At 42.2% G+C, this 72,089-nt stretch overlaps 3 protein-coding genes and 1 long non-coding RNA gene across 4 annotated transcripts in view; 3 read left to right on the forward strand and 1 right to left on the reverse strand.

Annotated features, from left to right (window-relative positions):
- The first annotated feature begins 13,155 nt into the window (after positions 1-13,155).
- Positions 13,156-24,720, forward strand: LOC138961329 (G-protein coupled receptor GRL101-like). The gene is made up of 4 exons (XM_070332929.1): positions 13,156-13,167; positions 13,491-13,628; positions 16,578-16,831; positions 22,887-24,720. The coding sequence occupies exons 1-4, from the start codon at positions 13,156-13,158 to the stop codon at positions 24,718-24,720; spliced, it is 2,238 nt and encodes a 745-aa protein (XP_070189030.1).
- An 8,051-nt stretch (positions 24,721-32,771) lies between these two features.
- LOC138961330 (uncharacterized) lies at positions 32,772-37,296 on the forward strand. Its single transcript, XM_070332930.1, has 2 exons — positions 32,772-34,891; positions 35,605-37,296. Exons 1-2 carry the CDS (start codon positions 33,026-33,028, stop codon positions 37,294-37,296), a joined length of 3,558 nt encoding a protein of 1,185 aa, XP_070189031.1. The 5' UTR covers positions 32,772-33,025.
- Positions 37,297-40,923: 3,627 nt separating this feature from the next.
- LOC138963276 (uncharacterized) lies at positions 40,924-52,290 on the reverse strand. The gene is made up of 3 exons (XR_011454766.1): positions 51,815-52,290; positions 50,729-50,805; positions 40,924-42,048 (listed from the first exon to the last, which is right to left on the reverse strand). It is a non-coding gene; the product is annotated as an uncharacterized lncRNA (long non-coding RNA).
- Positions 52,291-67,614: 15,324 nt separating this feature from the next.
- LOC138961058 (uncharacterized) overlaps positions 67,615-72,089 on the forward strand; it is a 6,161-nt gene continuing 1,686 nt past the window's right edge. Inside the window, exons 1-3 of the mRNA XM_070332651.1 lie at positions 67,615-67,671; positions 70,860-71,011; positions 71,154-71,427. Of these exons, the coding sequence (XP_070188752.1) occupies positions 70,869-71,011; positions 71,154-71,427 (417 nt within the window). The 5' untranslated portion in view covers positions 67,615-67,671; positions 70,860-70,868. The remainder of the gene's footprint in view (positions 67,672-70,859; positions 71,012-71,153; positions 71,428-72,089) is intronic.

Consider the following 72,089-nt stretch of genomic DNA (forward strand, 5'->3'; position numbering starts at 1 on the left):
TGAAGATCCGCCTCACAATCCTGACAGAGCTAGCGCCACAGAATGTCAAAGCCGCCGTCAGCAGCGTGAAGATCCGCCTCACAATCCTGACAGAGCTAGCGCCACAGAATGTCAAAGCCGCCGTCAGCAGCGTGAAGATCCGCCTCACAATCCTGACAGAGCTAGCGCCACAGAATGTCAAAGCCGCCGTCAGCAGCGTGAAGATCCGCCTCACAATCCTGACAGAGCTAGCGCCACAGAATGTCAAAGCCGCCGTCAGCAGCGTGAAGATCCGCCTCACAATCCTGACAGGGTTATTCCCGAACATCGTCTTTTATACTGAACACAATTACAAATTCGAAACAAATAATCCGCAACGTTTTACAAAGCCGCTTTAACATTCTGGGGCCCCAACTCTGTCACACCGCTTGGACATCGTGACAGAGTAATATGCGAACATCGTCTGTTGCAGCGGGAATCAGCACCAGAGAGACTCCCCAGTGGTCTGTGGAACTGTTCGGTGCCCTACGCGTCCGACTTCCTCCCCCACTTTGAGTGCAACCAGACGGTGGAGTGTGCTGGAGGGGAGGATGAGATGTGGTGTCCCGACACAACGTGTCAACAAGGTCAACATGATGATGATGATGATGATGGTGATGGTGATGGACGATGATGATGATGATGACGACGATGATGATGATGATCATGATGATGATAATGATGATGCTGACGACGACGACGATGAGGAGGAAGACGACGACGGCGATGTTGATGAGGATGATAGTGATGATGATGATGATAATGATGACAACGACGACTGTGGTGCACACGTGTGTGTGTGTGTGTGTGTGTATATGTGTGTGTGTGTGTGTGTGTGTGCGTGTGTGTGGGTGTGTGTCTCTCTCTCATCTTCCTCTCTCTCTCTCTCTCTCTCTCTCTCTCTCTCTCTCTCTCTCTCTCTCTCTGTCGAGCTAGGTCCTTGTCGATATAAACCCAGCAATTATGTCCAGGAGTAAGAAAGATAAGATCACGTCTATTATCACACAACCAGGGGGCCTACAAATTGATGACAAGTGCTACATGTTGCACACAATGCCAACCGGTAATACGTGGAGTCAGGCGCAGACATTGTGCCAACAAAAAGGAACACTGCTTGCTTCCTTCCCCACAGTCAACCATTGGTATCACCTCTCCTTGCTTCAGCAGATGCCTTGGCTGTGGACATTGGTGCCCTTCATCGGGCTGCAATCCACGGAAACCAGATTTCCTCACATGTAAGTAGCCGAGCGCAAAATAATGTAACACAGTACACGAGACGTTACGATACGACACGAGACGACACGACATGTTACGATACGACACGAAACGACACGATACGACACGACACGTTACGATACGACACGACACGACACGATACGAAACGAAACGATACAATACGATACAATACAAAACAATGTGACGAATTTTGACGACAAACTAGAACGATTTGGGATTCGTGGAAAAAAGCGCCGAGGTCGTTGTAGTTCGTTTTATTTCGTTCTTGTGCATCGCAGAGATCAGCAGAGATCGTGGAGTCGCAACGACTGTTTCGAAATGTTCAAAAACCAATCCCGTGGTACAACCAGAGACTATAGAGTATACAGAGACGCTTCATCCTTCTTTGCGCTGCGGTGCGAAAGTGAGACCGGCCAGCCAGCGCGCGGGAAAAGAGCCACTCCCTGCCGCACAAGGAAGTTCGCGTATAGCGGCTGCTGTCGGCTGTGTTTATATCACGTTTATATTAACATACTGTCTGTTCTGTCCGGCTGACAGTGCTGCAAAAAGTAACTGAACGAAAAAAATATGTTTGTTTGTGAACATCCTTTTTAAATGACCATAAAAACACCGCAGAAAATGGTGTAGATTAAAATTAAATCAAATTTACTTAGGCGGCAATACCCGCTGCATCGCTGTAGTTATGCAAACATGATTCAAGTCAGTGTCTTTTCACGAACTAACCGTCGTTATTTTTGTGTGTTTTAGTCAAATACAAATACATACTGTATACATGGTCACTTAAGCCTGAGAAAATATGTCAGGAATAAATCGTTAACGAAATAGTTCCCGGTCAAATCGGTAACTAAGGCATTTAGTCAACTTGGCGTCGTCCCAGCACCTCTAAAGTGAAATGGGTAGTCAATTGCACGGTGCTAAGAAATTATCATGTAAGGAAAACTGTAAAATACAGCAACTTAAACAACATTATTGTGACCTAGCTGACTTTGATTAAAGAATCTTGATCGATCGATGATTGTCTTATTTCTTATCGGTTGCTTCTTTCTTGTTCAGAAAGCTCTCTCTCTCTCTCTCTCTCTCTTTTTTTTTCCTAGTCATAGTTATAGTAAAATAGTTTAGTCCCTCTTTAGGGCGAGGGCTAGATGCAAAAAAGCATATCTATGCTTATTCTTGTCACCCTCGAAAAATAAAGATTTGTCATTGTCATTGTCATTGTCATTCTCTCTCTCTCTCTCTCTCTCTCTCTCTCTCTCTCTCTCTCTCACTCTCACTCTCCCTCTCCCTCTCTCTCTCTCTCAGTCTCTCTCTCTCTCTCTCTCTCTCTGAGTCAGTTACACACACACACACACACACACGCACGCACGCACACACACACACGCACACACACACACACACGCACGCACACACACGCACGCACACACCCACACACACACACACACACACACACACACATGAATTGAGATGAATTAACGAGGTACGGACCGACTGGATGACACTTTGAACAGCATCGTCACAAGTACTGATTCTAGTTTGAGAAGTTTTCGACTTTTGCGCTTGGACGAAGAATAGAATCAATTGTTCAGTTGTCCTTCAAAACAAAATTAAGCCTGATGTTAATTAAACAACGGCGCAATCACATTGTTGAGCTTGTGTACAGTGTGTGTTTTCTCTGTTCTGGTAGAATACACGCAGTTCGACGCTACACTTTTTACTGATTTTCCGACATTTAACGAGAGAAAAAAAACAAAAAAACAATCCTCACTTGCTCTCTTCCTCAGGAAATTTGAACATCCTGAAGCCTTTGGCATGTGAGTTTGAGCAATTGATGGCCAAAGACCATGCCCCGCTGTGTTTTCTTTTTGGTGCGGCCATGGTTGTGCTGCACGATATCGCTACTGCTGTGGAAAGGGAAAGTAGGTTTTTACATGTTTCCGCGTGGTGGCGCCACAGGGCTTCCTGTTTCAATTTTCAGCGCCGAATGAAGCGTCTCTGTGTACTCTACAGTCTCTGGTACAACCAACAACGCTTTACCCAATAAATTACGAAACTAACAACCACATGTATAATGTTGAAGATGCTCCTGAGATGCTGTTGGTTTTAGCCTAAAAAGAACAAGAGGCGAAGCCTTCAAGGCTCCCGTAAGAAATAGACAAACAGTAACACAAACTCAATCACTCCGTCACACGCACACACACACACACACACACACACACACACACACACAGTTAAAACTAACGCATCATATCTACTCCATGTATAATTTTCAGAAGAAGGCAAACAGATAAAATGACTGTGTATTTGTTGTTGGTGTAGTTGTCCCTGAAGGAGATCTTGTGCAATCCTCACACACACACACACACACACACACACACACACACACACACACACACACACACACACACACACACACACACACACACACACACACACACACACACACACATACACACTTTTAAACTGCATCAGTATAATTATCATGGCAAAGCTTAACTGCAATCATTAACCTACCCTAGAGCTTGTGTATCAAGATAATATATTCTTGGAATTGTCATACGACTAAGAGTTAAAGATATGGAAACAAATGAAGAGTTGGATTACAATGCTGCAGTTTTCTCTGCCCTGGATTGTAGCTTGCCCGTTGTAAATCAGCAGTAGATCTGCGGGTACTGTGTTCATTTGGAAATCTACCATCAGCTTGCACTGCAGACACAAAGCAATAAGTACCTGCCATGTGGCCACTTTTTCCACTGCGGTCCTCAGTCTTATACTTTTCATCAAGACTTGTCACCATGCCGAGTGGATCTAAATTCGGAAGTCGTCATGTGGCTGAGGCATGTCTGACATAGCGTCGATCTTGTTGTAGCTTATCCTCCTTTCTGAAACAAAAGGCAAAATGCGATTAGTTGTGATGACTACAACCTACACAAATATAAACAGTGTTTTGATACTGAATAGTCGGGTTATACATACTGCAGTTGGTCGACTGTGTTTCTGGCTTATGAAACTCCAGAAACACAGTCAACCAACTGCACTTGTCCGAGAGAACCACAGTAATCCGACGTTATCGGGTTTCACGAACAAAATTTCAGTCGGCCGACTGCGGGTCGTCTCACCGGAAGTCGGCCGGACACGGTGATGCTCTCCCCCCCAACACTGTGTTCGGCTTACTGCGGTAAACCGAAAGAAAATGTAATTATTCGCACAGTCAATGGCAGAATGTTCACACTTTTTTGGATTGGGAGCCAAACCTTGTGATTGTTCTTCGAAATGTATCTATCATGACGCAGTAATCCAGGAGACAAGCCAGGGGCCAGTTTCATAAGATAGCAGGGAACCGACTGACAGTCGATCGACTGCCCAGTCGATAGACTGTGGTTGATCGCCGGGTCACCGAAAAGCGCGTTTCATGAGCGAATCACCGTCACCCGCGGACAACTGCAGTCGACCGACTGTACAGTAATCCGAATGGCCAAGTCGAGGGCTAAATTTAGCAACATTACCACTTCCGTTGGCTCATTCGCACGTGGAAATGGCCGATTTCAAAGAAAAAACTAGTCTCGGCCCGCTCAAAATAACAATGACCGAGACTTTTAGTAATTCCTTCGCGTGACGTCGAACCCTCTTACGCCATAATGTGACGTTTTCAAGACATAACCCTGACTTGTCTCCTGGATTACTGCGTCATGATAGATACATTTCGAAGAACAATCACAAGGTTTGGCTCCCAATCCAAAAAAGTGTGAACATTCTGCCATTGACTGTGCGGATAATTACATTTATTTTCGGTTTACCGCAGTAACCCGAACACAGTGTTGGGGGGAGAGCATCCCAGCCAGCAAGACATTAGCGGCCGATAATCGGCCGAACACCCTTCAAAAAGTCGGGCCGGTGACGTCAAAACATACGACGCGGGTGTTGGCCCGACTAACTTTTGCAAAGAGGCAACGAGGCGGCCGACAGGCGGCCGAACACCTGTACTATGGCGGCACGCATCCGGTCCGATGTTAATCGGCCCGATGACTTGTTGGACCTGCGGCCCGACACCTTATGCCGACATCGGGAAGATATCGATTTCAGCGGGAAGACATCGGGACGATGTCGGCCCGCAGGTCCAACAAGCCATCGGGCCGATTAACATCGGACCGGATGCGTGCCGCCATAGTACAGGTGTTCGGCCGCCTGTCGGCCGCCTCTTTGCCTCTTTGCAAAAGTTAGTCGGGCCAACACCCGCGTCGTATCTTTTGACATCACCGGCCCGACTTTTTGAAGGGTGTTCGGCCGATTATCGGCCGCTAATGTCTTGCTGGCTGGGTGCAGCTACAGCAGTATGTACCCCCCCCCCCCCCCCGCCCCCCAAGTGTAAGAGTGCAAAAAACACCTACAGCTACAGCAGTATGTACCCCCCCCCCCCCCCCAACTGTAACAGCACAAATCGCACCTACTGCTACAGATACAGCAGTGTGTACAACCCCCCCCCCCCAGTGTAACAGTGCAAAACACACCTACAGCTACAGCATTAATATGTACAACCCCCAACCCCCCCCCCCCCCCCCACCCCCACTGTAACAGTACAAAACTCATTTACAGCTACAGATTCAGAATTATGTACACCCCCCTCCCCCCGCTGCCACCACTGTAACAGTACAAAACATACAACACTCCACCCCCTTCCCTCGGCGGCGGTTTTGGCCAAAACTGGCGTTTTTGGCCAAAACTATACTTTTTGGCCAAAACTTTGCTTTTTTGGCCAAAAATGTATGTTTTTGGCCAAAAAAGTGTGTTTTTGGCAAAAAAAGTGAAGATTGTCCACCAGCGCCAAGCAGCTTGGCGCTGGTGGACAATATTCACTAATTTGGCCAAAAACACACTTTTTTGGCCAAAACTGGTGGTTTTGGCCAAAACTGGCGGTTTTGGCCAAAACTGGCGTTTTTGGCCAAAACTATACTTTTTGGCCAAAACTTTGCTTTTTTGGCCCAAACCGCCAGTTTTGGCCAAAAAAGTGTGTTTTGGGCCAAAAAAAGTGAATATTGTCCACCAGCGCCAAGCAGCTTGGTGCTGGTGGACAATTTTCACTTTTTGGGCCAAAACTATAATTTTTTGGCCAAAACTGGCGGTTTTGGCCAAAACTAGCGTTTTTGGCCAAAACTGGCGTTTTTGGCCAAAACTATACTTCTTTGGCCAAAACTGGCGGTTTTGGCCAAAACTAGCGTTTTTGGCCAAAACTGGCGTTTTTGGCCAAAACTATACTTTTTTGGCCAAAACTTTGCTTTTTTGGCCAAAACTGGCGTTTTTGGCCAAAAAATTAATATTGTCCATCAGCGCCAAGGGGTACTCAAAGATTTGGCCAAAAAATGAAGTTTTGGCCAAAACTATTTTTTTGGCCAAAACTTTCAATGCAAAAGTTTTGGCCAAAAAAATATTTGGCCAAATCTAAAACATTTGGCCAAAAAAGTGAAGATTTGGCCAAATGTTTTAGATTTGGCCAAATATTTTTTTGGCCAAAACTTTGCACTTAAAAGTTTTGGCCAAAACATGTTTTTGGCCAAAAACACACTTTTTGGCCAATAATGTACGTTTTTGGCCACAAAAGTGTGTTTTTGGCCAAAAAAGTGAATATTGTCCACCAGCGCCAAGCATATACATCAGTATGCACACCCCCCCCCCCCCCAAGTGTAACAGTACAAAACACACCTACAGCTTCAGATTCAGCAGTATGTACAACCCTCTCCCCCCCCCCCCCCCCAGTGTCACTGTGCAGAACACACATACAGCTACAGATTCAGCAGTTAGTATGTACAACCCCCCCCCCCCCCCAAGTGTGTAACAGTGCAAAACACACCACCAGCTACAGATAGATCAGTATGTACACCCCCCCCCCCAAGTGTTACAATACACACCTACATCTACAGCAGTATGTACACCCCCCCCCCCCCCACTGTAACAAGACAAAACACACCTACATCTATATTTACAGCAGTATGTACAACACCCCGCTCCCCCACTGTAACAGGACAAAACACACCTACATCTACATATACAGAATAAGATACAGCAGTATGTACTCCCCCCCCCCCCCCCCCCCCCCCCCCTCACTGTAACAGCAAAACTAACATTGAGAGCCAAAAAAACCGAAATCACTTACTCGCTCCATCCGTCGGTTGTCCTCGAGTTGACGTCTGAATCTGATTGTCATTGCCAAGAGCCTGACTCACTGGCTACACAACTATTCTCACCGCCACCACGTGGCACTGGGACCAGCACTCAGATTGAGATCCCGAGGCGACATTCGTCTCAGATAACATATCATCAATGTGCTGTCCAACATTCCCAAGAATGTCTCTTCTTTCGATATTAACTTGAACTAAGAAAACAAATAAAATTCGCTCACGCGGGAAAGCAGCAGCCATTTTCACACTCAATCTTGTTTACCGTAAGGAAAGCTATTTGAATATTTCAAGTAAATGATGGCGTATTTTTAAAATGTAAAACTCATGATTTGAGCTCATGCTGTATTTGATTGCAAATATGCAAATAAAACTTACAATTACAATTAATTATCCTACTCCTATGTGAAAAAGTCAACAAATATGAATAATTTAGTTTCGCATTTGCATGGTCAGTCTCATAATGTCACGCCGTTGCTGGACCGACGCTTGAACAGGGGACGTAACAAATGTTAAAATAATGATCATCAATTTGTTATCTCCCGTAACTGCATATTTTTATCGACAGCAACATTGCGTGGGGCCGATGTCGGGGTTTATTACGTACATTTGCCGAGTTTTACACACAGTCAAAACGGTATCGGCGCGACAACGGACGACGACACACGACATATGACGACGTCACCCGACTGAAATCGTCAGTCGGCCGACGAAAGCTTGCTAGCTGGGATCACCGTGTTTGGCCGACTTCCGGTGAGACGACCCGCAGTCGACCGACTGAAATTTTGTTCGTGAAACCCGATAACGTCGGATTACTGTGGTTCTCTCGGACAACTGCAGTTGGTCGACTGTGTTTCTGGCTTATGAAACTGGCCCCTGGTGTCTTCTGTTTCTGCGATAGGTTTCTCCATTGGGTGATTGGACAACGTATGATCTTGGTTCGTTGCTGAGTTGTATGACTGTTGCTGGTGTCCATTTTCCTCCTTCTTCTTTCTGCATCATGACAGGTTGACCTTTTGACAGTGGTTGGAGACTGCGTGTTGCTGTTCTGTCATGGTACATCTTTTGCTGCTGTTGACGCTTTTCTAGCTGCTTTCTGACTTCTTTCTTCTTGGACAGGGTGTTGGGAATAACAGAGGGAAGGTTTGTTTTGAGTTTGCGGGAGTAGGCCTATAGGAGTTCAGCTGGGGATGGGAAGTTTGTGGTCGATGGGAGTAGACCTGAAAGCAAGAAGTGCTATGTTGATGTCAGAGTGAGAATCTTTTGCTTTGGTCATAATGTTCTTGACTGTCTGCACGGTTCTCTCTGCTAGTCCGTTTGATCTTGGGTATCTTGGTGAGCTTGTAGTATGCTGGAATCCCCATTCTTTTCTGAATCTTTGAAATTCAGTGCTGATGTATGGTTTCCCGTTGTCACTGACAAGTTTTTCTGGAACTCCCTGCTCCCCGAAGAGTTGACTGAGGGCGGAGATGATGCCTGTGCTTGTTGTTTGGTCTGCTGTCGCTGTGCGGCGTACGAACGGGATTTTTGAATAGTAGACGCAAACGACAATGTAGTCGCTACCATCCATCGTCATGTCAGTGCCGACTGTGTGCCAAGGTCGTTCTGGAATCTCATGCTGCAACAGTTCTTCATGCGGTTGACTTTTCTGATGTTTCAGGCATGCTTTGCAGGTTTTTACGAAGGTTTCAATGTCGTGACTTAGACCATGCCAGTATACGCACGTTTTGGCTCTCATCCGACATTTTTCTATTCCCTGGTGACCAGAATGAATTGTCTGTAGAATGTACTGCTTCATGGAGTCTGGAATCATGACTCTGTCACCTTGGAGAACAATGTCGTCCTCAACGGTGAGTTCTTCCTTGAGCGACCAGTACTGTCTGAGATTCTTGGGTAGGTCTTTTGGTTTCTCAGGCCATCCTTTGATGATGGTGTTTTTGAGTGCCGTCATGTGCGGATCTCTGCACGTCTCATCTTTCAGCTGCTGTAGTCTATCTGCTGAAAACTGAACGGCGAAGACTGACTTCTCAATGTCGATCTCAGGTCCTGTGGTAGGATGGAGTCTGGATACCATGTCTGCTAGGACCACTTATTTGGTTGGGCGGTAGACAATGTTCATGTCGTACTTCTGCAGGCGAAGCATCATTCTTTGGAGTCTGGGAGGTGTGCTCGCTAGGCTCTTCTGCTGAATCTGCTCCAAGGGTTTGTGGTCTGATTGCACAGCGAAGTGCTTTCCGAACACGTAGGTGTTGAAACGTTCACATCCGAACACGACTGCGAGTAGCTCACGCTCGATGTTCGCATACCGTTTCTCAGTCTCTGTGAGCGCTTTGCTGGCGAATGCAATCGGCTTGTCGTCCTGGATCAGGGTTGCTCCTAATCCTTGCTGTGATGCATCGACTTGGATGACAGCTGGTTTGGTGATGTCAAAATACGTCAGCGCTGTGTCTTCACAGATCATGTCCTTGACCTTCTGAAAAGCTTTCTGGTGAGAGCTGTTCCAGTCCCACTGCACGTCTTTCTTGGTGAGTGCTCTCAAAGCTGCCGTGTGATCTGCCAGCCTTGGGATGAAGGAAGACATGTATTGCACCATGCCGAGGAACTGCTGTAGCTCGGTGATCCTCGAGGTTCTTTGGTGATGGTAGGTTCTTGATCTCTGTTGTCGTCTCAGGATCCGGGTGTACACCGTCAGCGTCGTAGATCATGCCAAAGAACTTTACCTATTTGCGCTTGATGTAGCACTTGTCCTCGTTGAAGGCTAGACCCATCTTTTTTGCCACTTCCATCAGGTGACGGAGGTTGCGATCGTGCTCGTCCTCGTCTTTACCATAGACAACGACGTCATCTGTGATGCCAAGGGTTCCCGGACACTGGCTGAGGATCTGGTCATTGTGGTTTTGGAATATGTCCTGGCTTACACTCAAGCCAAAAGGTAGTCGAACGAAACGAAATCTTCAGCAAGGGCTGTTGAACGTAGTGAGACGACTGGATTCTTCGTCGAGCTTGACTGACCAGTAGCCATGTCGGGCATCCAACTTGCTGAAAAGTTTGGCTCCGCTGAATCGATTTGTGATCTCTTCAAGTGTTGGCGTCTTGTGATGCGTTCTTTTGATGCTTTTGTTGAGGTCTTTGGGATCGAGGCATATTCTTATACTACCACTGGACTTTCTGCTAAATGCCAATGAGTTCACCCAGTCGGTAGGTTCCTCAACAGGTACGATCACTCCACTCTTCTGCATCTTTTTGAGCTCCGCTTTGATTTCTGGTAGTAGTTGGATGGGGTATTTGCGTGGAGGTTGAATGACTGGTTGTGCATTTTCTTTCAGCGTGATGTGAAAATCTCCGTGGAACTCTCCAATGCCTTCAAACCTGTCAGGGTAGAGACGCTTGAGTTGTTTCGCATCCTGTATTGGAGTTGGGTCAGCTTTCACTGGTGTCGTCTGAATCGGACAGTGAAGTGTGACTAGTTGAAGTCTTGTACTTCCTGGTAGGCCTAGGATGGCTGGTCCATCAGCATCTGTGATGTAGAACTCTTCAGTGTGCCACTTAGATTCTCCGTACTTGCAGGGTAGAGTAACAGATCCGAACTGATTGATGACGCTGCCGTTGTAAGCAATCAGCCTGGTTCTTCTTTGTTGTGTAGATCCTGGTTTCGGGTAACCATCTTCATCCAGCTGTTGTGGATATATGCGTCGAAATATTCTCAGTGGCATGATGTTGCCTTGCGCCCCTGTGTCGACTTTCACCTTGAGTTTTGCATGTTTGGTCTTGCTGAGCTTGATAGACAGATTGGCGTAAACTTCTGTGCGCTCGTCGCTGCTGCCGACTGTAGAGAAGTTGATTGGTTCGAAGGTGATGTTATCCTCGTCGTAGTCTGTGTCGTTTTCGTCTTCGGCGTTGACGAAGTCGTGACGGCGATGTTGATGAGGTGTGCCGGAGCGTCTTCTCTGCCAGAAGCCTCCTTGTTGGTTTCCTCTTCCTCGTTGAGGCGAGTTTTGGCTGCCGTGGCTGTTCGTCTTGCTATTGCGACAATATTTCTTCCAGTGGTTCATCTTGCCACATGCACCACATTTCGTGTTGAACGCTGGACATTTTCTTGGTGCGTGCTTAATGCCACAGTTACCACATGCTTTGGTGTTCATGATTCTTGAGTTGACTGCATCAACTGTGACTGGTTTGCTCAGGCTGCTCATTTTCTCCATCTGGGTGACACTTGCTTCATGTGAGCGACATAGATCATGTGCCTGTTTCAGCATCATTGTGTCATCTTTGCGCAGGAGTTTTCTCTGCACTTCCGGGTACTTGATGCCAGAGATAATCTGTTCGATCAGTCTTTCATTTCTTGCTGCATCAGAAGAAAACTTGCACTTGAGCACTTTGGTTTTGCACCGTGTGACAAAATCATCTACAGTTTCAGTAGTATTCTGGCGAAACTGTTGAAGTTCAAGGCGATGAATTCTGAAGTTGTCTTGAGGTTCACTTTCAGCAAATTTGTCCCAAATGTTCTTTGGATCCTTGATTTGTTCAGCTGATAGCCCCCAAGTGTTTGAAAGTCGCATACCTTCAGTTCCTGACCACAGAAAAATGTGACTGTACTGTCTCTCCACTTTCGTTTGCTCTGCAGTGAATCTGTACTCACACATCTGCTTGAATTCTGCTAACGCTGTAGCCCTGTCTGGATTTGACCAATCCATCGATGGGTTGGGTAGACCGCCTGGTATGGGACCGCGTTCTGCCATGATAAAGCTTGCGTGACACGTGAAATGTGCTAGACGTTTGACACGTGGTTCGTGCTGCTGCCTAAAACTACGCTCTGGCGATGTCAGGGGTTTGGGAGCACATATTCACTACCCGCGCTGCCACCATGTGATGTTATTGTTTACTGTTCATGTTGTTGTATGTGTGTCATTCACTCACGCTCACTGCAGACTCAGGAGAAGTACTTCAGTTTAAACATTGTATTGATGTGTCCATCTTGCAGGAAGTACAGCCAAAAGGAAAGGGGAGATACTCTCAGTCAGCATAATATAACAGTATCCGCTATAGCTCAGAGGTACTGGGTTCCTGGTGATTCACAGGTACCATGGATATCATTACAGTTAGCATCGCATAGGCTACACTTACGTGAGCCAATAAACAACAATACATTTGTTGAGAGTTCATCACAGATTTCATGAACACATACTTTGTAAAACGCACGCCTGCAAGTGCCCGGTTGTCTGCCTACCTGCTGTATGCCTGTTTGTTTGTCTGTCTGACTGACTGACTGCCTGCCTGTCTGTCTGTCTACCTGTCCGTCCGTCCGTCCGTTCGCCCATCTGTCTGTCTGTCTATCTGTCTGTCCGCCCGTCTGTCTGACTGACTCTTTGTCTGTCTGTTTGTCTGTCTGTCTGTCCGTCTCTGTCTGTTTGTCTGTCTGTCTGACTGACTGTTTGTCTGCCTGCCTGTCCGTCCGTCCGTCCGTCCGTCCGTCCGCCTGTCTGTCTGTCTGTCTGTCTATCTGTCTGTCTGTCTGTCTGACTGTTTGTCTGACTGACTGTTTATCTGTCTGTTCGTCTCTCTGTCTGTCTGTCCCACAGGTATGACAACTTGCTGCAATGGGAGGACGGGTCCATCGCCCATTACTCACGTCACCTGGTTACCACTCGCGTGCCTGTCTGCGGGCGTGCAGGTGACCTTCTATATGACTCATATTATGTCTTCTTGATGCCTTGCGCCGAACACAATAATCTGCCTAATGCCGCGCTATGTCAGTTGACGTCATCGAGTGACGTCAGAGTGACTAAGAGGGAGACGGACAAGAAAGAAAGCACACGAGGACCAGCAAGCTTGCTGCAGAAGGCCCATTCCAAGCTTAACGTCAGAAATGTCACCGCGGATCCCTTTCCATTTCCCAGTGTTGCGTGCCCAGATCAGCACCTGACGCACGAGTTCCTCGCCTGTGACGCTCAAAGTGCGTGTTGGCTCGACTATGACGTCAGTTCCAATGACGACATTTCGAAAGAACACGGCGCTGATGAGTCGTGTACTGACTCGAACAAAACAGGTTTTCAACCTCTCTTCTTGTGCCAGAATAGTGCGAAGTGGGTTCCCTACAGCTTCGTGTGCGACCATCTGCAGGACTGCGAGGACAGCAGTGACGAAGATGTGTGTGTCTTCCCGACATGCGTTTTGTCGGATCAGTACCAGTGCGCTAACAAACAGGCGAGTGTGAGCTAATAGTACCCTTTTTTTTTGCGACTCAAATCTCGAGTACCGCTTTATCAAGGAAACAAAATCCTCTTCAGAGAAATGTTCTTCGGTTTCCTCCTTCCCAAGACAATCATACTCATCAGCTCTGCGCTCAGTACACGGAATATTAAACTGCAGATTTTCAACTTAAGGGCACAGTCAGCCTTCACAGACACTGTCAGGCTTTTACACACAGTACAAACACGTACCCTTTCGTTTAAACACTCACCGCTTGAGAACATCCTAGGTGCCCTACGTAAAGAGCGAGCAATTTTCAAAGAATTTATTTTTGCGTGGCCAGCCAGACGCCGCGTTTTGGCGCTAGACCTACCTTTTAAAATCTAAATAATAAATTGACAGCTTGTTACACAAACATTCTTAAACCATAAAAGAATTTTTTTCTCATCAAAACAAGATCAGTACAACTCGAAGTTTTGAAAGTTTAAAAAAAGATAGCCCGGAAGTGTGTCCCGCAAAACGTGGTTCTCGTAGCTGACGAATGTTCTGCATGTCGCCAATTTCTTTGAACCGTCAACCGCCACCGCTCGCTTCGTGTGACTCGCAGCCGTTTGTTGCGTTTTAGATTCAGAGGTGCACAATAACGTGCTATTGCAGTCGCATTGAAATCCCAAACTGACTACTAAATTGTGAGAAGAAAAAAAAAGGAAAGTGGATCACACGGGTTCACGATGGCTCAGGGGTTAGATAAACCACGAAAACAGGCGTGTGGTTTACGCGAGCTAAATAGCCATCAAACGAACTGTGTCATTGTATGCTATTAAATGCAATTGCAAGTGTGTTCAATAAGGTTAGAACTGCTTTTTTCATGAGAAGAGTTAAATCGTTCTGTAAACCATTTGAGACGGACTGGGGCTTTAGCCTTTAATGCGAAAGAGGAAGAGAGAAGAGAAATTAAACAAGTCTCATAATGAACAAGAGGCGAAGCCTTCAAGGCTCACGTAAGAAATCGACAAACAGTACCACAAACTCAATCACTCCGTCACAAATACACACACACAGTAAGCATAGATACAGTGCAAGAGTGGGAGACGCTAGATCTAGATCTGTCTGTCTGTAGCCTACTTACGGGGACACGACTGCCACTGAGATCGACACTGCCCTTTCGACAGCGCTTCCTCGCGCAGACACTGAAAAGACGATGTGCAGATCAACCTGTAGGAAATCTCCTTTGGTATCTTCTTTATCTATTTTTTCTGGAGCCGCTACGAAACCGAACAATGTGAAATCGTCTTCTTCGAATCGGCGAATGCAGCTCGGTTAGAACTGAGAAGTGAATCTATACCACAATGCTTCACGCGTACTGACCTAACCTTGACCCCTGATCTGGTCTACATACCACACACTACACAAACCTGTCACCTGTTTTTACCCCCCCCCCCCCCCCCCAAAAAAAAACACCCCACCACCACCCGTTTTCTTTGGATACACACTTTATCTACATACGTACCGACGAAATGTTGATCATTGCTTCAATACTTTGAAGCTGTTGCTTGGATAATCACTCGGTAAAATTAGTATTTCGGTGTTCAGTCAAATGTTAAAGTTTCTATCACACACGCACGCACACACACACGCACGCACGCACGCACAGACAGACAGAAGCTAGCATCGCATAGGCTACACTTACGTGAGCCAAAAATTAGTCAATCGGTCAAACAGCAAAGTTTTTGTTTCACCAAGACCAGTAACTTCTTAGTTGGTTTAATACCCTCCGCCGAGACAAAGCTGATTCAGTTGTCTTGAAAATGAAAGCCAATAAAACCTAATTTTCATAAAACAAATTGTTCAGGATTTTTGATCACGTTTTCAATCAAAACAAAACATAATGTATATATTTTCGAATTTAGCAAATTATAAATAAATCAATGCAAGTATGTTTGCATTTGTAGTTGCGATTATGATTTCAAGTCATGTTTAATTGACAAATTTGTTAAGTAGTTTTTAAGCCTTGATTGGAATTACTCGGTCATATACCTGATCAAGTTACACAACCCTCGTTTATCTGATTCTTGGCATATTCGAAAGTCGCTATCATAAAGTCTGTCCGGTAGATTTCTTTACAAACAATTGTCCACACTTTGAACACTATTTGAAATACTCAAGGCAACGTGTTAGCAACATACTCAAGGCAACGTGTTAGCAACATACTCAAGGCAACGTGTTAGCAACATACTCAAGGCAACGTGTTAGCAACATACTCAAGGCAACGTGTTAGCAACATACTCAAGGCAACGTGTTAGCAACATACTCAAGGCAACGTGTTAGCAACATACTCAAGGCAACGTGTTAGCAACATACTCAAGGCAACGTGTTAGCAACATACTCAAGGCAACGTGTTAGCAACATACTCAAGGCAACGTGTTAGCAACATACTCAAGGCAACGTGTTAGCAACATACTCAAGGCAACGTGTTAGCAACATACTCAAGGCAACGTGTTAGCAACATACTCAAGGCAACGTGTTAGCAACATACTCAAGACGTTGGTATTTGGGCCCCACGGTGTCAGATGTGTTTACATTTAAAAACGACCATCGGGCCCTCCCTTTTGTTCAACATATTGCACTAATCCGATATTTGATTTGTTGTTGCAGTTGTTGTTGTTGTTATTGTTGTTGTTGTTGTTGTGTTGTTGTTGTTGTTGTGTGCTGTTGTTGTTGTTGTTGTTGTTTTTGTTGTTGTTGGTGGTGGTGTTGTTGTTGTTGTTGTTGTGTGTGCGCGAGTGCGTACGTGCGTGCTTGCGTGAGTGCTTGCGTGCGTGTTTTTGCGTGCGTGCGAGCGTGCGTGCGTGTTAGCGTGCGTGCGTGTGTGTGTGTGTGTGTGTGTGTGTGTGTGTGTGATTGATGTCTGTTTCTTTGTTGTTATTGTTGTGGATTTGTGTTCCTATAAGTGTGAACCTTTCATTGCAGTGCGTGCCCCTCAACCAGCGCTGTGACGAGATTGTCCAGTGTCTTGACGAGTCGGACGAGGCGGACTGTCAGAAAAACGTCAAGCTCTTTCAGTCCATTTTCCTGCCACCGCCTCCTCGCCTGGTCAATTTCGACGGCCGGGGGAATGTTGAGTACTCTCCGCTGGACATGGAGAGGGCGGATGGTGGCCCGGTGTGTCCAGACACACACCTGTTTTGCCCCGGGGATGGCTACTGTGTGCCTGTGTATGTCAGGTAGGGTGCAGCTGTCGGCTTTATTTTCTTGACATCCCAAGCTAGGTCACAATAGACGAACTCCGGTAATAACTTTAGTAGGTTCTGTGTGGCTTGTGAAAGAGTGAATGTTTTTGGCTCACGTAAGTAAGTGTAGCCTGTATGCGATGCTAACTTTTGTCTGTCTGTGCGTGCGTGCGTGCGTGCGTGCGTGCGTGCGTGCGTGCGTGCGTATGTAAGTGTGTATGTCTGTGGTAGAAACTTTAACATTTGAAGACGTCACATTACATTGACGTCACATTATGACGTAAGAGGGTTAGACGTCACGCGAAGGAATTACTGAAAGTCTCGGTCATTGTTATTTTGAGCGGGCCGAGACTAGCAGGCGTGTCCCTGTAAGTAGGCTACATGCAGACAGACAGATCTAGCTCTAGTGTCTCGCTTTCTTGCACAGTTTCACCTATGCTCTTTCTGTGTGTGTGTGTATGTGTGACGGAGTGATTGAGTTTGTGTTACTGTTTGTCGATTTCTTACGTGAGCCTTGAAGGCTTCGCCTCTGCTTTTAGTATAGTAATGCAAGCTTTCAACACTAGCTCCTTTTCGACGTGTTTCAGACACACCCCTCGCAAGTGACTGGCCTATAATGTCACGTGGGAAAGTTTGCCTCACTAAAAGCAAGAGTATTCACTCTTTCACAACCCATCCAAACCCGACAGAGTTATTTCCGACCATCGGCTGTTTGTTACTACTAAGCTACCACTGAGGTTACATTCGCTGTGAAATTGCAACCGTGGTCCAACGGTTATTTTACGATTAGCAAACCAACCAGCGTAGCTTTAAGGCAAGACGGTCATTGTCTTTTATGTATCATTTTTTGCGACGAGTAGGTTGGATTTTGCGAAAAACTCTTTTCCGCGCTGATTCCATTTGCGTCGATTGACTGCGCATGCGACAAGCCATTTGGTATATAGACCTGCGACAGTCAAATAGTTTGTAACCAGCCCTGCGGAGGCCGGGTAACGTCTTACTAGAAGAGATGAGCGGAGTTAGTATTCCTAACTACAATTAGTGTCAGTCTGTGTCTGTGTGTCTGACTCTCTCCTTTCACTCAGCCCCTTGCCTGCCACACTAGCTACCAGATACGTACTCAGGTAGGAACCAAAAAATCAATACTCGAACATGGGAGACAACCGCTGTATATTGCTCTTTAAGTTGGAGCATGATGATTTCCTCCCTTGAAGGCCATTTTCTAAGTCCTGGTGTGATTGTCATACGATGTGTGTTATGTGTTTCTGTTTGTTTTAGAAGTACATGTAAATTCTTCCGGCAGGGTCAAAATAAAAATATTTACTTGCACATGTTTGTAGCTCTCTTTGTTGTTGTTGTTTGTTTGTTTGCTGTTTGTTTGTTGTTTGTTTGTTTGTTGTTTGTTTGTTTGTTTGTTGTTTGTTTGTATGTTTGTTTGTTTGTTTGTTTGTTTCTTGTTTGTTTGTTGTTTGTTTGTTTAATGTTTGTTTGTTTGTTGTTTGTTTGTTTGTTGTTTGTTTGTTTGTTGTTTGTTTGTTGTTTGTTTGTTGTGTGTTTGTTTGTTGTTTAGTTGGTGGTTGTTTGATGTGTTTGTTTGCTTTTTGTTTGTTTGTTGTTTGTTTGTTTGTTGTTTGTTTGTTTGTTTGATGTTTGTTTGTTTGTTGTTTGTTTGTTTGTTGTTTTTTGTTTGTTTTTTTGTTTGTTTGATGGTTTGTTGTTTGTTTGTTGTTTGTTTGTTAATTGTTTGTTTGTTTGTTGTTTGGTGTTTGTTTGTTGTTTGTTTGTTTGTTTTTTGTTTGTTTGTTGTTTGTTGTTTGCTTGTTTGTTTGTTTGTTGTTTGTTTGTTTGGCTGTTGTTTGTTTGGTTGTGTGTTTGTTGGCTGTTTGTTTGATGTTTGTTGGTTTGTTGTTTGTTTGTTTGTTTGTTGTTGTTTGTTTGTTGGTTTGTTTGTTGTTGTTTGTTTGTTGTTGTTTGTTGTTGTTTTGTTTGTTGTTGTTGTTTGTGGTTGTTGTTTGTTGTTGTTTGTGGTTGTTGTTTGTGGTTGTTGTTGTTGTGTGTTGTTGTTTGTTGGTGTTGTTGTTGTTTGTTTGTTGTTTGTTTGTTGTTTGTTTGTTTGGCTGTTGTTTGTTTGGTTGTGTGTTTGTTGGCTGTTTGTTTGATGTTTGTTGGTTTGTTGGTTGTTTGTTTGTTTGTTGTTGTTTGTTTGTTGTTGTTTGTTTGTTTGTTGTTGTTTGTTTGTTGTTGTTGTTTGTTTGTTGTTTTTTGTTTGTTGTTGTTTGTTTGTTGTTGTTTGTTTAATGTTGTTTGTTTGTTGTTGTTTGTTGTCGTTTGTTTTATTGTTGTTTGTTTGTTGTTTGTTTGTTGTTGTTTGTTTGTTGTTGTTTGTTGTTGTTTGTTTGTTGTTATTTGTTTGTTGTTGTGTTGTTTGTTGTTGTTGTTTGTTGTTGTTTGTGGTTGTTTTTTGTTGTTGTTGTTTGTGGTTGTTGTTTGTGGTTGTTGTTGTTGTGTGTTGTTGTTTGTTGGTGTTGTTGTTGTCTGTTGTTGTTGTTGTTGTTGTGTTGTTGTTGTTGTTGTTGTTGCTGTTGGTTGTTTGTTGTTGGCGTTTGTTGTTGTTGTTGTTTGTTTGTTGTTTGTTTGTTTGTTGGTTTGTTTGTTGTTGTTTGTTCCATCGCGATATAACCTTGAATGGTTGAAAACGACGTTAAACACCAAATAAATAAAAAGAAAGAATGTTGTTTGTTGTTGTTTGTTTGTTGTTGTTTGTTTTGTTGTTGTTTGTTGTTGTTTGTTTGTTGTTGTTTGTTTGTTGTTGTTTGTTTGTTTGTTTGTTTGTTGTTGTTGTTTGTTTGTTTGTTGTTGTTTGTTTGTTGTTGTTTGTTTGTTGTTGTTGTTGTTTGTTTCTGTTGTTTGTTGTTGTTGTTTGTTGTTGTTGTTGTTTTGTTTGTTGTTGTTGTCTGTTGCTGTTGTTTGTTGTTGTTGTTGTTTGTTGTTGTTTGTGGTTGTTGTTGTCATACGATGTGTGTTATGTGTTTCTGTTTGTTTTAGAAGTACATGTAAATTCTTCCGGCACTGAAGGGGTCAAAATAAAAAGCTTTACTTGCACAGGTTTGTAGCTCTTTTTGTTGTTGTTGTTTGTTTGTTGTTTGTTTGTTTGTTTTGTTGTTGTTGTTGTTTGTTTGTTGTTTTTTTGTTTGTTGTTGTTTTGTTTGTTGCTGTTGTTGTTGTTGTTGTTGTTTCTTGTTGTTGTTGTTTGTTTGTTTGTTGTTTGTTTGTTTGTTGTTTGTTTCTTGTTTGTGTATTTGTTTGTTGTTTGTTTGTTGTTTGTTTGATGTTTGTTTGTTTGTTGTTTGTTTGTTTGATGTTTGTTTGTTGTTTAGTTGGTGGTTGTTTGTTGTTTGTTTGTTTGCTTTTTGTTTGTTTGTTGTTTGTTTGTTTGTTTGTTTGTTTGATGTTTGTTTGTTTGTTGTTTGTTTGTTTGATGGTTTGTTGTTTGTTTGTTTGTTGTTTTTTGTTTCTTGTTTTTTTGTTTGTTTGTTGTTTGTTTGTTTGATGGTTTGTTTGTTGTTTGTATGTTTGTTTGTTTGTTTGGTTGGTTGTTGTTTGTTTGGGTGTTTGTTTGTTGGCTGTTTGTTTGTTGTTTGTTGCTTGTTGGTTGGTTGGTTGTTTGTTTGTTTGTTGTTGTTTGTTTGTTGTTGTTTGTTTGTTGTTTGTTTGTTGTTGTTCGTTTGTTGTTGTTTATTTGTTGTTGTTTGTTTAATGTTGTTTGTTGTTGTTTGTTTTGTTGTTGTTGTTTGTTTGTTGTTGTTGTGTGTTTGTTTGTTGATGTTTGTTGTTGTTTGTTTGTTTGTTTGTTGTTGTTTGTTGTTGTTTGTTTGTAGTTGTTTGTTTTGTTGTTGTTGTTGTTGTTTGTTTGTTGATGTTTGTTTGTTTGTTGTTGTTTGTTGTTGTTTGTTTGTTGTTGTTTGTTTGTTGTTTTGTTTGTTGTTGTTGTTGTTGTTGTTTGTTGTTGTTTGTGGTTGTTGTCATACGATGTGTGTTATGTGTTTGTGTTTGTTTTAGAAGTACATGTAAATTCTTCCGGCACTGAAGGGGTCAAAATAAAAAGATTTACTTGCACATGTTTGCAGCTCTCTTTGTTTGTTGTTTGTTTGTTTGTTTGTTGTTTGTTTGTTTCTTGTTTGTTTGTTTGTTGTTTGTTTGCTTTTTGCTTGTTAGTTGTTTGTTTGTTGTTTAGTTGGTGGTTGTTTGTTGTTTGTTTGTTTGCTTTCTGTTTGTTTGTTGTTTGTTTGTTTGTTGTTTGTTTGTTTGATGTTTGTTTGTTTGTTGTTTGTTTATTTGTTTGTTGTTTGTTTGTTTGTTTGTTGTTTTTTGTTTGTTGTTTGTTTTTTTGTTTGTTGTTTGTTTGTTTGATGGTTTGTTGTTTGTTTGTTAGTTGTTTGTTTGTTAGTTGTTTGTTTGTTTGGTGTTTGTTTGTTGTTTGTTTGTTGTTTCTTGTTTGTTTGTTGTTTGTTTGTTTGGCTGTTGTTTGTTTGGTTGTGTGTTTGTTGGCGGTTTGTTTGATGTTTGTTGTTTGTTTGTTGTTTGTTTGTTGTTTGTTTGTTTGTTGTTGTTTGTTTGTTTGTTGTTTGTTTGTTTGTTGTTGTTTGTTTGTTTGTTGGTTTGTTTGTTGTTGTTTTGTTTGTTGTTGTTGTTTGTTGTTGTTGTTGTTTGTTTGTTTGTTGTTTGTTTGTTGTTGTTTGTTTGTTTGTTGGTTTGTTTGTTGTTGTTTGTTGTTGGTTGTTGTTTGTGGTTGTTGTGTGTTGTTGTTTGTTGGTGTTGTTGTTTTGTTTGTTGTTGTTTGTTGTTGTTGTTGTTTGTTGCTGTTTGTTGCTGTTGTTGTTGTTGTTTGTTGTTGTTGTTTGTTGTTGTTTGTGGTTGTTGTTTGTTGTTGTCATACGATGTGTGTTATGTGTTTCTGTTTGTTTTAGAAGTACATGTAAATTCTTCTGGCACTGAAGGGGTCAAAATAAAAAAAATTTACTTGCACATGTTTGTTTGTTTGTTTGTTTGTTTGTTTGTTTGTTTGTTTTTTGCTTGTTTGTTGCTGTGATATATTGTATGCTATGATATTTTGCAATGATGTTTAGCCATAGTTCGTTATACGCGTAGGTGTGCGAGAATATGTAAGCGCAGTGCTTTAAAGATGTCCATGTGTGAACGTGTACGTGGGCGTAGTCGAATGTCCATGTGGGAGTGGAGCATATAAGAATGCCCATGTGTGAATGTGTAAGTGGAGCGTATAAGAATGTGTAAGTGGAGCGTGGTCGAATGTCCATGTGTGAATGGGTAAGTTGAGCGTATAAGAATGTCCATGTGTGCGATGTGTAAGTGAGACATGGATGTGTTCATGTCTGAATGCGTAAGAACAATGCAAGGAATGTCCAGAGAGGTATGTGGGAGGTGTTTCTATAACCTGCCCTGTTATATAGTGCTATATGTTTTATGTAAAATCAATGTCTTGTTTGTACTATTGTTATGTACCACGCCTGAATTTCTCTATGAGATAATAAAGTATTCTTATTCTTATTCTTATTCTTATGAATACATGAACAAAATGAATTAACAAGGAGGTAAAGAAATAAATCAATTAGCACCGTTTATCAGAACAAGAGCTGGTCCGTATTATGCAGTGGTCCATATTAGGCAACCTTCCCCTATTTCATGTACGATGTATTGGACACGTGTTACCTTCCATGGCACGCAATGGGTATGGTATGGTGGATCGGTTTAGGTGAAATACCATTGTAAGGTATGATATCGGTTGAGTTGTTCTGATATCGCGTTGGATTGATTTATGCTACAGTGGGCTTGGCTATGCTGGGATAGACTAGGTCATGCTTCGCCAAAATATGATACGGGTTGGGTTGCTTTTGGGTATCCTATAAGTTTTGATAATCTTTGGTAGGATAGGGTGGGGTAGGGCAAGGCAAGGTAGGGTAGGCAACAGTACAATATCATGAAAAGATCACATACATATGGGTCTAGTTAATAGAATTCTGTATCTTGGCAGGTGTAACGGAGTCAATGACTGCCCGGGGAAGGAGGACGAAGCAGAATGTGACACCTACACCTGTCCAGGTCTCTACCGCTGTCGTGGTCTTGTGACCACCTGTGTGCATCCTGACCACCTGTGTGACGGCTGGCCGCAGTGTCCACAATTAGATGATGAACGATTCTGCAACATCACCTGTCCCCATAACTGCTCCTGCCTGGGCCACGCTTTCACCTGCAGTGGGGATTTCCAGGTGGAACTGTTCTTTGATCTCCGTTACCTGGATGTCCGTGGCACTGGGTTGTTACCTGAACGTATCGGCGAGAAACCCATGCTGATTCATCTCAGTATGGCCAGGTGTGAGTTGAAGCAGGTGGGGAACTTGAGGTTGCCCAACTTGCGCAGTTTAGATGTGAGTGACAATCGCATCACTTCTTTCTCAGCTTCTGATCTGAGCGGACTGACAAACCTGCAGAATCTGTCAATGGCTAGAAATCCTCTATCGGGAATGTTCACCGGTAACTTTTCTTTGATTTCTCCCGTGAACGAAGTCCTCCTGCAGATCGATTTGTCTGGTGTGAAATTTGAAGAGCTGGATGTGCGTAGCTCTCTGCCTTTTCCCAGGCTTCGCAGCCTCAACCTGACCAATAGCGGCGTGACACGTGTCATCGGTGACGGCTTCCGGTCGATGACGTCACTCGCCGTCCTTGACCTTCGAGGATGTCATGTGACAGACTTTCCGAGAGACATATTCGAGGGTCTGGGAAATTTGAGGCAGGTGTTTGCTGACAACTTCAAACTGTGCTGCCCTGCCACGCTGCCTGCGGGTTTCAACCCTGAGAACTGTCGGGCACCTTTCAACGAGGTGTCTTCGTGCGATGCTTTGCTCCGCTCCGATTTCTACCGTGTCTTTCTCTCTGTGCTGGCTGCCCTAGCTCTCATCAGTAACCTGGGTTGTTTCTGTCTGCGTGTCTTCGCCCTGACAGGCCGAGGCAAAAAGAGCGGGTTCAACGTGTTTGTGACTCACCTGTGCGTGTCAGACTTCGTGATGGGCGTGTACCTGGTGATGATCGGCGTGGCGGACCGCATGTACCTAGGCAGCTACCTGTGGGAGGACACGGCGTGGAAGAACAGCGCGGGGTGCAAGGTGGCCGGCCTTTTGTCCCTGCTGTCCAGCGAGGTGTCGGCCCTCCTCATCTGCCTCATCACGCTGGACAGGTTCCTGGCGATCCGTTTCCCTTTCAGCCGGCTTCGCTTCTCTCCCTTCTCTGCTCAGGTGGCCTGCCTGCTCACCTGGCTGGCGGGTGTCGTCCTGGTGACCGTTCCCCTCCTGCCTGCCACCTCCCACTGGCGGTTCTACAGCCAGACAGGCATCTGCATCTCGCTGCCCGTCACCCGCAATGAATACCCAGGCGAGCACTACGCCTTCGGGGTGATGATCCTTCTCAACCTCGTGGTGTTCCTGCTGATCGCTGTTGGCCAGATCTCCGTCTACACGGCCATGACCGGAAACTCCATCACCTCCACGGACACGGGCCGGAGGTCCAGGGATCTGATCGTGGCCCGACGACTCCTCACCGTGGTGGTGTCGGACTTCCTCTGCTGGTTCCCCATCGGTCTGCTGGGCGTGCTGTCGACTAGCGGCGTGCCCATTGCCGGCGAGGTCAACGTTGGCATGGCCATCCTGGTGCTGCCGCTGAACTCGGCGCTCAACCCCTTCCTCTACACGCTCAACATGATCCAGGAGAAGAGGCGGAAAGCCAGGGAGGAGAAGCTGCTGAAGTTCATCTTGGAGCGCAGGAAGAGGGAGCTGGTGGAGGGGGCGGGAGGGACGGACATGGAAATGTTGTGAGAGGTTTTTTTTAAACACACAGTGATGATAACACACCGTAAAAGGAAGCTAAGGCAAGTTCAGTGTCACAACCCGAGTTTTTAGAGATGCAGAAGAAGCTAAAATAGAATGTTGTACATGGACGAAATGATGTAATTGTTATATTTTGGAGTGTATATAATAATTGTGCTATTTGCCACACAGATTATTGGAGTCCAAACATTATTGTGGAATGTATGCGGGTTGGTTTGAGGTGCGTTATGCCTGTAACATCGCATATGTTTGCAAGGTTGTGTCCGAATCGTGGAACGGGCTATAGTCACCCGGTAACGCGCGGTGAACAAACTAGGTCAAGCTGCAGAAAACAAAAGTTTGTTAATATGTGTTGGGCACAGTCCCAATAAACATGCCAGAACTGGGCCATTGATGGCTTTTTGATGGCAATGCCAGTTGCCAGAACTACTGCCATCAAAGGCCCATTGATGGCCCAATGCTGGCATATTACCCGTATGCACATTGGCAAATTGATGGGCCATCACTGGCAAGCCATCATTTTGCCAGCAAAAACCCATCATTTATTTGCTGGCTTTTTGATGGCTTGCCATCAATTTGCCAGAATTTTGCCAGCAATTTGCCAGCAAAAACCCATCATTTATTTGCTGGCTTTTTGATGGCTTGCCATCATTTTGCCAGAATTTTGCCAGCAAAAACCCATCATTTATTTGATGGCTTATTGATGGCTTGCCATCAAAAACCCAGCATTTTGCCAGCATTTCGCCAGCATTTTGCAGGTTTTTAGTTCCATATAAAAAAAACTTTTTTCCATATATTTTCCGTTAATGGCCCTTTACCTGCTGAAATTACCGGGCCAGTTGTGGCCCGGAAAAATGCCATATTTCTGTCTTTACCATTGCCAGCAAAATGCCAATAAGTTGCAGGAAATATACCAATTCCACTGATTCGGATAGAATGACGGCTCTATTCATGTACTCGATCTGCACAGTCTTGTTAGCCCATAGATGGTTGTTAGAAGTCTATAAATATGCTTTGTTTTGTCATTTTTGACTCACATGCGAAGCAAAAGTGAGTCTATGTACTCACCCGAGTCGTCCGTCCGTCCGTCCGTCCGGACGTCCGTCCGGAAAACTTTAACGTTGGATATTTCTTGGACACTATTCAGTCTATCAGTACCAAATTTGGCAAGATGGTGTATGATGACAAGGCCCCAAAAAACATACATAGCATCTTGACCTTGCTTCAAGGTCAAGGTCGCAGGGGCCATAAATGGTGCCTAAAAAACAGCTTTTTGACTCACATGCGAAGCAAAAGTGAGTCTATGTACTCACCCGAGTCGTCCGTCCGTCCGTCCGTCCGTCCGAAAACTTTAACGTTGGATATTTCTTGGACACTATTCAGTCTATCAGTACCAAATTTGGCAAGATGGTGTATGATGACAAGGCCCCAAAAAGCATACATAGCATCTTGACCTTGCTTCAAGGTCAAGGTCGCAGGGGCCATAAATGTTGCCTAAAAAACAGCTATTTTTCACATTTTTCCCATTTTCTCTGAAGTTTTTGAGATTCAATACCTCACCTATATATGATATATAGGGCAAAGTAAGCCCCATCTTTTGATACCAGTTTGGTTTACCTTGCTTCAAGGTCAAGGTCACAGGAGCTCTTCAAAGTTGGATTGTATACATATTTTGAAGTGACCTTGACCCTGAACTATGGAAGATAACTGTTTCAAACTTAAAAATTATGTGGGGCACATGTTATGCTTTCATCATGAGACACATTTGGTCACATATGATCAAGGTCAAGGTCACTTTGACCCTTATGAAATGTGACCAAAATAAGGTAGTGAACCACTAAAAGTGACCATATCTCATGGTAGAAAGAGCCAATAAGCACCATTGTACTTCCTATGTCTTGAATTAACAACTTTGTGTTGCATGACCTTGGATGACCTTGACCTTGGGTCACATGTATTTTGGTAGGAAAAATGTGTAAAGCATGTGAGTCGTATGGGCTTTGCCCTTCTTGTTTTTAAACATTTTTCCCATTTTCTCTGAAGTTTTTGAGATTCAATACCTCACCTATATATGATATATAGGGCAAAGTAAGCCCCATCTTTTGATACCAGTTTGGTTTACCTTGCTTCAAGGTCAAGGTCACAGGAGCTCTTCAAAGTTGGATTGTATACATATTTTGAAGTGACCTTGACCCTGAACTATGGAAGATAACTGTTTCAAACTTAAAAATTATGTGGGGCACATGTTATGCTTTCATCATGAGACACATTTGGTCACATATGATCAAGGTCAAGGTCACTTTGACCCTTATGAAATGTGACCAAAATAAGGTAGTGAACCACTAAAAGTGACCATATCTCATGGTAGAAAGAGCCAATAAGCACCATTGTACTTCCTATGTCTTGAATTAACAGCTTTGTGTTGCATGACCTTGACCTTGGGTCAAGGTCACATGTATTTTGGTAGGAAAAATGTGTAAAGCAGTTCTTAGTGTATGATGTCATTGCTAGGTCAAGGTCAAGCATGTGAGTCGTATGGGCTTTGCCCTTCTTGTTTACTGTGAATGTAATAACAATAACAAAACACAGCACATCAATGGACTTTTCAACCCATGCTGGCGGCAAGACGTGCGCAAATAAAGCAAAGGGCAATGCTGTCAAGCTGTACATTAGCAATATGCATATGCGTAATTATGAAATTCATCAGTAAAATGCAATTGAAATGCTAATCACATTTGTCGTGTAACTTATCTGGCAAGTAAAGGCAGTGGTTTTGACAGAATATCGTCATCAACGCAGTTATAGCGGGCACAACAACAATACAGTAATATAGATTAAAAACAAAACAAATGTAAAGCTTCCAAACAGCAACGACTCATTACCGAAACATTACAGAAACGTACGCTTTGTTTTCAGTTGCTCACTGTTTTATCCCAGCGAAGCTGGAGGTATCCCGTGAACGCTATACTGTAATCGACTTGAGAAATGTGCATACCGAATAATACAGCATGACTTCCCTTCTTTGTCTCTGTTAATCCAGGGAGAAAATATCCAGCGATATTTCTCCGTAGGCCTAAAGTTCGGCCATGACCTAGGCAAAATAACTTGCGCAGCCGCAGAAACAAGAAAATGGAAATCTTATGAAGCCGTCATCAACACGAACACAATGATTGCAGAAGCAAACTCTGTACCTACACGACCGAGACACAAGACTGATTATTTCACAGCTGCAAAGGGTAAGCTTACTCACGTCAGGTCTTCACTGACAAGCTAGGAACAGACGGAAAATTCCAAACAAAAGTAAATGACGTCAAAGTCTCTTTCGCTTTGCGTGTAACTTTGTCATGACGTCTTTTTGTGACGACAGTATACGCGACAATTTGTTCGCTTCCGGTGTCATTTTAGACTGAAAAGCAACTCAAAAGAAGGAGCTAAGCCTGTGTCCTGAAACAGCTGAAACACTCTTTTGGATTGCCGTTTCAATGTTAACCAAAATGTAAAAGAAGAAAAACAAGGTTCAGTTGCGAACTGACAGCGGATTGAGCATTTATTCCTGTTGATGAAGGTACGCTTGAAGCTTTATTCTCTCCGTCAACCAACAAGACTAGATTTGTAGCAGACGAAAAACAAAGTGTGCGTTTTTCCTGTCTTGTGAAGGCGATTATGTCGTTATAAGTTATCTGTACGTTGTGAAGACATTTCAAAACAAAATTTAGCTTTGATGCGTCACGGGATATAAGCTTATACGTTTTCCTCCATGGAATTGGGTTTTTTCGTCTCGGCAGGGTGAATGAATTCATGATGTCTTTTCCGGAACTGGACAAAACTGGCCGTGCCAAGACTGAAACAAAATATAGTTCTACAACTTCTAGGCTTGGGTTGATTGCCCATGGTGAATTTCCAATGATTTGTTTCCACATCCCATGACAAATTCTCTTTACTTTGGTCATGCCATATATACGTTACAGCTCCGTCCATCCATGGTATCGCGTGATATTTTGTCTCGACGGGGTGAAAGAATATAATGACGTCACTCTCGGCAGAGCCTCGAGTGACGTCATCATATTCATTGACCCAGTCTCGACAAAATATCAGACGATACCATGGATGGACGGAGCTGTAACTTATACATGATAAAGAAGGATTCTTTGTGCCCGGCTACGTGCTACAGGTGGAGATGGAAGTTCACCAAAAATTGGGACCATACTAACAAAAATACGGTGGGTGCAATAGTCGCCCCCATTTTTTCAGCAAACGCCACCCAAGGCCGTTTTGGACGGGTAGAAATTCCGTAGTTTCCAAGTCTATGGATAAAGCTCGCGTAAGAAGAATACGTCACGGTCGAAAGTCTTTGACGTCAATTAATGCATCATGACGTCATGCCTCCCTGAAGTCTTTCTCTCTCGCGCAGTGTGTGTGTTTGTGTTCATTTTGTGCACATGTGTTAGTGTTACTGTTTGTGTGTGTGTGTGTGTGTGTGTGTGTGTGTGTGTGTGTGTGTGTGTGTGCGCACGCGTGCATGAGTCTGTACTCGTATGTGTGTGGTGTGTGTGTATTTGTGTGTGTGTGTGTGTGTGTGTGTGTGTGCGCACGCGTGCATGAGTCTGTACTCGTGTGTGTGTAAATGTGTGTGAGGGTATAAGTGTATGTGTGTGCGTGTATGTGTGTTTGTTTGTAAAGGTGTGTATGTCCGTCTGTCCATATGTGCGTATGGGTGTGTGTTTTGTGTGTATGAAGTTTTTTGTGAGAGTGAGTGAGTGCGTGTTAGTGAGTGTGTGTGTGTGTGTGTGTGTGTGTGTGTGACTTGGGGTGTGTGTGTGTGTGCGTGGGTGGGTGTGTGTGTGTGTGTGTGTGTGTGTTTGAGAGAGAGAGAGTGTGTGTGTGTGAATGTGTGTGTGCATACACACACACACACAGAGGCATTCTCACAGAGAGGACGACTTCTTGTAATCTATCATATTTTCTGAACTGACTCAAATGCCAAGCAGAAGTAAGGGGTCAACGGGAATATGTATTTTGAACTAACCTGCGAAGCTTACGTTGTCTCGGATAGCTCTCTTGCGTTTCTCTCAGGAACTGAGACCCAGGCGCGCTGCATCTTATCCAGTTGGGCAGTCAGATACTTGCACAAATCTTTGTCCTGGAGTGAATATACACATACTCAATGTCAACATTCACAAGATGCAATTTGTTTGGTTACAAGTAAGCTGATGGTGTTTATGCCTATGGTGCTTTTCTTTTGACAGAGACAAAACAAACTCAATCACACAAAGAAAGGAAAAAGGCACACACACACTGTATATAAAGTGCTGTAATGAATGATATAGTTGGATCTCCATTTGAATAACAAGATGTGTTTTTATCACACAGGTCTCAGGGGAAACGGTTTGTATGATGATAGAATAATTCCCAGTTCTGAGACTTGTCATTATTTCGACAGATATGTTGGTGTTTCGAGTTACGACTACGAGTTTCCAGTTCGAGATCTGAGGGACGAGTTTTTTTTACGATCAACCCTCTAACTTCGTCCGATGTTTTCCTGATCATCAATGATGAACTTTATGTAACCGTTCGACGATAACCAGCCTGGACTACACGACGTTCCGACTGTCAACATCATCACTGCGTACTTTCAAGATGAGTGACTTTTAGAATTAGATCCAGGATATATGAACGATACAGAAATGAAGAATAACCCGGCGACCACGGAACAAGCCAGTAAATAAAAAGTTGAATCTATAAATTTACAAATACGTCTTGTGTGTTTTGTGCATGAATCTGCAATAGTGGTGTGATAGAATTTTTTTTAGAAACAAAATTCATTCTTGTTCTGATTTATAACGTAAAAGGTGAGGTTTTCGTACCCTCCGAGTACGCAACAGACCAGGATCCGCAACATTTGGGGGTACTCGTCCTAGGGATAGTTCCAAGACATTCTTGTTTTTGGGATTATTTCCAAGGACACGAGCCAAAATTCTAAATTTTTTATTTGGGTATCACATTATTGTGCAGGTTTGTCACAAAACTCATTCGGAGGTCTGGCTATGGTAATTCATTTTTGTATTTGTACATTTTGCACGACTGCATGTGCATGAATAGGTCAGTTGTATAGGTACGTTGTAACACGTAGATTTTTGTTTCACATACGAACTGTCAGTATTTGTGAATGCAATAGGTGATACCAGTAGAAGTGTATGAGTGAAAGAATTGTGATTGGTTTCCTTGGGAAAATTATCTTGGACGCGAGGTAGGTTTTCTGGAGATAGCCAATTTACGAATTCTAAAAGAAAAGGGAAACATTTTAAACCGAACTGAAACATCAACATATATTCTTTTGTGCGAAGGCACTATTCCATTTTAGTCAAGCAATACTTGAATGTAAGCGCACGCTTGGACTAAAATCGTCCATGACTTTGTATTTCTTGGTGGCATAAGAAATATAGTTGTCATAGATTAAAGTAAAGTAATTCAACTCAGGGAAGCTGAGTTTTGAATGAAGATTTACCGGAACTATTGTAAGAAGTGCAGTAGGGTCTGATGAGAGTTTTGATGATAGGTAGAGAATTAGCATGGTATTGCTGAACCTATAAAACTCGAGTTTACCTAGTAAAGCTTAACTGGATGGATAGACATATAAAAGCATTATGGTTGTTTTTGTCTAGGTTCTGAAAGTCAGAATTGTAAAATCCAGTTAGCCGATTTCCAATTTCGAAAGTCGATATTGGTTTAGTATAGTTGGGTCAATGTGACACTATACTGAGACTAGGTAAGGAAAATAATCTTGTTGTGATAGATTATTTTAGTGAAGCTGGTGTGTTTCCTGTGTCAGTAGTGACTAGGTTTTGTGCTATTGAATTAGTGTCAAGGTCACTGTCACAGGTCAGTTTTCGTCAGCCTGTTTCTTTCTGCGTGCGCCTTCCAAAGGAAGTTTATGGAAGGAAAACACGCCGCCTTTTCGTATTAGCTAAAGAAACAGGTACTACCTTGACTTTACTTTCCTTCACTCTTTCCCATGCTCTCGAAGTAGCAGAGAAAGATCAACACAGGTTTACATAATTTAATACATGGATAGTGTTAATAAAATTCTTGCAATGCAGCACACATTAATCAGGTTAGTCTATATTTTTGCTAAATATCAGTATCGTACTAAATGTATCACACACTGTTCAAGCTAGGTCATGTTACTTGGCTCACAGCACACACTGATCAAATGTCTATTGCTGCTGGATTTCAATTCTGTCATGGTAATCTAACGTGACTCCGCCGCTGCAAACGTTCTTCAAAATTTTCCTTTGGAGGACATCAAAACAAAAGGAATACACATAATGTTTATGAAGTTTTGACTTAGCTCGATGTCATTGAAAAGGTACTCGAGATGACTTGTAGCACTTGACTGGTCTAGAAGACCGCGCTCCTGGTTTGGTTCGTCACTCTTCTTCTCAAGACACCATCATCAAGTTAATAGCAGAAGTAGTCTAGTTACATCTCTCTCCACAATTACGGCAACATGAGGAAGAGGAAGATAAATGAATCATTGGACCGTGGGTTCCTGAAACAGATCAAAGGGCTATATGTGTTACCTACACAGCCTGTCTAAAAGACTTGGTTTGTTCATATTTTATTATCGTTCTCATTCTATTACTGTGTTTCGGAAAATGGGGATTTGGCAACAGCGCACATTCAAACGTACACAACTTGACAACAACACAATGTACATGACTGACACGATACACTCATCTCCGCCCAGATCCCGTGGAATGATTGTCGATGTAATAATCACAGTCACTTACCTTCAAAGAAGGGGAACGGCTTTTCCTCCAAGCGTTCTTCGCTCCATGGACTTGCGGAAAACGACCCTCTCGTGAAACGATTTTTGTTTACGTCAGTACACTTGGATACGTCACATGAATACGTCACTTGGATACGTCGTGTAATGCGCGAGTAGTCTCGGTTGCCTATTCTATTCTTGACAGGTTCGCGCCTCATAATAATAATTCATGACAGTCACTCGGAAGCCAGATTACGTTGTGGTAATTGTGTTATCAGTTGTTATAACCCTTCACAAGGAAGTTTGATATAGCAGTTAACTCGGGAGTCGAGTAGGTCTAGGTTAAAGACATAACTACTATAGTCAGTCGGTGTTCTAATCTGGTAGTGATTAGAGGTGTGCTCTTATATTCCTTACTTTTGTATACCAGGGTTACGTGTAGACAAATTAGGATTGAGGAACTGAGTCTTTAGTGTATTGTGGCAAAATAACTGAGACTAGTTGTTGCACCGACAAGTTAAGAAAATGCCGAGACGGCAGGTTATGGAGGCGGATTCTCCACTGTTGGCATTCAAGCAGGATGGGATTATCCTGGGTCTGTCAGGTATAGAGTTGGCAGACTATATCGAAAAGCGACGTCTGGAAGAGATAAATCGAGAGGAAAAGAAACTCGAAGCGGAGGAGAAACGAAGGAAAGAGGAAAGAGAGGCGGAGCAGAAAAGGGCGGATGCCGAAGAAAGAAGAAAGAGGGAAGAAAGAGAGTTCCAAGAAAAGCTAAGAAAGGAAGAAAAGGAAATGGAAGAAGAAACCAAAAGGGAGGAAAGAAGGGCGCGAGAAAAACGCGAAGAGATAGAAATGCAACAAGAATTCGAACTGAGGAAAATGCGAGAAATGGTTGACCTAGGTTTAAATCAGAATGTAAACCAAAATAACCAGTGCATGCCCAGAGAGTCAAGTAGCAAGATACATATCAATCTGCCAATTTTGGATGACAAAGATGATATAGAAGCCTACTTCAAACAGTTTGAACGCATTGCAAAACTATCAGATTGGGATGAAGATGAGTGGGCAATTCGATTGTCAGGGCAATTGCGAGGTCAAGCACGCCAGGTGTACATCGAATTGTCTGATGAGGAGTCAGTAAACTATGATGAGGTGAAAACAGCGATCTTGCAGCGTTTTCAGCTGACTGCTGAATCTTACAGGAAGAGATTCAAAGAGGTTAAGTGGGAAAAGGAAGAGAGCATCAAAGAATGCCGAAAACGCATGAAAACCTATCTAGATAGATGGAAGGAGTTGTCCGAAAAGGAAGGGAAGTCGGGTGACTTGGAGGATTTAATTCTCACAGACAAACTGTTGGATGTCCTAACTCCGGACCAAAACAGATTCGTTAGGGAAAGAAATCCAACTAACATCGATGATGTTGTGAAACATGTGCAAACATACATAGATGCACGTGATGCCGGGGGACGCATGCCACCGCGACAGTCACAGGGGGGCGAGCGTAGGTTTGACAATAAGCCGCGTAATGGACCACCTCCAACCGGGGGTAACGCACAGTCAGACAATAGGCAGCCACACAAGGGCAATAACTTTGGACAGAGGTCGGGGGGTAATCCAAACAGGCAAACAGGGAACAGACCACCACCCAACACGAAGGGGTGCTTCAGATGTGGGGGGCCGCACATGATGCGTGATTGTCCCAAAAGATTGGATGGGCCAAGACCCAGCAGTAATTATGCATCAACATTACTAGCTGCAGTTCGAACGTCAGGTGACGAGGTCACATGCCAATGTCGTAAGGGCGATGCATACGATCCAAATTGTAGAGTACAGGTTGAGGGAAAGGACGCAAGTGGTATCCGTGACACGGGCGCAACTTGTATAGTGGTGAACTCTTCACTAGTGCCGCCGGAGTGTTATACGGGCGAACACCAGAACATAACCCTAGCAGATATGCGTCAGAGAAAAATGCCGATAGCGGTTGTACAAATGGACACACCGTTTTTCTCGGGAGTCACACGCGTGTTGGTGGCAAAAGCTTTGTGTCACCAAGTTCTGATCGGTAATATCCGAAAAGATATGGATGAAAACGAGATCAGTGTACCTGTTTTTCCAATTGTGAAACGGGAGGCAGAGCCACAAATATGTGCGCCTGTACAGACTCGGAACCAGGAAAAACAGAAGGCGGAGAAAAAACCCTGGGTTCCGAAACAAATCGATCTCGGTCAGATTCGGCCAGAGGATTTGTCTAGAGAGCAAAAGACAGACCCCTCTCTAGCGAAAATCCGCGATCGGGTTGCCAAGGGGGCAAAAGACGGCACTCATTACGAGTGGAAAAAGGATATCCTTTATAGGATATACATGGACAACGGCAGTCCATGCAAACAAGTGGTTGTCCCAGAATGTTTTAGAACGGACGTTCTAAAATTAGCACACGACACACCTATGGCCGGGCATCAAGGCGTGCGTCGCACCAGAGACAGAATTTGGCGCGATTTTTATTGGCCAGGGATTTGTGGTGACGTCAAACGGTATTGCGCGTCATGTGATGCGTGTCAACGCAGCTCGCGGAAGGGGGCTACAAGGAAAGTGCCTATGAAAAGCATGCCGCTGATAGGGACACCGTTTGAACGAGTGGGAGTCGATATCGTAGGGCCCATCATACCCGCATCTAACCGAGGGCACAAATACATATTGACTATGGTAGACTACGCTACACGGTACGTAGAGGCTACGCCACTCAAAGACATTAGAACAGAAACAGTGAGTGAAGCTTTGTGGGTCATGTGGACAAAAGTGGGCATTCCTCGGGAGGTACTGACCGACAGGGGTAGCCAGTTCACAAGCGAGGTTATGGAAGAAGTAAACAAACTTCTAAACATCAAAGGCATCCATACTACGCCGTGGCATCCTCAGACAAACGGGTTGACTGAAAAATTCAACTCTACGCTCAAACACATGATGAAAAAGCTTTGCCAAGAGCAACCAAAAGACTGGGACAAGTTTCTCCCTGTGCTACTGTTCGCGTACAGGGAAGTCCCACAAGAAAGTCTGAAATTCTCACCATTTGAACTGCTGTCGAGAAGCACAATAAATTGCAGCTGACATGGAAGGGTCCGTACCCAGTGATAGAGAAAGTCGGTAGTTGCAACTACAGGGTGAAAATCAAGGGACGTGACAAGCTGCTACATGCAAATCTGCTGAAGTTGTATGTAGAACGCGAGTCAGAGTCCAAAGAGAACAGGTCCGAGCAAACCAAAGCAAAGACTATAGTGGAAGTTCCGGAAATAGTGGCGGTGGTGGTGGATGATGTGCATGATGATGAAATGGGTGAGTTGGGGATAGACCGATTTCCCATGCTTTCCCTAAAACCAAAAGAAGGTCCCAAAGATGTAAACATCAATCCAGACCTAGAACCACAGAGACAAGCAGAAATACAAGCACTTTGTGACAGGAAGGTCAAAGCACTCAAAGACATACCTGGGAAATGTGTCATCGAAGAGTGTGAGTTCAAACTGACATCACAAGAACCTGTGCATGTAAAACAGTACAAGCTACCCTTTTCACAAGTAGAAATTGTGAAGAAGGAGGTCAATGACATGCTGAAGTTAGGTGTCATAGAACCTAGCATTTCACCATACAACAGTCCGATTGTATTAGTGAAAAAGAAGGATGGGTCAATTCGATTCTGTATTGACTACAGACAGCTGAATCGTGAAGTAGTGTTCGATTCTGAGCCTATCCCAGACGTACCCTTGATCTTTGCAAAATTGCAGAAAGGGCGCTATTTGTCAAAGATTGACTTAACAAAGGGGTATTGGCAAATTCCCATCAAGGAAGAAGACAAAGAAAAAACTGCTTTTAGCACACCACTTGGGCAGTTCCAGTTCGCCTACTTACCGTTCGGAGTGAAGACAGCCAGCATGATCTTTACTCGCATGATGCGGAAGCTCTTAGAACCGCTAGGACGTGATGATGTCGAGCATTTCATAGACGACATCATTATCGCGACAGAAACGTGGGAGCAACACGTAGAGGCGGTAGAAGCAGTTCTGTCTAGGCTGGAAGAGGTATGCTTGACTGCAAAACCATCAAAGTGTTACTTTGGCTACGCAGAGCTGGACTACTTGGGACACCACGTAGGGCAAGGCATGACCAAACCAGATGACGAAAAGACCGAGAAAATCAGGAGCGCAAAAAGACCTGAAACCAAAAAGGAAGTCAGGGCTTTCTTAGGACTGGCAGGATTCTACAGAAAGTATGTCAGTGACTATGCCAATCTCAGTGCACCGCTGACGGACTTGACAAAGAAAGGTCTACCTGAAAGGGTAGTGTGGAACGAAGAGTGCGAGGAAGCCTTCACGAAGCTCAAACAAAGTCTGGTATGCAAGCCAGTGTTGCTACTGCCAGATATCGACAAACCGTACACAGTGAGGAGTGACGCGTCCGATATCGCCATAGGCGCGGTACTTCTACAGGACCAAGGTCAAGGACTTCAACCAGTGGCGTACGCGAGCAGGAAGTTGAACAAGGCAAAACGTAACTACTCGGTCATTGAGAAGGAATGTTTGGGAGTAGTATGGTCGATCAAGAAATTTGAACAATACTTGTACTCGGTACATTTCACTCTGGAGACCGACCACCAACCACTCACATACCTGCAGAAGGCCAAGACAGAGAATGGACGTCTCATGAGATGGGCACTCCAGTTACAACAGTACTCCTTTACTGTTAAAATCATCCGAGGGGTTGATAACGTTGGGGCCGACTATTTGAGTAGACTGAATAACTAGGTTTAGCTTAAACATGAATGTTTCAGCTCAAGAGGAGGGGCGTATGTTGCGAAAATGTACGCAAGCTATTCAGGTCCATACAAATACCGAGCACCGTCAGGCACCTATGGTCTATTTAATTAGGTGATGCAGCTAGTGCCTATGAATTGTCGGGAAAACCGAAGTATAATTACGTCAAAGTTTTGCTATCAGTTGACGTCATTTTGTTTGTCGTCAAGGAGTTGTCGTATTTCTTGAAGGAGTTTCCTTCAAAGCTTATTCTTTTACTTTCGATGTGATCGTCAGTTTACTTTGTTCATTAGTATTGGGAACATAAGGAGTTAAATAATAAATGAGGTTATTATTAGGTACGAAATTCTTGATCGCTATTTTGGCGAATAGACAAGAGTTTCCATTGGTCTAGGTTAGCTAACAACGCAAAGATGAGTTTCGGTTAGCGATTAAGGAGTCTGCGCAGAGAGAGAAAAGAATAACGATCGAAAAGAAAAGGCAACGGAAAGTGGAAGAGAAGGAGCGAAAGCATGAAAGGACCACAACGACACCGTTCTATGCCTATGCCTAGAAGTAAAAACCATCGCCAAGGGCGACCGAAATTGGCAAAAGCTTCCACAGCGGAGACACCCTGTATTTCACGGGGCGACCAGAGATCTGGCAGCGAGCGACAGCGGTAGCCGGTAACCGTCAGGGTGATGGAATCTTTTCTCGGTAAATATGTTTTTTAGATCCAAGTTGATTTTCCCAAGGTTACCAAGTTAATTTTTATGAGCACTGTATTGGTCACGGTATCACAAGTGTGATCAAATACCAAGATTTTATGTGATCACTGTAGATCAAACGTAATACATTGTATGAACGTTGAGCAGCATGAGGAACGAATGTGGATAATTAATTGTTTATAAAGTGCTGTAATGAATGATATAGTTGGATCTCCATTTGAATAACAAGATGTGTTTTTATCACACAGGTCTCAGGGGAAACGGTTTGTATGATGATAGAATAATTCCCAGTTCTGAGACTTGTCATTATTTCGACAGATATGTTGGTGTTTCGAGTTACGACTACGAGTTTCCAGTTCGAGATCTGAGGGACGAGTTTTTTTTACGATCAACCCTCTAACTTCGTCCGATGTTTTCCTGATCATCAATGATGAACTTTATGTAACCGTTCGACGATAACCAGCCTGGACCACACGACGTTCCGACTGTCAACATCATCACTGCGTACTTTCAAGATGAGTGACTTTTAGAATTAGATCCAGGATATATGAACGATACAGAAATGAAGAATAACCCGGCGACCACGGAACAAGCCAGTAAATAAAAAGTTGAATCTATAAATTTACAAATACGTCTTGTGTGTTTTGTGCATGAATCTGCAATAGTGGTGTGATAGAATTTTTTTTAGAAACAAAATTCATTCTTGTTCTGATTTATAACGTAAAAGGTGAGGTTTTCGTACCCTCCGAGTACGCAACAGACTAGGATCCGCAACACACACACACACACACACACACACACACACACACACACACTCGCGCGCGCGGGCGCACACACACACACACACACACACACTCACACACACACACACACACACACGCGCACGCGCGCGCACGCGCGCGCGCGCGCAGATGCTTTCTTACAGAGAGGACGACTCAAACGTCCAGCAGAAGAAAGTTGAAAAAAAGACCGACAACGGAGGAAAAGAACAAGAAGTTGCTAGATCTAACGCCGTTGCGACGACCTGCTCACACAACTGTTTCTAGCCGGAGGAGATCGGACGCGTACTGAAATCGAAGAAGGTGCGGAAATTCCTTGAATGCAAAACAAATAAGCGGACATCTGCAGAACCACCGCGGGCCGGATTTAGTTGACAATGCGTCATCATCACGAGTGACGTCAAGCTATTTCGACATTTGTTTGTAAATTACGTCACTCCAAGAGAGAAAGTCATACCGCTGTGCTGTCGCAGATCTTCTTGCCATCAATAATCCAGAATTGGCCCAGTGTTGGTGTGCCAGCAAAAACCCACCTATAATTGCCAGCAAAACGCCACCTATGGCCCAATGCTGGCAAACCAGCACTGGGCCATCAATGGCGTGCCAACAGTGGGCCAATTAAAGGCACAGTGCAGCTCACAGCCTTCGTTTTGCGTTTTTGTTGCAGCTGAGTGCATTTACAGTTCAAAAATGCACCTATGGTAGTAAAACAAACCCAAAACTACCCAACGACGACATCTGTGAAGCTCGACAGTTTCTTGTTCACGCGAGTGCATAAATTAACCTAGTTATTACGTGGTGTACGCACAGATTCGTGACGTAAGCGTCGTCTGCTTTGATGCCAAGATACACGATCAGATTCGCCAGCACGTTTGAGACGGACCGCCCGAAACTGACCACAAACCGACCGTGTAGCATGCGAACCGTACATCTCACAAGCTTGAAAGCACCCGTCTCGGCCCATCCGTTTGAAATACAGCAGGATCTATTCCGAACGGATCAAGGAACTTCCAGTTCCAGCCCCTGAGCGCACTTCAGTCGACACCCACTTTACAAATGGCGGTCAGTTCAGCATCAACACTTGCCGATTCGGAACCGAAATATTTTATCAACCTGAATCTTGGCGAGGAGTTGGAATCTATGGAACCATGGAAGTAAAAACTACAAAAACCAGCAACATCGGGACCTGTTCATACTGTCCATGCAGCAGACGTGGGGTGAAATGAAAGGTAAGCGTCTGGATCTAGATTTGTTTGCATTCATGTATTGTATAGATCTGTATCAAAGATGGTTTGTCTGTCTCTTGTCTCTATGCTTTCCTTGCTGTACGCTTTTGTCTTGAAGGCAAGTATGTAGATATACATTTCTCTCCTGTTCCGGTCTCAAATCTGCCTTAGCCGAACTCTAGTTCTACGTTCAAAACATACCTCCTGGCACATTGCCTCTTTTAGCTTTACAGTGTAAAATTATCTGGCAACTTCTATCATAATCAATGTGTCATCTGTTTGGGAAAATGCTGTCAGTTAATTGGGAGTAAAGAAAACAGTCTAGTGATGTGTTGATTACCCTGCCGTAAATTGCGTAGTTGAAATGATAGAGAAAAACAAAACGCAGTAGCAACGATCATTTTGCATGACTGTAGCATTCAGTCATCTTTATGCTCTTATTTAGCTTATTCACGAACACAAAGCAAATAGTGGCTGACTCAGTCACTGGGGTATTCGCATAAGAAGGCTCTCTTGCCTTGAAATTACCAAACAATAACACACAAGCACTCATTGCCAACCAAAAAATAAAAACGCACACGCACACACACTGTGACCCGCACATGAATACTGTGAGACACACACACGCACATACCGACACACACACACACACACACACACACACACACACACACACACACACACACAGCCACACGCATGCACAGAGAAAGAGGGAGAGAGATGACAAATGAAATACTAATTTTGCTTTGCTGCTTTTATTTCCTCCAGTTAATGCCATCAAGACAAACAACAATCCTTCGTAATAAGGGACTCGACAGGGACAGATGACATCTACACTCCAAAGTGAAAGTACTTGCAAGAGCATTTATTTCTTCTGCCTGTCATCAAGAAACAACCTTCAGCCACAAATCGGGTAAGCTTTACACCAGCCGGTATGCTGTAGCTTCATAAACCTGTTAAATTTACAGATCTAACAATAAAAATAGATCAATATTGGTGTTAGTGGAGATTGATGTATGCTTGGGCCTTGGGTGTGTGTGTGTGTGTGTGTGTGTGTGTGTGTGGGGGGGGGGTCATATACCAGACATTTAAAATCAAGTGAGCTTACTGTACACCATGTAAACAAGGTATGTGTAAAACCTTTTCAGTCCATCATTATTCCGTTAAGTGGCTCCATTGCCAGGTGACTGCACCAGCAGAATTGATTCAAGTAATCAAAACACTCTCCTATCACATATCGAACCTATCTGGAGCTGTGGTTTGAACCATGTGTTCCGTGTGGTTTGTACCATTGTGACCAGGTGGGCATCGCCACCCATTAGGCATAATGCAATCACACTCACTCACTTGGTTGTGGGGAAAAAACTCATTACCAACAACCACAGGCACAGTTGCATTGTGCAAGTCTGGAAGATATCTGGCAGGGGGAATGTTCAGTGTATTTTGATTTATTAGGTGTGAATGTTGAACGTTTGTATCACTGTTCCTTAAATTCACATCCATGTCAAACATCACACAATGATAATGAGCGTCAATGATGGCAAGAAAAATAACGGAATAAAAAAGCAAATAGACTTTAGAAAGATAAGGATAATTTAATTGTTGTTCCTATTTTTTCCCCTTCTATTACACGATTATAAATTATGCAGAAAACCGGACTTTTTGTGTGCGGTAATATTACATAATTAATAAGAAAAGAGATGTAGAGTATTTTTTTTATATATTATTTTGAAATGGGCTAAATATGGGCTGTGTGACTGTTTACTGTGCTTTCCTTTTTTTCTTTATTCTATTTTTTGTTAAAGATACATTCAACACAGTCGTTTTTGTTTGCTGTTATTGTAATACTATATAATTATGAAAGTAAAAGAAGTAAAAACATGTTATTTTAACAAAACAAACACAAATTTGATCAACTGTTCTTGAAGCTCTAAGTGTCACGGGTCGTCTCGTCTATGACACCCACGCAGTTAGGAAACAGCCACAAGTCTGCTGTTATGACTTCCCCTTCGGCCTGTGTGTGTGAAGCACCTGCAAAACACACACACTCACACACACACACACACACACAAGTTTATTTGCATGTTTACATTGTTTTTGAAATCGTTTGAACATGTTCCTCTATGTATGTTTCAGGATGACACATTTGAAAACAAAGAAGATAAGTTCTCAAAGTTGATCTGGATTACCACAACAACCATGAAAACAAAAAGGGGGGGGGGGAGGGGGGGCACGGAGCCTCTGGGGCCTTCCCAACACAACCCTGAACAACCTTAACCAAGAACCAGTTTTGGATGACGACCCTATCCTAGGCGGATTACCCGATTTTGGGCCATCGGCTGCTGATGTCAACACATCTTCACAGAAGGTTCAAGACCCAAAACGTGTGTGGCAACAAAGGACACAAATACAAAGAAAAGGTTGGAAAGCCAAGAGGCTGTCGCGCTGAGGAATATTAGCTCTGTGCTGCAAAAGAGATTCAAGGCACACTCCTTCTCGTGAAAACATGGACGCTATGGCATGCTTAAACGGTGTAAGTGTCCAAAGGCTCTCGGCAGGCATAAAAGGCAGTTTTTGCAGCCGTTTAAGCGGATAATGAGACAAGAAAACGATACATCTGAGTAACTCGCAAACGCATTCAGCATGGGTGTGAGCCCAACATTTTGCCAGGACTAAACATTTTGGAAGGCCGGGGTGCTCCAGCGGGGTGCCCCCCAGCCGAAAATGAATTTTAGTATTATACTTTATTGGGAGGGTTTAGGTGGCCTCTCCTGACTAAATCTTATAACAAACAAGTGTTTTTTTAAGAGATGCATAATATAGATTTGTAACTGACCAGCTGAAAATGAATTTGAGTAATTCAAGAGGGGCTATTTGAGCCTCTCCCAGGTTTAAAACTGAAAACAGCTACCACAAAAATTTAACAAGAAGGGCAAAGCCCATACGACTCACATGCTTGACCTTGACCTTTACATGACCTTGATCACGGGGCGGACGCCTTACCACTAGGCCAACCGTGTATGTGCCTAAGAGTGTGTGCATTGTGTGTATGAGATTTGTGTGAGTCAATGTGTGTGTGTGTGTGTGTGTGTGTGTGTGTCTGTGGGTGTGTGCGTGCGTACATGCGTGCGTATGTACATGTGTATGTGTGTGTGTGTCTGTTTGTATAAGAGATAAAGAGAGAGAGAAAGAGAGAGAGAAAGAGAGAGAGAGAGAGAGAGAGAGAGAGAGTGGTTGGTTTGTGCGTGTGCGTAAGTATATGTGTGTGTATGTGTGTTTGTTTGTAAAGGTGTGTATGTCCGTCTGTCTATATGTGCGTATGGGGGTGTGTTTTGTGTGTACAGTGAAGTGTGTGTGAGAGAGTGAGTGAGTGCGTGTGAGTGAGTGTGTATGTGTGTATGTGTGTGTGTGTGTGTGTGTGTGACTGTGTGTGTGTGTGTGCGTGTGTGTGTGTGCGTGTGTGTGTTTGAGAGAGAGAGAGAGAGAGAGAGAGAGAGAGAGGTTTGTCTTTCGCTGGGGTATGCAGTGCCTTGGCGTTGCACATCTACTTACAGAGAAAATGGGAAAAATGTGAAAAATAGCTGTTTTTTAGACAACATTTATGGCCCCTGCGACCTTGACCTTGAAGCAAGGTCAAGATGCTATGTATGTTTTTTGGGGCCTTGTCATCATACACCATCTTGCCAAATTTGGTACTGATAGACTGAATAGTGTCCAAGAAATATCCAACGTTAAAGTTTTCCGGACGTCCGGACGGACGGACGGACGACTCGGGTGAGTACATAGACTCACTTTTGCTTCGCATGTGAGTCAAAAAAAAGGGGGGGTGGGGGATATGTAAGAATGCACAAAATCAAAAACCTCCATACTTGAAGGTGTTTGGTTGCACCACTTTTGCTAGGGGGTCTACAAAAAACAAGTTGTATACACATTTCAAGAAGGGTTTTAGAAGCATCTCCTCGCTTAAACTAAAACTTAAAATTGGAGATGCACAAAATGTAAAAAAATCTTGTGAACTTGAAGGTATTTGGAAGTATCCAGCTGAAAATGAATTTTAGCAATGCAATAGGTGTTATTTGAGCCTATTCTGACTTTAAAACTGAAAACAGCACACCATTTTGCTTGTTTAAAAATATTATTAGGGGGGGGGGGGGGGGGGTAAATGAATGCATAAAATAAATTAACAATATGTTTGGTTGTACCACTCATGCTAGGGGGTCTACAAAAACAAGTGGTATACACATTTTTTTTTTTTCATTACTTTATTGTCCCATCGCTGGGAAATTCGGGTCGCTTCCTCCCAGTGGAAAGCTAGCAGCAACGGAGTCGCGCTACCCAGGTGTCTGCGTGTTTAGGTGTATTCAGCCACCTGCACTTATGGCAGAATGACCAAGATCTTTAACGTGCCATTGTGGTGACACGGGGGTGGGAGATGGATACCGTCTCTGGGTCTGCACATAAAGTTGACCCGTGTCCGTCCCGGCCCGGATTCGAACCAGCGACCTCTCGATCACAAGTCCAGTGCTCTACCACCTGAGCTACCCGAAGAAGAGTTTTAGAAGCATCTCCTTGCTTTAAAAACAAAAACTTTAAATTGGAGCTGCAAAACATTTAAAATTCTTGTAAACTTGAAGGTATTTGGAACTAACCAGATGAAAATAAATTTTAGCACATCAAGAGGTGCTATTTGAACCTCTCCTGGCTTAACAACAAAAATAGCACACCATTTTTTTTTATTTTTTTATTTTTTTTTATTTTTTTTTTTGGGGGGGGGGGGGGGGGATTAAATGAATGCACACAATCAAAAAATCTCCATACTTGAAGGTGTTTGGTTGCACCACTCTTGCTAGGGGGTGTACAAAAACAAGTGGTAAACACATTTCAAGAAGGGATTTAGAAGCACCTCCTCACTTACCAAAAACTTAAAATTAGAAATGCACAAAATTTTAAATTCTTGCAAACCTGAAAGGTATTTGATTTCATTATCTAGTTTTGTCTTTGATTTAAAAAATGCTTACTGCATTAAAGAAAAATAAAGTTCTAGGCGAGTGAATTCTGAGAACTTTAAAAAGGCAAAATCTTTAAACCAAGTACCTCTCAGGCTCTGCGGCTGATATGTCTCATACTCCAGGTATCGAGAAAACAAAGAAACTTCACAATCAACGTTTTCCCCATATATGTATAGGTTACAACACGAGTGGTTTTTTATATGGCTTGTATTTCAGTCAAGAACCAGCGGATGAATATCATCGGGAGACACGAGCCTCTGGCGAGTGGCTCTCGATTGATATTCCCGCTGGGTCTTGACTGAAATACAAGCCATATAAAAAACCACGAGTGTTGTAATCTGTATATCCCATTCTACCATCAAACACAAAGTGTAGACTACTAGCGGCACTGTTGCGATCTGTGCAGGGTAAAACTGTTGCCAGCGAGACTTAGCCCTTTTGCAACCTTAAACTAAGTGACCGTCGCTGAAAAAATAAAACGAATGAGTGCATCGATAAGTACGCGGTAACACTACTTTCAGACCATTTAAAAGCTTTAAGTAAAGGTTCATAAGTTGCAAGAAAGTAATGAAGTCGAATAGAAATTAATTTAGTTGAAGCGCACAATTCTTTTGTTTTGCGTTTCAGGTCGGCAGAACGGGCGAAACGGGTTTGGGACCCATTTGGCTTACTCGATTCAGAATCGATTCCACGTTGTTTTTCTCGAACGTGTGTAATTAGGCTTATTGACAGAGAAGCAAATTTTAGGGAACAAATATGTAGGTTTAGATTTTACCATTTGCTCCCTATTTGAAATGTATCTACGTGATAAACTGTTTTGCGAGTGTGTTTGCATGGATGAACTTAAACTGGTATGGGTACCGGTGTGAGGAAAACGCGACCGACACGTCTGTCACCGCCGATTGATTGCATTTTGAAGGAATATGACTGGATTACGGAAAAATATGTGGACTTACTGCAGAGCCAGGCAAAAGAGTAGACTTGCTCGCAAAACACGTGAAACAGCCGATGTTTGATAGCTGAAGGCGCACACCAAAACACACTACCGACAGATACTCAAAAGTCGTCTGCTAACGTTGCAAGGGGAGGGTACTCGTGTTTTTGTTTTGGTTCGCTAGCATCTGGTTATCTTGTAAGTTGAATGTTCGTTTTTTTCGACCTGCATTGCTTTCATAATGAAAGAAACTTTTGCTTATTGCATCTCATACATCAGATCAGTTCTGAGATTCATTTTTGCGTGCAACTGATATGGTTTTCTGAGCCGTGCAATACGATTTTAGAACTTCATACAAATGTGTCACATTGTTCGGCGCGAGGTCAAAGGTCGGGAGGAAAGTAGTCCTTTGCCCAAATCGGAATCTGCACTATCATATATTTTTTGGAGTCCATGATGTATTTATTGAGCTATAAAAATACAACATATATACCCATACTGAAGTAACAGAGACAAAGAAGGGAGGTCATGGGATATATATGAGGCTTTGCCAAAAGGTGCTGGGGGGGTGCTTGGACATTTGTGACAGTTGATTTTTTTTGGTGTTTTAAGTGATACATTAGTCTTTGATGAACACATTTGTGTAATAAAAGAATGGTTTGTGCATTTGGGAAATGTGTACGGTTTGATAATATGCCATAAAACGCCAATTTTGAGAAAAGCCACATGTGCAACAAAACTGACCACAGAACCCATTAATATCATTTCATACAACTGGTAATGATTTATTTCTAGTAAACAGACCCTGCAGAAGCATTATCAGTCTTTAAAAGTACATTTGGAGCCAAATCTTGAATGCAGTGTCACGTAATGTCGCAAAACGCTCAAACATCATAAAAGTCAAAACTGATACTTTCTGCTAAGTAACCACAAGAAGTATAAACCCTAAAATAAAATATAACACTTCAACAGAAACACTGACACATGTTAAAAATATCCCTAAAAGTTGTTACAGTTTGCTCAAACTAGTTAAACATGTTGTTGTAGGTGTCACGTGTTACAAAAATATTGATGGACATGAAAATATTCATAATATTTGAAATAACAACCAGAATGTTATACATACACTAACTTTTCATTTACAATCTAAAGATTAGGTTATTTATGGAATATGAAAACAGAAACAATAGCAAAACATGTTAAAAGCAAGTCATAACAGCATTCTACGTGTCACATGTTACACTGTGTGAGTGGACATGAAATTATTCAAAATGTTATAAATGACAACTGTGATATTAAATAGACCTTTAGGATACATTCATATTTTGAAGATTAGGTAATTATGGAACATCAAAGCACCACAAAAAAAGTAACATCATGTTCAAAACGGGTCAAATCTGCGTTCTACCTGTCACGTGTTACATGGAGTCAGTGGACATGAAATCAATGAAAATGTCAAAAATAACTACAATATTCAAACAGACATTTAGAATACAGTTTTAACCTAATGTCTATGTACATCTGGAACAAGGTTCTCAATCAAATCGAATTTTTTTAATTAGTTGTACGTAAAATCCTAGCAAAATCCAATTTAAAAAAAAAAAACTTTGATTTTTTTTATGTTGGGGAGGGGGGGGGGGGGGGGTGGTGTTAAAACAATCTCATGAAAATATTCCTTCCCCCTGCTAACCCAAAAGCATTTTTTCAGCTTTGGCTACAATATTTACAAGGACATAAATGTCTCCTCCTAAATCGTTGCACGGATATGAACGTATCCTCCTGAATCGTAACACGGATATTAACAAAAACAGAGGATCGAATTTTTCTTCAATCAAATTTGCCTCCAAAAGTAGCAAGCAGTTGTATATAGGTTACACAATATGCAAGATAATCAGAACTCGGAGTGTGTAAGCTATTTATCCCATTACTCCGACGTTTTCATTAAAAACACTTACTTTTTCCACTAAAACCTGCCCGTGCCTGTTTTCAGCTTGCCAAAAGCCTCCGCAGTCGAAATTCATGTCAATGAATTCATGCGCATAGCTAGTTCCCATTTGTCAGCATAATGGACGGCGTCATTCGACTTGTATGTAGACATTCAGTCATTCAAATTGCTTATAAAAAGGTCTGCTATCTGCTTTTACATTTTGAAAGTCATTTTAAAATATCCTTGTGTATCATGTATATGACATCGACTTTCGTTATACTCGATTCGGCATACCGGGTTTATATTTTTACCAGAATTGCGCACGATAATGGCAGCGCAACAAATTCAGTTCGGGCCGTGCTGGTTTGATCGTTGACCCAAGTCAGTTTGCATGCAGTGTTACTGTTTGTCAGTCGGGGATAGAAATGTTGGCTGTCATCGCGCTGTTATGTTTTGGTCAGTTTTCACACGTGGATCACTTACATATTCAGTCGGTCGGGTTTTGTGTGTGTGTGTGTGTGTGTGTGTGTGTGTGTGTGTGTGTGTGTGTGTGTGTGTGTGTGTGTGTGTGTGTGTGTGTGTGTGTGTGTGGCCGCCCTTCGTGGTCGGCTGGGCGTTAAGCAAACAAACAAACAAACAAACTCTCTCTCTCTCTCTCATTCTCTCTCTCTCTCTCTTTCTCTCTCTCTCTCTCTCTCTCTCTCTCTCTCTCTCTCTCTCTCTCTTTCTTTCTTTCTTTCTTTCTTTCTTTCTTTCTCTCTCTCTCTCTCTCTCTCTCTCTCTCTCTCTCTCTCTCTCTCTCTCTCTCTCTCTCTCTCTCTCTATCTCTCTCTCTCTCTCTCTTCAGGAACCGACAAGGAATAAGATGAAAGTGTTTTTAAATTGATTTCGAAAATTTAATTTTGATAATAATTTTTATATTTTTAATTTTCTGAGCTTGTTTTTAATCCAAATATAACATATTTATATGTTTTTGGAATCAGAAAATAATGGAGAATAAGATGAACGTAAATGTGTATCGTTTTATAAAAACTTTTTTTTTTTTTTTACAATTTTCAGAGTTTTAATGACCAAAGTCATAAATTAATTTTTAAGCCACCACGCTGAAATGCAATACCGAAGTCCGGGCTTCGTCGAATATTACTTGACCAAAATTTCAACCGATTTGGTTGAAAAATGAGAGCGTGACAGTGCCGCCTCAACTTTCACGAAAAGCCGGATATGACGTCATCAAAGACATTTATAAGAAAAAATGAAGAAAAAAAGTCTGGGGATATCATACCCAGGAACTATCAAGTAAAATTTCATAAAGATCGGTCCAGTAGTTTAGTCTGAATCGCTCTACACACACACACACACACATACACACACACGCACACACCACGACCCTCGTCTCGATTCCCCCCTATACGTTAAAATATTTAGTCAAAACTTGACTAATTGTAAAAAGTAGTCCATCTGTAAACTCTGAATATGCAGATGACCTCCATAAATTATTCAATTGTACTCTGAAATCAAAGACAATGACCAATGACAGTTGAGATCGAAACTCGGTTGTGATGGGATATCCATAGGATATCCATATGGTTGTGATGGAATATTCAGAATAATCACCTCCTCAGCTAACAGAGATAAAGAGGCAGGTCATGGGATAATATAAGCTAATTCAATTCGTCGGGAGAAGAATTATGGGCAAGTGTCAAACATTAGATCTACAAAGTGTCAAACGTTACGTATAGATCTACACCTTACCCTGAACAGACAGTACAATATTTTCTCAACTTTACGGCTCGTCGTCTCCATGATTTCAATCGAATCGGTGACCGGAAACGCCAAAGAAGCAAAGCTAGTGGTTTCCACGCTTTTGTATAAAATACTCGCGAAACTTCTTTGTGAAAATTGCAAAAATAACAAAATGTGTCAAACGTTACTTTCGGACATTAAACTCCATCGATTCTTTTTAGCTGCTAGATACAATAACTTCGCAAATTCTGACTCAAATGCAACACACTGCTTTTATTTCCTCGAACACGAAACTATCGTTTTCATCCAAAATGGCGGCCATTCAAAGCACCAAGACCGGCGAAAATCGAATCTGTAAACAAGTTGGTCTGCGGACATGAGGCCTTCGAAAATAACCGGGTATTTACTGGGCGAGGTTTTCGGTAAATTCTGGTTCTAATTACGATTGTTGCACATTCCACTAAGAGTTGCATGCTTAGACTGTATGAAATACGCTGATTAAAACCGATAAAGTGATGCAGACCATGAAAAATCGAAAATTTCCCGAGGACACCAAAATGTCCAAAATTTTTCGGGGCCGTTTCTGGTGTATGTTTGAAACATTTTATTTTTTATTTAACATTCACAACAACAACAGGCTTCAAAACATTAAAAAAAGCATTCATCAAACTCCCTTTTTCAAAGCACAATACATGTAAACATGTTGGGGTAATCCAGTTAATTACACTTGCTTTCCAAAAATACATGGGTCCGAAATGGCACCTTTTGGCAAAGGCTCATTATATATATATATAACCTGTTTTGGAATCGATCAATCTTCAATTGCACAATAAGATGGATTGCAACTGTCTTTTTTTCATCGTTTACAGATCAATCATATAAACTATCAACTGACTGACCTAGTATTACTTTGTTTGGCTTTTTCATAAATAACAAATACACTTCATGTATAACGTCGAACGCTGAAGAAGAAGAACTTCATGTATAACAAACATGGTTTTTGCATGCATTCCTGATTTTGTGTGTGGATGTGAGACCATGCATGGGGATTTTTATTCTGTGTGTACTATTAACTGCTAGATATAAACATACAACTACCTGCTTAGATCAAGAGAAGAAGCACCACCTGCCTGTGTTCTGCTTGGCACGGTTGCAGTATGAACGTAGCCTCAATGCTGATTCACAAAATGTAAAAAATTAATAAAATGAGCAATTAAAAAAATGTACAATGCTTTCAAAAATACAATGCATATATTATTATTATTATGTCCAATAAAATAATCATTTAAAGACCTCATGAAAACACAACCAACACCCACAGGGCCTAACAGACAGAGCCACAAACACCAAGGGGGCACACACACACACACACACACACACACACACACACACACACACACATGTACAGTGTACACATGCACACACAGGTACACACGCAGACACACGCGTACATAGTACAGCTAGTACAGAAATCTCAGGATGAACCGATCCATGCTATGTTTGTAATATTTCATTTGCAATGCATATTAGTTCTATAAATACTGTAGTATCATAGCAGACAAAAATGCCCAGAGACAGTTGGCTTATCCGAGAGGAGTCGTCAAACAGCTAGTGCAAAGGTGCATAATTATGGCATTATATGTTATATATGTTTTGTTTTGTTTTTACAGTTTGTGAATTGGGAATCACAACACCACAAGCAATGATGACTATATAGGCCCTTATATAAACGACACCAAACAAAATCACAGCTTATGCAAAGTCCCAGTTATCAAAGCAAACGCCAGGCACCAAGAATCCACAATTTGTTTAGTCAGGGCGCAACAGGCACTTGACTTGAACCAGAGTGGGTGGGTGCTGGGTTTGGGCTTATCCCGTGCTTTAAAATGATCTATAGCGACATTCTGCAGGTGATTTCTACCCACCACCAGTACCCAACTTCCTCTGTTCTATTGTCAAGTGCCAGTGGTCTGGCAAAAACAAAGTACGAAATGAAAACACACAAAGTGAACCACGGCGATACATAGAACTCCTGCTCCACGACAAATCGCACTCTCCCTTCCCCCTCCCTCCCCAAGTTCAGAAATTATTTTTACAATCACGTCCAAAATACACTATTATCACATAACAGAATTAGAATGATAACCATCTCTTTCGAAGTGCATGAAAAGTAGATCTACTCACTTGACCAGCAAAATGGGGATTGTTGATGACAAAATTCTTCTTCAGTTCAATCCATCGCGCAAGCTCCTCCCCGAAATAACCCCGCCGCGTATCATAGCTGTGTCCACGAGCGAGTTTTTCGTCTCTCCTCTGCCTTGTTCAAAACGGTGTAGTCGGCGGGGAATCATTGCGTTTTGATTTCTTCTTTTGGCTTTGGTCTGAGTTCGATTCAACTGAGTGATCCCAGCCTCCATTTTGTTTTACACAAACTCATGATGACGTCTGACATAGTTTGCGAGTGACGTGTCTTTTTGTGCATGATGTGGTGATCTACCTGATCTAAATTTAGATCCAAAAATAGGCCAAGGACCGGCGGGTCCGAGTTAGAAATTAATTCATAAAAAAATTGCAGTTCTTGACTCCTTGCATGGAAGTCAATGAAACATGGTATTTATTCAAAGGGATAGACGCCTGAGGTATGACTAAAAGCCCTAGGGGCTACGTGCACCTGGATTTGACAAGTCCAGTATCTTTAAGGAATTTTACTGGCCGACAATATTACTGGAATGCCAGAGATGGGCCAGTAATGGCAAGCCATAACTGGGCCTTTGTTGGCAAACCATAATTGGCCCAGTATTGGTTTTTTTATGGCCAGCTTTACCAAACTTGCCAGCAAAAAACCAGCAATGGCCCAGTTCTGGCATGTTTATTGGGGTAGTGCAGTCTAAATAATGTACATCTCATTTAGTAAGGTAATATAATGTAATGCATACATTATATTATAGCGTATCTATAGGCTCTTTAGCAAGTAAAGGAATTAATATAGTTCTAGGTCAGCGGTGTATGAATACACGTTTGCACCCCGTCAACGAAATAGGCCCGGTTTTGGGTTGGTACTACCCGTGAGAGACAACGGTACGGTCGCAGACGTATTGGCGGGCGCGAGTACTCGCATCAACCGGCGGTTGTAAGTTGAGCTTGTGTTATTGACTTGGCGGGTGAACTATTGTTTTCGTATTGCTGTGGCTGGGTAGATGTCGTTGTCTAATGTTTGTTTTGTTTGTGCTTACGTTGGTATAGTTGTAATATTGTAGGACACGGTGAATGTGAGACATGTTATATCCGTGGGAATGTGCACGGGAAAGATAAGGATGACATCGACCGGTCCATTACAACATATTCGTATAGAGTGCCTCGGGATATATAATTAACGCATGTCTGGAAGTGATATATAGTGAACGTACAGTGGAATAATATGTGTGTAATTATTTGCATATAACTATTAAATATTCGTTCACATGGAAAAATCACATATTATCCAAGATGGCGGCCGACATCCCGACAACTTTAGTATACTTATAGTATTGATCATGTTGTGTTATATCTTCATATTATAGTGTGTAATAATATGCGGGGATAAATCAAACCTGTGCAGGGATATGGGTGTTGCGACATGAAATCGTGGTCATGTAATGTAATGTAAAGTTGGATACCACAATCTAACATTTAGTGTACGTTTGTCCAGTTATTTGTAACATATCACATGGCGTATATGGTCATGATAAACACAATAAGTTTATAGGTTGAAGCGAACTATAAATATATATTGTAAAGCCCCGTTTTATAGCTAATGCATTAAATAATTATCCTTTTCCATATATGGTTGCCAGGTGTAATATTCGATCTTGATGTCCATCGGTATTATGCGCTAAGAGGTTGCATTACCGATGAGCACTAACACAACCATCGATACACGCCAGGTAGCTAGGGATGGTGTTGTTCAGTATTAACTTGCTGTTTTATTGTATGCAGTTGGCCGGAGAGAACGGAGGAGGGACGTATGATTACGTGAAGGCGTTAAGACTGGACAGTGGGAACGCTGTCGGAAGGTGACTGCGGTTCACGGTGACGCATGAAGGGCGACGTGGGTCACTCCGACAAGAAGGTTCCACACAGATTGTACGCGGGACCACCAGAAGACGGCAAGAGGAAGGGGTTTGGTCAGCTCTACATGTCTAGGAATCTGGGGAACAGCTCTGAAGGATGGAGCTGGGTACGACGAGCTTAGGCAGTCGGGGACCTTTCTAGTGGGTCAGAATCAGAAACCTGCGGCATTCTGAGGAGGGAAGGACAAGGGCGCCTTGATGGGCAGTGTGTATCCCTGAAAAGCTAAGTACCCTGTCGCTGTTAAAGTATGTGTCTGTGTTCGTGTGATTGGGTGATGCAACATTATTGAGCGCCGGATACGAACCAGGGGGGTGCTTAGGACTGGATTCCAGAATAATTTCATGTGAATTCATGTGTTGTCAATTGTTGTAGTATTTGTATGGCGTACGCGTTAATTGTGTGGATGTTATGTGTATAAATTTGTGTATTTTATATAAAGCTTATAAGTTACATGTGGTTCCTTTAGTTGTTTATACATAGTGACGTCTATCTCCACTTGTAATCTTTCTTGGGTGTGTGGTGAGTGAATGAGTTGGGTTTTTGCGTGTGCTCCCAAGATTGCTCAATCTTGAGGGGATAAGCCGTCACGTGTCATTCAGTATACGTGCGGTCACGTGGTACGATATGGGCCCTCGAGTCGAAGTGTTGGCAGGCTGGAAGGTAGGATTTTCACTTAGTATTCAATATATACCAGTCATTCATAACTACTATCAATTAGATTATGTTTCTTACGATGCTAGCTTATCCCTCCTTCATTCCTACTATGCTCAGTTCTTTGGTTTAGCAAGAAACGTCTATGAAAAATTCCAATCGCATGCTAAGGTCAAAGTGCACCCATGCTAAGGTCAAAGTGCAATTCTTTCAGGCAGCTTTTTGTGCATTCCCTCGATCTATTGAACACTCTGAAACATTTCGGGAGGTTACCAGCTACCCATCTTTGTGATTGTGAACAAAAACAAGAATGTGAAGGTACTTGATCGCATGAATACAAAATCGTGTGTGGGGTCCCAGTTTTTGCTAAGATCAAAGTGCACATGTCTGTAAATTGCAGAAATGCTAAGGTCAAAGTGCTTTTTCAGATCAAAGAGACTGCCCTCCATTGATAGTTTTTGACTCACCTGAGTAATTGGTGAGTATTAGGATTCATATGTGTCCGGTTGTATAGCCGGGCGGCCGGCCGAAACTTTTAGGGTTTGATGATCTCACGAAGTAACCCCAGTTTGGTTGACCCTCGTCCAATTTGGGGGTCACAGCGGGGTCATGTTCGTTTTATAAAACTTAACGTTGAGGTTATATCAGATGTTATTGAAGCTACCGCTTTGATACTAACACTTCTAGGGTTTGATAATCTTCCGACTTGACGTAAGTTTGATTGACCCTCGTCAAGTTTTGGGGTCACAGGGACGGGGGGGGGGGGGGGGGGAGGGGGTGTCATGTTCGATTCATTATAACTTAACATTGATGTTATCTCATGCGTTTTTGAAGCTAGAGCTTTGAAACTTTGAACACTTGAAAGGATTGATAATCTATCGACGTGACCGTAGTTTGGTTGACCCCAGTCACATTTTGGGGTCACAATGGGGTCATGTTTGTAAAAGCTTTACATTGACGTTTTGTCAGTTATTTTGGGAGCAAAAGCCTCTAAATTTCACTAAATTGTAGGTGTTGGTAATCAGCAAGCATGACCAAAATGTGGCTTGTTTTCATCAAATTTTAGAATCCCGGCAGCAAAATGTTTGCTGGAAAAGATTTTGACCACTGACAATGTCCACTGAGCTATTAAGGGTATAAGTCTTGACCTCATTAAGCTATGATGTCATTGTTTGATTTGGTCAGTCTTGGCTACTCTTGGTGATGACATCATGTTAGGATGTCATAGTGTCAAAAATGAGGTCACTCAAGTGTCTGAGTGTACATATTTTATCTGGGCTAGCCAACACCCAATATGGGAAAGAAAATAAGTAATTATCATCATTCTTGTTCAAAAACAAAAAAAGACTTTTTTCCGAAAATAATTTGGTGGATGTTGAGTATGTCAGGCTAGTGGAAGGAGGTTGGTTTGAATATGTGAAATATTCTTAGAGTTGACTGGATTGATACAGGTCACATATTATAGATCAAGTTTGTGTCAATCAGTTGGTCAGTATAAAGTTCTCTTGAACATTATTTTATGAATGTGGAACAGCTTTTATTTCAACAACAAAATCTTGTTGCAGGTAGAGCAAGAAAAGGGCTTCTATTCCTCGTGCCCATCGATATGCGATTCAAAGGAGTACTTGGCCATGAACTCCTTGTCACAACACGGGCTTGTGCACCTCGAGCCACCGCCAATCTTGTGATAAGGACGCTCATGTTCTACCTGGGCCCACTTTCTGGCATACATCTTGCCGCAGGTGTTGCACAGATGTGATTTTTTTGTGGGGGTGGTAGTGGCCAATGGTTGTCCTGGTAGTACCTCCTCTTGCTGCTCCTCCTCACCGACCTCCTGGGACATAGAGGTTGACGCCAAGGGTTTCACTGGGTCGACTTTTTCTACTTCCTCCTGATCCCCACGGGCTTCCACCACCACTTCATGACTGATTTCATGAATGCTGTCGAGAGTCTCAAATGAAAGACTGTCCATCTGTAAAAAGCACAACCTCGCATACCGTGAATATTTTGTTACATAATTCTACTCACGCATCTGTGATGATATGTTGCGGATACACAGGGCCTCACATCCACGTCGGACATCGGACATATGAGGATATTTTTTTCAAATGTCCTATACATTTTTCATGCAGGATGACAAATGTCCTATTGTTTTTGTCACAAAGTGGTCAATGTCCGATTATTCTATCATTTGCTCCGGACATCGTCAGTACCTCTCAATTTACAGTAGTTTGAATGCTATTTTATCGATGTATTGCGAAGCGATGTGTAGCAGACGAAATTAGACACTTTGTGCCTCTAGTACCAAAGAGTTTCCAAGGCTCGCAACTCGGAATGCTCGAAGCCAGTTGAGAGTTGCCTCCCTTCGCGCTTTCACCGAAAATAACAAACATGCCGCCTAAACGAAAACTGTTCACAGAAAAGGGACAGAAGAAATTACACTTCAAGTCCCTTCCCTCATCATCTGTCAGTAGCACGGAAACTGAGCTTCCTCCAGCCCCAGAGCAGTTAGAGCCCGATCGCCCAGGTGAGAATGTCGATCGCGATAGTCAAACATCGGAGCCGAAGAAAGACACTACGCCCTCCCTCACCCCCACGCGTAACTTCGTCTCAAGCTGGGCGACATCATTCCCGTGGGTGTCGCACGACCCAGAGAGGAAACTTATGTTTTGCACCTCATGTCAGCACACAGGGAAGTCCAACACTTTTACCGTTGGCTGTTCGAACTTTCGCAAATCGGCCCTTACCGATCATCAGGAAACCAAAGACCATGCCGTTAGTGTGCAAGTGCCATCTCTCCAGAGAGACAAGGAGATAGTTGAAATCCGACTGCTGACAAAACAAGAAAAGGGGGCAGCTGTGGCAGTCAAAGCTGCTCACTGGATGGTACTGGAGTGTTTGCCGATGACAAAATTCAAATCTTTGATGTGGGCTGTTGCACGAACTAGAAGTGCCAAACGTTGAGCAGTTAGATCTGTCTACAGCGACTCACTACGATTCAACAACTGCTTTCTTAGAGTTTTTGAAGGCGATGTCAGATGCCATCACACCTGAGCATCAAGATATGCTGATGCGTGTGTACCTGGAGGGACCAAAGGATGACATTCACAAGTCAGAGTGGGTGGTGAAGGTTGTTGAAAAGTGGACATCCACGAGGAAGCGAATGCTCTTCAGCAAAAGAAAGGAACCAGCACAGTAGTTGAAGTTCAGAGACAGAAACACTGCACTGACTCAATGTAATTTATTTTATATTTTCTGTTACCTTTTTGCCAAGAAAAGTATTTTTGTTCGTTTACCCTCGTGCCAAGAAACTAGTCAAGTTTAATTATATTTACGTTTTGTTACGGGAAAAAAAATTTCCTATTGATTTGTTTTTGTTCAGGACAAATGTCCTATCACTTTTACATTGGCCAGGACATTTGTCCTATGCTACCTCTCATGGATGTGAGGCCCTGGATACATCACTATTCTGTTATCCGACGCGACAGTATGGAAGTACAACATACTGGTCTTGCTGTTTGTGTCCATGATTCCAGGGATGATCTGGAAGTGAACAGTATTGAATGCCTTTGGCTTGAAATTTCTTTTAAGAATTCGAATTCTTTTCTCCTCGGCTTTGTATATAGAAATCCCGCATCCCATTCAGCTTGGTCTGACGATTTTATTGATTTGATGGATAACACCAAATGTAATAATCGCAATGTTTTGTTACTTGGTGATTTTAACATAGACTTGCATAAAACCCAGACAGCCTGGCGCTCAGTTACATCTCTCTTTGGATTCCATCAACTTGTGAACACCTCAACCAGATTGACTGATACAACATCAACGTTGATTGACCACATTTACACTAATAATACCTCCATGGTGTCAAACGTGAAAACTGTACCTTCAAGCATCAGTGACCATTGTTCAATATTTTGTTCTTGGTCGTTCAAGTTACCTAAGCCGGTGCACAAGGGCCATACAACTATTGATTATAGAAGCTTTAAAACGTTTAATGAAACCAAATTCTTCTTTGATCTCAGTTTAGCACCATTTTCCTCTGTGTTTAATCATGTTGTTGCTGACGAAGCGTTGGGTGCCCTTTTAGGTATATTTTATCCTATAGTGGATAAGCATGCCCCACTACGTCACCACAGAGTGAAATATCCATCTCTTCCCCCATGGTTGACGGAACAGATTATAGAAGCCATGGCCCTGCGTGATTTTTACAAAGCAAACAACATGAAGTCAGGGCGGGGATGTAGCTCCGTCGGTAGCGCGCTGGATTTGTATCCAGTTGGCCGCTGTCAGCGTGAGTTCGTCCCCACGTTCGGCGAGAGATTTATTTCTCAGAGTCAACTTTGTGTGCAGACTCTCCTCGGTGTCCGAACACCCCCGTGTGTACACGCAAGCACAAGACCAAATGCGCACGAAAAAAGATCCTGTAATCCATGTCAGAGTTCGGTGGGTTATAGAAACACGAAAATACCCAGCATGCTTCCTCCGAAAGCGGCGTATGGCTGCCTAAATGGCGGGGTAAAAACGGTCATACACGTAAAAGCCGTGGGAGTTTCAGCCCATGAACGAACAAACAAACATGAAGTCTGATTTTAAGAAACAAAGGAATAAAGTGACAGAATTAACACGTCAAGCAAAAGCAAATTATTTTAATACATTAATTGAGGACAAGAAAGATATTACAACTGTTTGGCGTGCTGTTAATAACATATTAGGTAAATCTAAACAGAACTCAAATCGGTCTGCCACAACCATCTCCCCTGAAGATTTTAATAACTATTTTTTGTCCCTTGCCAATAGGCTAAATGAATCTGCAAAATGCGACAGTCCTGATTCTGACATTGAAGTCTCTTTCTCAAAATTACATGATTTTTGTAATCAGAAATGTAAACCAGACGATTTTTTTACTATTCCAGACATGGCAGTGTATGAGGTAGGGAAGGTGATAGAAGGCCTTGAGAATAAAAAGTCCATGGGTCCTGATAAGATTCCTCCTTACTTGACCAAACTAGCTCTACCATATACTGTGGAGCCACTCACCTATGTGTATAATATCTGCATAAAGTACAATACTGTACCTAGTTTGTTAAAAAGAGCAAAAGTAATTCCACTCCATAAAGGCGGAAATTTATCCGACCCAAATAACTTATAGACCCATTTCCTTATTACCCATTTTATCCAAACCATTGGAAAAACATATTCACAAACATTTGCTCGCGTACATAGAAAGCAGAAACCTTTTCCATCAATTTCAGTCTGGTTTTCGAACAAATCACTCTTGTCACAGCGCCCTTACCAACTAATGCGACACCTGAGGTGCGTTGCATAGGCAGAGCGCCACAGAACGTTTGCGAACGTTTTCTAGGCAACGCATAGTTTTGTTGTGGCGCTCGCGAGCGTTAGCAAGCGCTCGGTACGAGTACCATTGTCCGGGGTCACTGTAGCGTAACAATGGCGACCGCTCGCCGAGAATGGTCTGGGAAACGGGGGTTTGCAGGGAGCATTCTGTAACGTATACCTGAGAGGTGGCACGCCAGAAACTATTGCACTGTACTGAGCTTTCCAGTTGACTCTCTCTCTCTCTCTCTCTCTCTCTCTCTCTCTCTCTCTCTCTCTCTCTCTCTCTCTCTCTCTCTCTCTCTCTCTCTCTCTCTCTCTCTCTCTCTCTCTCTCTCTACGGAAACGCGCAAGTATCAAGTGCTAGCTCTTACAAGTATCTCGGTCTGACATTCACAACCCAAGCCCGTTTGAATCTCTCTTTCAATGACGCAATCACCAGAGCCAAACAAGGTGTCATTGAAATTTTTAAAGTCTTATGGAATATAGGATGCCACGACATGGACATATTTTTCAAATTATTTGATGCGCAAATTGCTCCCATCTTGCTCTATGGCTCAGAACTATGGGGATGTTTTGACTGTTCACAGATTGAAAAGGTTCACATGTATGCCTGTAAAAGACTACTCGGGATCTCGTCAAACAGTCCAAACCAGATGGTGTATGGGGAACGTGGAAGATGCACTTTGTCAATCCTGGCAAATATCCGAAGCGTAAAGTACTGGTTGAGACTTAACTGTATGCCGGATTCGAGATATGCAAAGATGTCATACATCATGTTAAAAAACGCAGTTGAAAGGGGAAAGCAGAATTGGGCCTCACAAGTTAAATGCCCCCTTTGCATGAATGGATTTGGAGATGTGTGGTTGAACGGGTCTGTAGGTAGGGAATGTGCGTTTATTAGAACATTACAGCAACGTCTGCAAGACTGCTTTGAGCAAAACTGGCACTGTAAACTTGATACAAGTGTGAGATTTGATGTATACAGGATGTTTAAAGGAGAACTTGAAAAAGAAAAGTATCTGGGTGTCATTGAAAACCAGTACATACGCAAAATGTACACAAAGTTCAGACTGGGCATTACACCATTGAAGGTAAATAAACTGCGCTATAATCCCGAGTGCGCTGAATCCAGAAATTGTACATTTTGTACATCAACTGAAGAAAATGAAAACCACTTCCTGTTTAAATGCCCAGCTTACAATGCAATCCGTCAAAAGTACATTGGTGCTTGTTTTGACCTTGACCAGTTCTCCAACTCATCGTTGTGTATTTTACAGACTGACAACAAATTACGACTGATTGCATTGTCAAATTATGTGTTCTACGCGTTTAGACAAAGAGAAAATCAATTGTGAAATAGACCGGTATGATCGTACAACCCAAAATCCTTGTCTTCATCTTACTGTATTATTTTTCTTCTCTGTTTTTACTTCTTGTGCTAGGTGTTGATTTTAAGTTGCCTTGCTTCCGGACGGTCAAGTCCACTTTGTTCACATGCTAACTATTTCTCCCTGTTGTACATACACATTGTGTTTGATGAAAGAAAAAGAGAGATCATATCACCCCCCTCCTAAATCAGCTCCACTGGTTGCCCGTTCCTGCCCGTATCACCTTCAAAATCAACACTCTCACTTACAAATGCCTCCATGGTCTCGCCCCTGCCTATCTCTCCGACTCTCTTTCTCTCTATGTCCCTTCCCGAACACTCAGATCATCTGCCGACTCCCTCAAGCTCAACATCCCCCACACCAAACTCAAAACAGCAGGTCAACGCTCATTTTCTTTCCAAGCACCTAGCCAATGGAACACACTACCTCTCCCCCTCCGCCAACAACAGTCCCTCGAATCATTCAAATCTGCACTCAAGACATTCCTTTTTTCCAAATAATCCATGCATTATACACTGCCCACCCCATCCCACCCTAAATAACTGTACATATTTTAATGTTTGATGGTGTGTGTGTGTGCTAGTGACTTTAAGTCTCCGTGTGTGTGAACGAGTGTATGTGCGCCTTGAGTCGCCTGTTGGTGAGATATGTGCGCGTTATAAATATTCGTATTATTATTATTATTATTAATAAAAATTTGCCTTCGCCTTCGCCTTCTCTCTCTCTCTCTCTCTCTCTCTCTCTCTCTCTCTCTCTCTCTCTCTCTCTCTCTCTCTCTCTCTCTCTCTTTCCCCCCCCCCTCCCTGTTTTAAGTAAATGGCGTATGGATGGTTCGGATGAAGGATGTGCATTCATACTCCACGAAAGAAAAAAGAAAAATGATTTATATGGAAGCCAATGAGCGGTTGGTTGAACAAACACCAAGACGACTTTTTTTTCTGAAAAAAACACTGATTACCGTGGAAAGAAATGATCTCATTGTAGACTGCTAAGAGAGATTTAGACAATTTCTTCACCAAACAATAGCAGAATGATGGCAAATAATTTCTTGCAAATTTTAGTAGAAATTGGTCTGTTCTTAGCAGTTGATAATAATAATAATACTAATGACAGCTTATATAGCGCGAACCACAGTAAACTATGCTCTCCGCGCTTTACATATTAACTATGAATAAAACCATACTTCTTAAACATCAAATACACATACATTCTAACAAAATAACGTAACAATAAACTTAAAGCAACACATTATTAACTTATTCTATATCCAGCCTCCTCTTCCCTGGCAATAAGCTCATTTCACGACGCACTGACTTCCCTTGGCCACCCTACTCCTCTGATCTTAACCCACCCGACTACTTTCTGTGGGGGTACCCAGGACAGAATATACGGCAACAATCCCCAGACCCTGGCAGCTCTGTAGGACGACATCAGAAGGGAAATCAGGCGCATACCAGCTGATAGCTGACATGATTGGACGAGTCATAGACAATTTCAACGTTTGTGTTGCAGCAGTTCTTCTACGAAGAGGACCCTGGATAGACAGACATGCAAAAGAGAACTCATATAGTTATAGTTCTGAACGTCTGTTGTTACGGTATTTCAAAATGGCGATGGAAGTAGAGATTGTGTGCGGGGTTGTCGCCTTAGTGTACGCGGAATATGGTATGAGTGGAGCGTTTTTAAATGATTATTGGCTTTTTATTAATTTAAAATATTTTTTAGACTTTTATTAAATGCCAAAATAATTAAATAAATGACTGACTGGATAAGTAAATAAATACATAACTGAAAAAGTGATACAATACCCAATATTGACGGACTGTGTGATGATATCTTCTGCTATGGTCTGTTGAGACAGTGATATCAAAATCAAGACAGGAGGTCGAGATTTTGATATCACTGTCGAAACAGACCAATAGCAGAAGATCAATCAATCAATCAATGAAGCTTATATCGCGCATATTCCGTGGGTACAGTTCTAGGCGCTCTGCAGTGATGCCGTGTGAGATGAAATTTTATACGGCCAGTAGATTGCAGCCATGTCGGCGCATATTTACCTTTCACGGCCTTATTCCAAGTCACACGGGTATGGTAGACAATTATTAACTGTGCCTAAGCAATTTTGCCAGGAAAGACCCTTTTGTCAATCGTGGGATCTTTAACGTGCACACCCAATGTAGTATACACGGGGGATGGTTCGGACACCGAAGAGAGTCTGCACACAAAGTTGACTCTGTGAAATAAATTTCCGCCGAACCTGGGATCGAACTCGCGCTGACAGCGGCCAACTGAATACAAATCCAGCGCGCTACCAACTGAGCTATATCCCCGCCCACACAGTCAGTCAATGTTATATATATTGCTATTTCTCTGGACATTTTGTATTTACTGTAAAGAAATAACAAAAGTATTTGTCTCAGTTTTGGTTGTTCCATATCCCTCCCTCTGATTATTATTTCTTTTTGTTTACTCTTTTCGTGTACTTTTCAGTATTTCAAAATGTCTTTTCTTTCAAAAAGTTTTTAGTCACTTGCTCAACTAAATTCTGGGATCATTACATTTTCATATTATATTTGTTTGTTTTTAAATTTAGGTGTTTTTGTTTTTGAAGTGGGGAAGCAATAAAGAGGTCGTCGATATCAAAACTGATATCGACGGAAATGTCGTCGATATCACTTTTACAATGAGCTCAGTTTTCCCCAATTGACCAATGGAAATCCACGTAACATATGAAATAGCAATATTAATTATTATTTGAATCTTTATCAAGACAAAGGAAAATATTGAAATGATAAGCTAACTAAATATATCAGAATTTCTTTCTTTATTTGGTGTTTAACGTCGTTTTCAACCATTCAAGGTTATATCGCGACGGGGAAAGGGGGGAGATGGGATAGGGGGGAGATGGGATAGAGCCACTTGTTAATTGTTTCTTGTTCACAAAAGCACTAATCAAAAAATTGCTCCAGGCGCTTGCAACGTAGTACAATATATGACCTTACTGGGAGAATGCAAGTTTCCAGTACAAAGACTTAACATTTCTTATATACTGCTTGACTAAAAATCTTTACAAACATTGACTATATTCTATACAAGAAACACTTAACAAGGGTAAAAGGAGAAACAGAATCCGTTAGTCGCCTCTTACGACATGCTGGATAGCATCGGGGAAATTCTTTCTCGTCCCAACCAACATGGGACTCCCCCTAACCCGCGGGGGGTATATATATATATCAGAATGGGGAACTTTGGTTCAGGTAGGTGGGCAGATTGTGCTTTAGTCTTGTTTAAACCGAGCTATGCTTTGCGTTTTAGGCGCTTTGGTTGTGGTATTTCAGCCTTATCTATTGAGAGACACAGGATGTAGGCTGGCTTCCATTGAAGCGTGCAATGTTTATATAAAAACTCATGGGGTTTCAGTTTATGTTTGTTGACAAGGTTGTGTAGGTTGAGGAAATCTTGTTGGAGTGATTGGCAGCGGTCACAGAGGTCAAGATATTAACTTTCCACATTCACAGAGACTGGGAAAGAACAGCGTATTTTGTTAGCATAACACAAAAGCTACGGTCCTCCTAACATGAAGAAGAGTAGTATAGGTCTACAGTAGAAATATCACTTAAACAGCTTCCCAAAATGCAAGATGTAACTAAAGTGGGTGGATAACATGGACATCATATAATCCTTGTATTATAGAGCTATATTTTTTATCATGGATCACTTTAATGCGGCAAAAAGATGAAGATAAGAGGAACGTGTTAAACACCAACGTTAGTTAAATCGTGCATTTCGGGAAGCTGCAAAACAGATATTTCTAGACATACTACCCTTCTTTGTGTTATGAGGACCGTAGCTTTAGGATTGTGCCCCAAAAAAGACACGCTGTAACTATTTAACGGGCGTGAATTAAAGGCACACTCAGCTTCACGTAAACCATCAGTTTCTGGTCACAGACACTGTCAGACTTTTCTACACAGTACAAACACCCTTTCCATTAAACACTCATCGCTGTAGAACAACCAAGGTGCCCTCCATAAAGAGCGATCATTTTTTAAAGAATTTATTTTTGTGTGGACAGACGTATTTCTATCCAGACAAATCGGAAGCCTCGTTATGGAGCTATACTTAAATTTTAAAATCTAAATAATAAATTGACAGCTTGTTACATAAACATTCTTTAATCATAAAAGAATTCTTTTTTCATCAAGACAAGATCAGTACGATTCGAAGTTTTGACAGTTTACAAAAAGGGAGCCCGGAAGCAGTTCACGCAAGGTCACGTTTGCCCAAGCTGACGAATTTTCTGCATAGCGCTTACTTCTTTGAAGCCAACCGTCGTTCGTTTGACTCGCAGCCGTTTGTTGCATTTTAGATTCAGAGGTACACAATAACGTGCTATTGCAGATACAGCGAGTTGCATTGAAATCACAAACTGACGACTAAATTGTGAAAAAAGTAAAGTGGATCACACTGGTCCACGATGGCTCAGGGGTTAGATAAACCACGAAAACTGGTGTGATGTTTACGTAAGCTAATAACCATTCCAACGAACTGTGTAATTTAATGCTATGAAATGATATTGCAAGTGTTTTTTTCATGAGAAGATTTAAATCGTTCTGTAAACCATTTAAGGCAGACTGGGGCTTTAATGTTCTATCCATAGCAGTTAAGTTTTCCCACCTATCCCGCGAAGCAAAGATGCAATGGCATACCGAAACGTGGACGTGACAGCTGTGACGGGAGCCGCAAAACACGGGGTTTGATAATGGTTTGCAACACACACGACTCATTTAATTAACTGCTTCAGCAAATAGCCTTAATACTTTCAGGGCCTTGTGCTAATAGACTATTAAACAAAATATACGTGCATTCTCTTTTTATTTAAACATCATTCATGCTATTGTGTGACATATTTCAGAGAGCTTGGACAGTACAGGTAAGTATTCTTTTGCAGACGAAATGAAAAACAATAAAAGATTGGGGTAAAATAAAATAAAATGAAAAAAACAGGTAATATTGAATTGTACGCACATTCTGTTATTGGATTTCATGGTTAATAATTAACTGTCAACAAAGAGTAAGTGTTAACGACCGTACCGTAACACGGTTCGCTCAATGAATGTCGACAAGCGCTGACATTCATGGCTCAGCTTTGCTTATGACAAAGCATGCAGTTGTTCAGAACCCATCTCTCACTTTAAAACTTTAAATAAATAGTTCCTTGCAGCTGTTACGTCTGCGTTAAATGTGAGTATTATTTGCAACTTGTATCATTCTCAATGCCTGTTTTTCCTGTGAAGGATTTTTGTTTTGTTCATAATACGGTTTGTTTCTGTTTTCCAAATGCGCAGTGACATCCGCAGGGGCTGGCGTGCTACATTCGGCCTACGATATAAAAAGAAACAAGTCGCGTAAGGCGAAATTACTACATTTAGTCAAGCTGTTGAACTCACAAAATGAAACTGAACGCACTGCATTTTTACACAATGACCGTAGTCCGCCGCTCGTGCAAAACGCAGTGAAACTGACGAGCCTGTTTAGCGCGGTAGTGGTTTCGCTGTGCAGCATAGCACGCTTTTCTGTACCTCTCTTCGTTTTAACTTTCTGAGCGTGTTTTTAATCCAAACATATCATATCTATATGTTTTTGGAATCAGGAACCGACAAGGAATAAGACGAAATTGTTTTTAAATCGATTTCGGAAATTTAATTTTGATCATAATTTTTATATTTTTAATTTTCAGAGCTTGTTTTTAATCCAAATATAACATATTTATATGTTTTTTGAATTAGAAAATGATGAAAAATAAGACTAACGTAAATTTGGATCGTTTTATAAACAAATATATTTTATTACAATTTTCAGATTTTTAATGACCAAAGTCATTATTTAATTTTTAAGCCACCAAGCTGAAATGCAATACCAAAGTCCGGCCTTTGTCGAAGATTGCTTGGCCAAAATGTCAATCAATTTGATTGAAAAATGAGGGTGTGACAGTGCCGTCTCAACTTTTACAAAAAGCCGGATATGACGTCATCAAAGGTATTTATCGAAAAAATGAAAAAAAACGTCCGGGGATATAATTCCCAGGAACTCTCATGTCCAATTTCATAAAGATCGGTCAGGTAGTTTAGTCTGAATCGCTCTACACACACACACACACAGACACACACACACACACACACATACACCACAACCCTCGTCTCGATTCCCTCTCTATGTTAAAACATTTTAGTCAAAACTTGACAAAATGTAAAAAGAAAGGCCATTGGATGAAAGCACCGCCCAGAAGTAATTATAATGTTAAGCACAAATATCAAGACAAAACGCTTCATTTATAATTCTAAAGCCTTAATATGAATGCAAATTTAGTATTCAGTTCCCACAAAGCATCATCAACAGGTGCGATAAGTTCATCAATGATTGTAATGTGTATCCCATATACTTATAATTGTGCCTGACACCAATATAAAAATACGACGGAGCGAATAAATTCGTTTTAGGCCCTGCCAGACCTGCTCACAGCAAAGTCGTCACAAACTTCCTCAGGTAATATAAATAATGCGCTTTGTGTGTCATCTGTTTCTCTTTTTTCGGAAAAAAAAAATCGATCGTGGTAAGCAGGTCATGAGAATGGATTATTTTCTCCGGCCACTCGCAGTTAATTGCTCCTCCCCCGAAATCGGCGTATGCTGCCTGAATGGCGGGGTAAAAACGGTCATACACGTAAAAATCCACTCGTGCTAAAAACATGAGTGAACGTGGGAGTCTAAGTCCATGAACAAAGAAGACAAGAAAAATGTTCATTCAAAATGAACAGCGTCGATGCAATGTCCACCAAAGATTTATTTTGGGAAGTGTTAAAAGGTTAGGGTCAAAAGTCAATGAATTGCATGTTGTGCTGGATATATAAATTGTTTATTTCAGTCAATGCTTGCTATGAATTGATCAAACAGCCACAAGAAAAAACAAGTCGCGTAAGGCGAAATTACTACATTTAGTCAAGCTGTGGAACTCACAGAATGAAACTGAACGTAGTCCGCCACTAGTGCAAAAGGCAGTGAAAGTGACGAGCCTGTTTGGCGCGGTAACGGTTGCGCTGTGCTTCATAGCACGCTTTACTGTACCTCTCTTCGTTTTAACTTTCTGAGCGTGTTTTTAATCCAAACATATCATATCTATATGTTTTTGGAATCAGGAACCGACAAGGAATAAGATGAAATAGTTTTTAAAACGATTTCGGAAATTTAATTTTGATCATAATTTTTATATTTTTAATTTTCAGAGCTTGTTTTTAATCCACATATAACATATTTATATGTTTTTGGAATCAGAAAAGGATGAAGAATAAGATGAACGTAAATTTGGATCGTTTTATAATTTATTTATTTTTTTACAATTTTCAGATTTTTAATGACCAAAGTCATTAATTAATTTTTAAGCCACCAAACTGAAATGCAATACGGAAGTCCGGCCTTCGTCGAAGATTGCTTGGCCAAAATTTCAATCAATTTGATTGAAAAATGAGGGTGTGACAGTGCAGCCTCAACTTGTACAAAAAAGCCGGATATGACGTCATAAAAGACGTTTATAAAAAAAAACCAAAAAAAAAACGTCCTGGAATATCATTCCCAGGAAGTCTCATGTCAAATTTCATAAAGATCGGTCCAGTAGTTTAGTCTGAATCGTTCTACACACACACAGACATGCAGACACACAGACAGACACACACACACACACACACACACACACACACACACACACACACACACACACACACACACACACACACACACACACACACACACACACACGCACACACACATACACCAAGACCCTCGTCTCGATTCCCCCCTCTATGTTAAGACATTTAGTAAAAACTTTTTAATTAAAAAATAGAGCTTGTTTGAAACAGGTAGAAAGGAAAAGTTGATATTGCAATATCTGTACGTGGGAATGTGGTGAAAAAGAGTGCTAAAAGTAGTAAGTCGGCCTCAGATCCATTTAAAATATTTATTGCAGAAAAACAAAATACAAATTAAAAACAAAACCACAGAACCATTACCAGGTGTCATAGGAATGTTTGAAAACAATAGTTTTAATTTTACACTGTAAATACAGGAATCAGAATTAAACACCTCAAATTGGCACATGCATAATGAATCACCTGGAATTGCAACAGGGAGATACTGAAGTAATTGGAAACAAACACTTGAAATTGACAGAGAAACAATTGAAAATATATTACTGACATGAGCGTACAATATTTTAATGGAAGTGCATTTTTAGCACGAAGCATCCGCCGGAGGATGCACTAACAATTACATAGTGCCACAAAATGTGTACGGACATTTCACAACCGTGCATTATTAGCACAGAACACATACATGGGGGCGCACAAAACATTATTGTACCATGATGATGATCGGGATTGTTGAAGATCTTTTCTTGTGCAAGGCGCCCCTGTATGACCGCAACTGATCCAACCGGCCGCATCTGAACAAACGACGTCGAAACGGCGCGAAACACGTCCTCTCGGTTGGTCTCGGATTGACTCGGCTCCTCTCGATCTTTTTTTTTGTGTGTCTTTTTTTCTTTTCCTTATGGTCGGAGTGGTATATTTATGTACATCTTAGATTAAAAAAAAACACCCGAAAGCTGTGTTTAATCGTTTCGCGTAAATTGTACATTTTTTTTCAGCTTTGAAATTGTTTTGGCTTGGAGAGTCAGCGCGCTTTGGCTTGGAGACTAATTCTCCACAGGCACGTTCTTCCCAACCACAGATACCAGCGTCGTCCGCGACGCTGGAAAGAAGAAGCAGTTAATTGCTCCCAAATCTGTTTTGATCGGTTCGACTTTGTTACCGATCATTATTTGTTCTCTCTTAATAATCATACTCGTCATTAAAACAAAGTAGGCAGATAGGAGTAGATTTTGTTGTAGATCTTTGTGATTCGGCACTTTTATTTTTCATTTTCTACATTTTCTATACGGGGTTGATTGTTCTATTCACTGACATGCAAAAGTTATTCAGTCATAGCCGTTACGATTTGAACGATGGGAAGTTATTGCTTTTGTGAATTAGATTTTCGTGAGTGTCGGCGTTTTCCGTTTAACTTTCTCATGTACAACTATCATCTGCTTAGTTCTTTCACAGCGAGTAGCATGGTTCAGGTGTATCAAGAGAATGTGTCTGATCCTGTCCAACCAAGTATTCCTGCTTATCGATCGCTAGGCCTTTGCTCTTCTCATGTTTCATTCTGGACTCCCCCCCCCCCCCCCACTCCATTCACCCCCGAGAACAAAAATGTCTCCAGAATTCAGATAGCAATACAAATTAATAAAACCAACGCAGCAGCCCTGAACTGTTTGCCTGTGTCTGTATAGAAGGAAATGTCGGTACCCGGCGGGCTTTTTCTGTGCTGTAAGTTAAAACTCAGATTTTGAGACTTATTTCTTACATAAAAACAAATATGCAATTAAAATAAAGATAAATAACATAGGATAATATACACAAATTTAATACGAAGATAAAAACCCATGAACAACGAAATGCAAACTACAATTGAACAAACTAAAACCACATTAATTCAGAAGAAAAAAAACAGACACTCACTTAAAAGACAACAAAAACAAAAACAAACAAACAACGACCAAAACTTCTAAAGGCAACGATTTTTTTTAAATCTGAGGCCTGGCCGTTACGTTGAAACAAACATTGTTTTCTTCCTAAACAGATTGGAACCATGGACCCCATATCTCGCACTGTGCCTGCCATGTTGCGCCACTGGGCCACCGTGAACCCTCACACCCCGGCCTTCATTTATGTGGACGCCGTAGGAGGGCGCAACGTGCTGACCTGTTCCGACGTCTTCCGGTTCAGCTCAAGGTATATCTACCATAACCAACCGTTTTCAGCACCAAACTTGAAAGTCTATTTTTTGTCTTACAACGTGTTTTCCTGTACGCTGTCATAAATAGCAATAGTCACGTTTATTCTCTATCTGTACGCTAGACTACACTCTGTACAGGTTCGCAGCCATCTTACGGCGCAACGGCGTGAAGTCTGGCACTACGGTGTGCAACACTCTGCCCAACTCGCCTGAGCGATTGCTGACCGATCTGGGCATCATCCTGGCCGGAGGAGTGGCCATGAACGGCCAGCTCTTTCTGGCTGACGGCGAAGACTTTGTAGGAAATCTCAAGGATTCCGAAGCCTTCGCCGTAATTCTGGATCCTAAAAATCCCAACGGTGCCGCCAAAGTGTTGGAGAAGAGGGCGCATTCCACAGAAGAGTGTGGACAGGTTGGTCATTGTTGTGTCTTAATTGTGTGTTAATTGTGTGTTAATTGTGTGTTAATTGTGTGTTAATTGTGTGTTAATTGTGTCTTAATTGTGTGTTAATTGTGTCTTAATTGTGTCTTAATTGTGTCTTAATTGTGTCTTAATTGTGTCTTAATTGTGTCTTAATTGTGTCTTAATTGTGTCTTAATTGTGTGTTCATTTTCCTATTTTCTACCTGTGTTTTTTCTCTCTCTTAACCTATTAGTCAACACCAGGTGATGATGATGATGACGATGACGATGACGAAGATGATGATGATGATGATGATGATGATGATGATGATGATGATGATGATGATGATGATGATGGTGATGGCCGGTTGAACGTAGTCGTTGAACTTGATGCCTTGGCCGTCCTCAGATTTCACCTTGAGCAGCGCGATGTGGTAGTCATGTGTCTCCTCTGCACGGGCAACATTAGATAAGTTTGTATGAGTCATGGATAAGGCAAATCTTCATGATGATGATGATGATGATGATGATGATGATGATGATGATGATGATGATGATGATGATGATGATTTTCTAAAGCATGGCTGCAAATTGCAAAGAGACATATCAGTCATGACAGGTTCAGAGATATCTGCAACGCTAGACGGACTGACTTCATGGGCAGCTCACTTT

The sequence above is a fragment of the Littorina saxatilis genome, linkage group LG3 (assembly GCF_037325665.1).
Source record: "Littorina saxatilis isolate snail1 linkage group LG3, US_GU_Lsax_2.0, whole genome shotgun sequence".
NCBI classification, from domain to species: Eukaryota; Metazoa; Mollusca; class Gastropoda; order Littorinimorpha; family Littorinidae; genus Littorina; species Littorina saxatilis.

Excerpts from the sequence above, each read along its gene's own strand:
- LOC138961330 (XM_070332930.1), top strand. The coding sequence starts at position 33,026 with ATGCCGAGACGGCAGGTTATGGAGGCGGATTCTCCACTGTTGGCATTC. Across the intron at positions 34,892-35,604 it reads ACGGCAGTCCATGCAAACAA|CTGACATGGAAGGGTCCGTA; the intron begins GTGGTTGTCCCA and ends AATAAATTGCAG.
- LOC138961329 (XM_070332929.1), top strand. Across the intron at positions 13,629-16,577 it reads GCGCTAACAAACAGGCGAGT|TGCGTGCCCCTCAACCAGCG; the intron begins GTGAGCTAATAG and ends CTTTCATTGCAG. Across the intron at positions 16,832-22,886 it reads TGTGTGCCTGTGTATGTCAG|GTGTAACGGAGTCAATGACT; the intron begins GTAGGGTGCAGC and ends GTATCTTGGCAG.